At 35.5% G+C, this 72,089-nt stretch overlaps 1 protein-coding gene across 6 annotated transcripts; it reads right to left on the bottom strand.

Moving 5' to 3' along the window:
• Window positions 1-14,359: 14,359 nt before the first annotated feature.
• Window positions 14,360-42,710, bottom strand: LOC145689942 (uncharacterized). 6 transcript variants are annotated; one of them, XM_081764301.1, is made up of 3 exons: window positions 42,029-42,332; window positions 35,623-36,482; window positions 14,360-15,471 (listed from the first exon to the last, which is right to left on the bottom strand). In XM_081764301.1, the coding sequence occupies exons 2-3, from the start codon at window positions 36,162-36,164 to the stop codon at window positions 15,453-15,455; spliced, it is 561 nt and encodes a 186-aa protein (XP_081620427.1). In that variant the 5' UTR covers window positions 36,165-36,482; window positions 42,029-42,332; the 3' UTR covers window positions 14,360-15,452. The 6 variants fall into 6 exon arrangements, with proteins under 6 accessions (XP_081620427.1, XP_081620426.1, XP_081620424.1 ...); XM_081764300.1 differs by lacking the exon at window positions 14,360-15,471 and adding an exon at window positions 23,071-25,942 and having other exon boundaries at window positions 42,029-42,323; XM_081764298.1 differs by lacking the exons at window positions 14,360-15,471; window positions 42,029-42,332 and adding exons at window positions 23,074-25,960; window positions 42,643-42,710.
• Between the last annotated feature and the right edge of the window lie 29,379 nt (window positions 42,711-72,089).

Genomic DNA, 72,089 nt, shown 5'->3' with positions numbered 1-72,089 from the left:
TCACAATCGATTTCAATGTAAATTGAGAAGATATTGCGTCATCCTTTTTACTGTCTTTGCCAGAGTTTATTTTAAAGATTACTAGCTAACACAACAGATTTACTTAACTATTTACATAACTGTTATGTACACGCATGTCCAAAATTAATGTTTATAAATATGTTGTTGTAGAAATATAATTTGATAACGAATTCGCCCGGTATTTCTTATAACGTTAGTACGTGTATAGTCGGCAAAGACATGTATGTGGAAAATTTCATGTCAAAAGAGCAGTAAATAAGAACAATAAGACGAAAATACAATTTTCTTATCCATTTAGCAACATTTTGTTCTAGTCATTCTAATTTTCGTATTTATAATTCTTTTCCTATGAAATTTACCACAAATATACATTTTCCGATTATACATATAGCGTCAGTATTAAAAGTAACCTGCAAAATCATTATCAAATTTTATTCTTTCAAGAAGACAGTTATAGACATGTGACAATCATTTTGGACATGAGTGTACATAATTTACATACATATACAAATTACAGTCAAATAATTTTACTTTTTTTCTTTGCAACAATGAACAACGCCTAATCTTGCGGTTTTCTGCTCTTAGGCACAAGAAACTGCGGCAAAGTCTTTCCTCTCATTTAACTCTGTCCACGGTGCTATAGTAAAAATGCTTTTGATTGGGGCAGTTCCCGCTTTCGCCATAAAAATCTTATAAGCGTTTGTTAGATATTTTAGCCATCTAAACTTATTTCAAATGGTATTTTACAGCTTTTGTTACATACATTTGTACAATTTTACTGTTTTTGATTGCCACTTTGTTTTTACTTTATTGTTAGAATAGCTGCAGTACCTGGCGTACGCAGAAAATAGATTTATGAAAAACATTTAAAGGTATATTTGAACTACTTAGAATAGCTGCAGTACCTGGCGTACGCAGAAAATAGATTTATGAAAAACATTTAAAGGTATATTTGAACTACTTAGAATAGCTGCAGTACCTGGCGTACGCAGAAAATAGATTTATGAAAAACATTTAAAGGTATATTTGAACTACTTAGAATAGCTGCAGTACCTGGCGTACGCAGAAAATAGATTTATGAAAAGCATTTAAAGGTATATTTGAACTACTTAGAATAGCTGCAGTACCTGGCGTACGCAGAAAATAGATTTATGAAAAATATTTAAAGGTATATTTGAACTACTTAGAATAGCTGCAGTACCTGGCGTACGCAGAAAATAGATTTATGAAAAACATTTAAAGGTATATTTGAACTACTTAGAATAGCTGCAGTACCTGGCGTACGCAGAAAATAGATTTATGAAAAACATTTAAAGGTATATTTGAACTACTTAGAATAGCTGCAGTACCTAGCGTACGCAGAAAATAGATTTATGAAAAACATTTAAAGGTATATTTGAACTACTTAGAATAGCTGCAGTACCTGGCGTACGCAGAAAATAGATTTATGAAAAACATTTAAAGGTATATTTGAACTACTTAGAATAGCTGCAGTACCTGGCGTACGCAGAAAATAGATTTATGAAAAACATTTAAAGGTATATTTGAACTACTTAGAATAGCTGCAGTACCTAGCGTACGCAGAAAATAGATTTATGAAAAACATTTAAAGGTATATTTGAACTATTTTTTTCCCTGATGTTACATATTTATATCAAATTGAAATTAAGAAACTTCAGCTCGACGTAGCCATTATTCTTTCGAGTAAAACTAAAACTCATTCTTTCCTTATGACATACGTTTTAATCATAGTAAAGTGATAAAATCTCAGATCGACCCAATCGCTAACTATACTCAAAATGTATTTAAAACAGATGAAATGTTTTCTCATTTTAGTCATTTTATGAAAAAAAAAGGTATAAAGATAGTTTAGAAATTTTTCCTCCACAGTAAAATCTAAATTTTCAAAAAAAAAAACGCCTAACCATCTATTTTTACTAAAAAAAAGTAGGTTTATATACCGAGTTCTCCCTCCCTAAGATAATAGATTTGTAAGATACTCTATATCTGGTGTACATTTTAACTCTCTCTTAGCTCTCACGATATGCATATTTTAGTAAAAGTGACATGAGAAAAACCCAGCCTGAACCAAGTCATGTGTTCAAAAATTAGATTCAAACAGTTCAGACGTTTTCCCGTATAAAACAACTTCGATGTCATTTGCATATATTGAGAAAAATACAGAAATTGTCGTTTCTCGCCCCTTAAAAGCAGAATTTCCTAAAATGCTGTAGCATATGACCAATAGTGCAGTCGCTTGGTACAAATTTCAATAAGAATATTTCTTTTCTGGATACCAGAATAAAATTTGGCACAGTTATTTAGATGGTAATACACAATAAAAAACCACCGGGACACAAGTCATAGGAGCTTCTATAAAAGGAGGGAAGGGGGATAATGATTGCAATTAAGTTCTTTGATAGTAGGGTGATAAATAGAAAGTAAAGGGAGTAAAATTAAATAATATGGGAGCATTTACTAAATTATTGCGTTGAATTATTGCATGTTAAGACAGAATATAGTGTCCCTGGTGGATGAGTGGCTCCACTCGTCGCCTTGCAATCAAGGGGTTCCGAGTGCGATTCCCGGTTGGGACACAAGTGGTTCGAGTCCTTCGTTAAACTGTAGGAGCCGTCCTTAGAACGTCATCATCATCCCATGGAAGGCAATGGCAAGACCACCATGGGTTCACTTTGCACAGAAACCTTCGGGCCAAGTACCTGCCTTCGGACATAACACCCATCATCATCATCATCATCAAGTAGAATATTGAAAATAAAATTATATGTACAAAAGTGTGTTTCAAATCTATTCTTTTTTATTTCGAAAATTGCTAAAATGAGAATGTAACCTTAATGAATATTCCTTCCTTCCTTTCTTTTTTTTAAAAGAAATTGCGAACAATTTTAAAGAGGACTATATTTTAATCGTTCTGTACTAGAGATGGAATGCTTGTCTAAGTCTCATCTATCAATAACTCACTCACTGTATACATTGTCCATCACAAGAGCATAAGGCGGTACACTGCATGTTCAAGCTTTGACATTTGCATTTGTTCATACACATTGTTTTGCAGTGGCAGCAGGTTAATTCCGAATATTTCATTGATACTTCTGGAAGAACTCTCCATAATGGTGTAAGCCATGGTGGGGACTCTGAGACTTTCCATTCCCAGTCGGTAACATCAGGAATGTGAGGCTGACGCTGTAGACACTGTCTCCAAACACTGGCTTGAAACATTGTTCTTTTCAAGTGATATCTTAAAGCATCTTCAGTAGGGGGTATATTTTCAAGGGATCTACTCTTCTGTGTGAAAAGTATCCTTCTGCATTCATTGACTATTTTTGTTGCGCTGATTGTGTCATACAGAAGCACTGTAAAATACTGTATCATATCAAAATCATCATCAGATAAAATGAATGAGGTAGACAATCGAATAATGACGTCCGTTAGTTCTGTCAGTGTCTTCCACACATTCCAAGCTTTAGTTTTACTAACCCCATGAAAAGAAGATGCTGTGTCACAACCCGTGTAAGCATGAAAAAACAGCAATGCTTCACAAGTTTCAGGACATAAATTTTGTAACATTTCACAGAGTGAAAACTGTTTTCTGTTTTTCCCCAACACCGTAAATAAAGTACAAGTTCTGCAAATCGAGAGCCTGCAACTCCTTCAGGGCCGCTGCAGCAATTATTATTACATCTTAATCTACTGTTGAAATTACAACATTTTTGTGGCCACATAAAACTGCATCTTTCACATGTAGAAGAATTGTTGTATCTGCTTCTTCATGTGAACAAGGAGACAGTTGGTTGTTGTTATGCTAGGATCCTACGCAAATTATGAAGTCTTCATCAGTGCAAATAACAACCTTACAACCAACTTCCAATGATTCAATTTCAGAAGCAAGTAAGTGGAAAAGTTGCTTTCTATTTTCATCAACTTGCAAAACTTTCCTAAATACCCTTGGGAATGGTGTTGTTCTTTTGATTAACATTTTTTCTCCAGAACCTCGTTTCAAACGAGTGTCAGCCTTACGACTTCTTGCCAAGTATCTGTCAAATACTACATCAACTCTGTCAAATTTCTGCAGGTGAGATTCTACGGCAGGTCGAAATATTTTGATTGCAAATTCTCCAAATGTTTTAGATGAACCTGGAGTAAGATAATGTATAAGGGCAGCACCATCTATAACAATAGCCGAGCAAAATGAAATACTACAGTCACTGTCATGATTCTCACAAACATCTGAAGATAAACAGGTAATAATGTCAGACTTTCTTGATGGTTTGCGAAGCTTGCCGAACTCGCTAATAGAGGGAGGATATCGGTGAGTTTCGTGAGAAAAAAATGTAACGTCAGGTTGCCTAATCTGATTCGCCACATACAATTTGCATAATATATTTGCGTCCTTTCTAAGGACTGTTGTTTGCATTTGAAGTTTAGATTTCCCCTTTGTCATTCTGTTGTTAAATGACACTAAATTACACCTTTTAATTACTGTGTGAATTGATTTTTTTCCCTTCAATCAACCTCTCTTGTACAAAATTTTCATACAGACATCTTCCAAGATTCCTGGCTTCTCTGACCGACTTATTCTCATGTTTTGTTGCACATATTTTGCTAACTGCTGTTGTTAATATATCTTCTTCAAATGGGTTACTATAATTTCTAAAGGAAGCTACAACATCTAAAACGTGTTCCTTATATCTCTTTTCAAAAGCTTTGCTGCTTTCCTTATGCTGTACGTCATTTTCATCACCTGCATCTTCTTCACCATCAAAAACTGAAAATTGTTCTTCAAAGTCAGATATCATTTTTACAACTTCTGGCCCTGCAACCATCCATTTCAAAAGTGCAGCAGGTTTGTCAAAAAGTCCTATTGCTCCACCAATTCCTTTAACTTGTTTGTTATTTTGCTCATGCAAATGGTCATCCGCCATTGCTGAAAATGCTCGATTGCTCTTCTGACTTACGAATTTGCCTTTCATGAATTCTTTATATATAAACGGATGGCGCATCTCCAGTTCTTTCAGTGTTTTGATGAAAACTGGCAACCAGCGGGCATAGTTTGTGTGATCTAAAACAAACATCCAGGGACATATATCTTCCAGAATAGTTTTGAATTGTACAAAATTTCCTTCACGCACACTTTGTAAGAAAGAGAGCAATAGAATCTGTAGTTCCATAGTTAGTGACCAGTAAATAAATTGCGGAGATCCTTCATTGCGTAGATTACACCATTCGTTAAAATCTAAATATGACATTCCTTCAGAGACATTGATATATTTATATGCTTCGTATGCTTCTGTTTTCAAAATATATAGTGCAGCCACTGTTACTTGGTGAGCATAGCGAGCGCGCTTGACATGAGAGCACAATAGAAGCGATTTATCTCGTCCGGTTGATGTTACTCTAGCATCAACTAATATATCAGTCCATGAGATTACTGAGATTACTTAAACAACATGAGATTACTTTAAAACACATAGTAACACTTAACTACAATAATACCTTTGGATTTACTTATAAGGTCTGAACACGTCATTCAAAATTTTAAAAACGATATTTTCGTTGTTATTACAGTAAATAGCATGTTTAATTTTGCAATAAAATGGATGTAAATATGCCATAATTCTTTATATTTGTAAACCTATTACCTCAATATTTTTAAAAGCGCGTTATTTGAATTTAGCATGCCAATGAACATATAAACTGGCCCGAAGAACAGGAAAATTGGAGTATTTTCAGTTTCTACCGCCATTTTGGACGCCATCTTGAATTCTGTCCGACGGGGTGCTCATCGGTTTTGTGTCCCGGCGGATTTTCATTCAACATGTTATAATTAATAAATGTGCCAAGTTTCATACTGGTATCCAGAATAAAAAATATTTTTGTGCCAAGCGACTGGACTACAATTAGTTTTAATGAGAAGTGTATTTACCTAGTGTCATCTTCATAAAGTGACAGGCTTACGAGACACTTAATTTTTTGCGTACATTTTTATTCAGGGGCCACAGTGGGTCGATGGTAGAGCGCTTCTTGGTCTGATCCCAGCTCCTCCCAAGTGAACTTTGTTGTTGATAAATACGTGTGTGTATATATTTTCTCGGGGTTCTCCCACTTTCTTCATTCCACTATTTTTCGTTTTATCACCACCGTTCCCTTAGCTTCGGTTCATAATTGTGAGACGTTAAACCAAACAAATCCTCTCTCCCTCCTTACGATACGGATTTTAATGAAAGTGACATGATTTTTTAAAAATCCTGCTCAAGGACAGTGCTAATGGCACAGTGTTGACATGGATATCTAGAAAAAACAAAAAATTGAGCCCTTTAAAAGCAGAATTTTCAAAAGTAATGGGATACCTGTTCAGTTGTTTTAATAATGAGTTTACACACCGAGTTTCATTTTCCTAACATGAGAAGTTCCTGAGAAGCTGATATACTTTTTTCGCGTAATCCTCAACATGAACCCCTTTTTCTAGCATACGAGCTAAAAATGCTAAAGATACTACGGTCTTTTCCACACTATTGTCTATTTGATAAAGTTACTTAGAAAGAGGTTATATATGGAGTTCATCTTCATAACATGAGGGACTCGTGCGTGAGATACTCTAAGGGTTCGATTTGGAGTGGGAGCTCATGTCCGGATTCCACTTTAAGCTTTTGGTCCACATCTCATACAGCCTTGTTGCTGAAAGAGACGATGAACTCTCTATATTGTCTCACTGCTTGAGATACTCTTTTATTTGCATAATTTTTAAACCATTTTTCCGTCTTTAAACCTCGTCCTCTCTCCTTACGACACGGACGAATATTGTAAGGATCCCCACATCACAACAAAAGCAAACGTATAACGACATGTGCCATTGTTTACAAAAACAGACTATACGCTAAAGAGGAAGACACGAAGGAAACCGAAAGGAGACGGACCACACAAAAGGATCCGAAGGAGGACGAGCCACCCGAATAGGACAAATAAAAGAGGGACCACGGAGAGACTTGGCCTCAGTCGGCCACTGATCGCAATCTATCCTAATACCATGTAGGCTGCTATGAAGAAAAGGGGTTCACCTTAAACGTAGCCGTACCTCGTGAAGGCTGCTATTAGTTGAGGTCTCCTAGAACTGTATCCTTAAATAACCCTGGAGGCTTCTATGAAGCAAAGGGGTTACCCGTACAGAATATTATAACCTACAAATCTTGGTCATTATAGGGACTTTGTAATAACAACTTTTGTACACACAAAAGAATTAATTTCATAATAAAATTGGTGAAGAGATAAACCTCGGACCATCATTGACTCTACCCATAAAAACATTTCCATATAGACAGATAGCCTATCGTCTGTCCCTTTCAGACTATGGTTTGTTTGATAAAGCTACTTAGAAGGAGCTTATATTCCGAATTTAATTTTCCTCACGTGAAGGGTTCTTAAGATACTTTCCCAGGTTCGTTTCCCGGCAGGAACTTATGTGGTTCGGATTCCACACAAAGTTGTAGGTCCATGTGTTATATAACTTCGTTCCTGAAAGACACGATAAACTTCATATAACCTCACTGTTTGGGATACTTTATATTTTGCATAATCTTTAAATCATTTCCCCCTCTTTGAACACGCACAATATTTTTTTTAAAATAGACTTCGTTCTTCTCCAGACTACCTTAGATAAAGTACTCATATACCGAGTTTCTTTTTCCTAATATGAGGGATCGTGAGGCGCACCATTTTTTACACAATTTTATACCCACTTTCCCCTTTTCGAACATCTTTCCCTTTTAGGACACGTACAAAAACCAAATAAATAAATAAATAAATAGCCTAGGTCTATGATTTGCAGACTATGATATCTTCGATAAAATTACTTAGAAGTACTGTATGTCAAGCAAACGGTGTGCATTTGTATACCGGACAAACATTCATCTCTACATAAAAAGATGCAAAGTGGGTCTGACTCCTGAGTGACTGGGTCGATTAAGTGTAGTAACATTTTTAGGCTAGTCATCAAGAGTTAGTTTCTTCCTGGGTTTTCCTCATTCACATCAGACAAATGCCGGGAACGTACCTAACTTATATGACCCAGGCCACTTCCTTCCTTCCCCGGATAGTGTGCTCGGCGAGTAATAACATCCCTCATATGTGATATTCGTAAGGGCGTAGATGCCGGTAATGCCCATAAATTTGTGTCAATACATGTCAGTTTTGCTGTTAGCATGTAAAATATTTGTTTCTTATATTTATTTTGCTGAGTAATTATCTTAAGGAATTTCAAGAGCGAAGTACACAGCTTTCGTCTTCACGAAGTTTCTGTTGTTTCCGCCTCCGTTCTTGTGCACCAGATAACTTCTTTCTCTTCGCTATTTCAGGCATATTTCAGTTTAAAAATTCGCACTGCACAGTGCACAATCCAATACACACAAGACAGAACTTCAAATATGCTTGATTTAGGATTTAGATTTCTGGGCTTTCGGCATCTAAGGCTATTCAGCCCATCACGTTTGGAGGGATGACGTCCCTCAGCAAGCACACAATCCGGGGAAAGGGAAGGAAGAAAAGATGAGAAAAGGAAGGAAGCGGCCTGGGACCTATAAGTTAGGTACCACACCGGCATTCGCCTGGTGTGAATGAGGAAAACTCAGGAAAACCTCATTCAGGGTAGCTGGCCTGAAAAAGCGTTTTACAATTTTTCAACCGAGTGCCCCCACCGGGAACCTAACCAAATATGTTTGACTCTCATACGATAGTTACTTGTTCTGAAATGGAAATAATTGGATTTATTTCTAGCGGCAGACAACAATAAACCAAAACGAAGCTGTTGCCAAATTGTTTCTATTTTACAAAGGCAGATATGGATGGCGAGAATAAATTGAAAGGGAAGACAAGGAAGGAGCAGAACAAAAAAGGAGAGTAAAAGCGATAGATAAATTGGAAGAAAAACGTAACAACCTATAAGAAGAAAAAATGACGCGTTAAATGAATAAGCGTGGCAACGTCTCCTTATCTTTGCGCCAGCATTTCTCTATTTTTCTTTCTTGTTAAAACCAAATCTTGTCATTTCAATGAGGTTACTTTCGACTGCCACCTCCTTGGGACCTGGTGATGAATGACCATTCTGGTCTGTTTCCGGCTTAATGTTCGCCACATCCCCATCCCTGGGAAGTATCAAGCTTTTGGCATCCAAGCAGAGCCAGCTAAGAGGGTAAGGATATTAGCGGCACTCCGATGCCCTTTAGAATCACTTTAAACATACGGCGTCCCACAAGAATCAGGGAAGACAAAAGGAATAAATGCCACTCGAAACTTAAAAGTGCCATAATGAAGAAACTTAAAAACAAAAAAGCACCAGGAATAGATGGACTAAAGAATGAAATATACAAAAAGGCAAAAGATATTTGGACACCATATCTAGCTAGAATATTTAACTGGTTACTCAAGAAGCAACTTTTCCCAGATTCCTGGAAAGTTTCAAAGTTAAGTATCCTATCTAAAGGACCAGAAAAGGACGCCTCAGAAGTTGGATCTTATAGACCCATTTGCTTGCTTAAAAACATTTCCAAAATTTTTGAAAGAATAATCCTAAACAGGTTACAAAAATATAGAGACGTTAAGGATGATCAATTACAATATGGTTTTAGAACTGGAAAATCAACAGAAGACGCCATAAATAGATTAGTAGATAATATAAAGGAAAAAAGGTACGAACGAAAATATCTCTTAGCACTCTTTATAAATATTGAAGGAGCTTTTGACAATCTTTGGTTTCCCTCTCTTCTAGAAAATATCAGAAAATTAAATTTGCCTAAATACATAATAAACTTAATAAGAAATTACTTATTAAACAGGAAAATCATAATACCGAACGAAGAAGGAGACATAGAAATTGAGACCGAGAAAGGTTGCCCACAAGGTTCTATCGTGGGACCAACTTTATGGGACATTGAGCTACAACCATGCTTGGAAGTATTAAACAAGATGCAGGAAGTGGACATAGTTGTTGCATTTGCCGACGATATTGCAATAACAGCAAGTGGAAATAGCAGAAGAGAATTAGAAATTAAAACTGCAAAAATAATAGAACAATTAGACAAGTGGAGCAAAGATAGTAAACTAAAACTATCAACGAGCAAAACTAAATACCTAATTTTTGGAACAAAGTTACAACGAAACCCAATAATAAAGCTAAATAATATAAACATAAAAAGAGAACAAAAGATATCTGGGAATAATATTAGATGAAAAACTAAATTTTGATGCACATTTTAATTATATAACAACTAGAGGGAACAGCATAGCAAATAAATTAATTACGATAGCTAGAAACAAATACAAACTACCATTGAAAATAATAAATTTGTACCAAGAAATCATTTTAGCAGCTGCAATAACATATGCATCAAGTGTTTGGATTGGGAGAACATTAGAAAATAAAACATATAAGAATAGATTAAATAGACCACAAAGAAACATACTCATAAGATTAAGTGGAGCTTTTTCATCAACATCACATAGCTCATTAAGTATAATATTAGGAGTAAAACCCATGAATATTGTAGCTCTGCAGAGGGCAGCGAACTATTGGTTAAGAAAAGGAAATCTAGACAAAATCAGGAATACATTTGATAAAGAACTAAATACCGAAAAAGAAATTGAAGATCATATGATAGCAATTTGGAATGAAGATTGGCTACGGCATGAAGGAGCTCACAGAGTACATCAGATATTTCCAAACATAAAAGATAGACCACAAATAAAACATTTAAATCCCACTTACGGAATAATTCATTTCCTAACAGGACATGGACCGTATGAAGATTACTTGTATAAAATAAAATCCAAACGAACACCAAGCTGTGAATGTGGAGAAATTGGCACACCAGAACACCACATTATGTGGTGCCCAACAATGGAAGATGACGTGATACTAAGAAGGGATATTCGAAACAAGACTTCACAAGAAATATTAACTAGTAAGGAAGATTGTGAGAAATTGAAAAAAATAACTAATGAATACTCAGATATAAGAAAAAATATGTACAGAAGAAATTTAAACAATGGAGAGAATTAAAGTGATGAATGAAAGAAAATGAACGAATGTGAGACTTGTTCCTGGACCGGAGAAAAGACTCCAGGAGAGGAAACACAGGAAATCCGTGTCTCCCACCGGGAACAAATTGAATGAATGTATGCACCTCCAGCCTAGGGACTGGAAGAGGAATTCCGGTGCAAGAGTGTGTGAAGAAGAGTGCGTGAAGTGGAGAGTGGTGGTGGGTTCACGGGAGGGAATAGGGTAATGGCAAGAAAGGACAAAATGGAAAACACCGCATTTACCGTTTCGGGCGCCAGGTGAAGTTGGTGAGGATAGTACTGGGATACAACGGACCGGGGTCCACACTAAGTGCTCCGAGTGGACCCCGGACCCAGTCTATAAGAACCAGCCAAGATACCAAGGAACGCAAAATGAGCGGTTAAAAGAAATAAATAAATAATGAATACAGTATTAGAGTTAAATGAAAAGATAAATTTTTAGTATGTGGAAGAGAGAAAGTAGACAATAAATGGAAAAACATACAAGCTGAAAAACTAAAAGCTTAAGTTAAGCCAGAAATTCGTGTGGTGCAAGGTGAAGTTAAATATATATATATACGAGTATATATAAATAGAAAGTCATACAGGTGAAAAATAAGTGTCAGTAATTATTAGTGTTAGTGACAGCAAAAGCATACAGTGTAGTGTAGTGTTAAGAATATTAGTTTTGGTGGACAAGCGTTAGTGTGGAAACACAGGTGAAAACCATTAGTGCAGTGAAAGAAATAGGTGAATACCAAAGAAATATATTTAAATGTATATATATATGTGTGTATGTATGTATGTATGTATGTATGTATATATATATATATATATATATATATATATATATATATATATATAAAACATATGGGTGAAAAAACCTAATCATACAGAGAAAACCTGCAAGAAACAAGAAGAAGCCTAAGGTAAAAAGAAGAAGCAGCCAATAGGTAAAAACATAAATACGCAGAGAACACAGATACAAAACACACACACAGAAATACACAAAAAACAAGCAATTTAGATTCAAACTTATTGTTAAATTCTTAGTTTTTTTGTTTGTTTTTTGTTTGTTTTTCGTTTTTGTAAATTTTCCCTTTTTTTGGTCTCTTTTCCTTCCCTATCCTTTCCCTCCCAAATTTTCCTATTTTTTTCTTTTTTCACTTATGGAAATAAAGAAAAAAACATAACTACTATAGAAATCATTCGCAATGATGATAACTCGTCGGTTTTCGAATGCTCTAGGTAACCGACTAAGAGTAACGCGACTGAGCGAATGTAAAAAAAAAAAAAAAAAAAAAAAAAAGTGCCACTTGACTGTTGACACCACATTCTTTCCTTCTATCAAAGACGTCTCTAGGCAGTCAGAGGCAACAAAATGAATAATTAATATATCTACAGCGCCCTTGGTGCAATATTATGTACTTTCTGTTCTATCGAAGGCGCCCCTATACAACCAGGAGTGACAAAAGATATAGTTAATATATCTACAGCGCGCTTGAGTGCAACATTATATCCTTTTTGTTCTATCGAAGACGGCCCTATACAATCAGGGAGAACAAAAGAAATAATTAATATATCTTCACCGGCCCTTGGTACAAAAACGGTTTCCACGACATTTTCAGCTCAGATTATTAATTGTAATGGCAAGAAGCACCAACTTTTATTATTTTAGCCCATCAACAATAAGTACTTCACAAGTTCATTGTCCTGCTAAGAGATCATTTTTGAACTAAACATTGGGAACTTGTAAGGTAGGTATATGACTCGTCCCCTCTTATATACCTCAATTCGAGCATACGTCCTGCATAAACAGTTTGCATCAGGAAAATAGCTCAATCTTCTAAAACATTCCTTCTCTCTACATTTCGGCAACCAGCATTGAATTTCAAAAACACTGAGGGATGAAAATGAAGGCTACTGAATCTTTAAAATGCAAATTTTTAGTAAGTCGTATTCAGCTGTCGAAAAGCTCATTATCACTCACTTACTCTATGGAATATGGAACCCGGAGGTTCAATGCCGCGTACACAAAATCTCTCCATTGACTTCTATCCTTAGCCAATTGGATGCAATTTCTACTTTGTATTCCTATCTCAGCGAGTTCCATCTTAATATTGTCCTCCCACCTGCGCCTAGGTCTTCCTAATGGTCGTTTTCCGATTGAGATTTTGAAAGCGTTTGATTTTGAAAGCGTTTCTACTTTCTTCCATTTTAGATACATGACCTGCCCACCTAAGCCTCCTACACTTGACGACCCTAACAATGTTGGGTAAACCATATAACTTACGTAGTTCCTCGTTATGAAGTTTCCGCCATTCCCCATTCCCGTTCCTCTTGGGTCCGAATATTCGTCTCAGGATCTTGTTCTCGATTACTTTCAGTCTATGTTCTTCCCTCAGAGTAAGTGACCATGTTTCGCAACCATACAGAACAACAGGCATGATTATCGTTTTGTATATTTTAAACTTCAAATTCCTCCACAGAATTCGCGACGACAAGAGATTTTGAACCGAATAATAACACGAATTCCCTGCTTTTAGTCGACATTTAATTTCTTTAGAATATGATTTTCGTCTGTTAATATTGATCCTAAATATTTGAACGTATCCACTTTATCAAAAGTATTATTTCATATTTTAACGCATCCACTTACCGTATTACGGTCCCGACGTACTTCCATGTATTTAGTTTTATCTGCATTTACTTCTAAACCCATCTCCCTGCAAGCGTTCAATAACCTCTCTGCATTTATTTCTATTGTTCTCCTATAATCCCCTATTAAATTTACATCATCAGCATATGCCATAACCTGGTAAATACCGTTCAACTGTAGGCCTTAGTTGCTATCTTTGATTTTCCTTATAGCGAATTCCAGAACAAAGTTAAATAATAATGGCGACAACACATCTCCTTGTTTGAGGCCATTTTCGACGTGAAAGCTCCTGGACAAAAATTTTCCTACCTGGACTTTACTTTGGGATTCATTTAAACATATCTTAATTAATCTAATTAGCTTTCTCGGTATTCCAAGTTCTGTAAGAACGTTGTATAATGTTTCTCTCTGTAGCGTATCATACATGCCCCACCGGAAGTCAAGGAAGGAACTGTACCACTAGTTAAATAATTTAATAATAAGCAATACTTTCTCAGCATATACAACATCATAGCAGCAGCATATACAACACCTACATAAAAGCACGTGATTAGATTGGATAACCCCCTTAGACAGATATAGTAGAAACCAGAGGCTTTTCAAAATCAAAACATTATCCTCAATTAAAAGGTATACCAATGAATAATTTATTAACGAGATCATATAGAACAAGTAAACAACAAATATATATATAAGTGAAGCTCATATAGAACAAGATGTAAATATATAGTATGTATCCTCAAATTTCAATTAACTTCTCTCTATATATATATAACACGGTAGTAACAGTAGGTTAATATCAAATAAGTAAATTTAATTATACATTAAGTTAACACTACTTTTATCTGTAGATGAAAAGGACAACTCCCAATGGTCAACTCGGGAGCGAACGATGGCAGGAAGTTTCACAAACACAAAATATCGTATTTTTTTAAAAAAAGAAAAAAACTTGACGGAAAAAAACTATAATAAAAAATTCACAAACTACAGAACTAAATAACTGAACACTTCCGTCTTCGATCCAGTCCCTCGTTGTCCATTGAATTGCGAGCCACAATTTTACACTAAAAAAAAGTCCAACAAATACGCACCCGATTTGAAGTCAATCTGACAAACGGCAGAAGGAATTCAAATCACGGAGCCAGACATGACGTCATGTTCTATACAATAGTACCAGAACAATTAACCAATAGAACACCAGAATGAGAAAACATTTTTTTAAGAGATATTAAAGTAGAATACACTACATGGTGGGTCCCCCCGGAATTCAAAAAAGGTAAGAAACATTTTTTGGATTACCAGAAATATGAAACACTTATGGAAATGAAAACGATTTTGTTTGTAAGGGTGATAGATGAATATGAAGTATGAAAATAGAAAACAACAAACCATAAATAAATAATGAAAGGGACCACCAAATAATATGAAGCCAAATTGACAAAATATATTCAAGCATATGATTAAATATATTGTAGTTTTGGTAAAACACAAAAACCAGAGTAGAGTACTAAATACAAAAAAACAGAATAGAGTTATACCATGTTATAGAATGTAAACATAACATAGGCTTGAATAAACCTTAAATATCCATAGACGATGAGATTCATATCCATAAAGCGCAGAATGATATATTTATCTCAAATAGAAGTGTAGACTGGGCAGTCTTTACAAATTGGAACAAACATGGATTTATTTTTTTTATAAATCAAACAGCTCCCTTACACCTGAAAAAGAAATAAGTGTAAGAACCTCACAAATATTACACCAAAATTTACAATTCGGGTTCAGGAGTTTCACGCATTTCATACTTTTTTAATTGGCTAACATGAGAAGAAAATTTTCGGTTTTTACTTTCGTCTAAAAGAATTATAGTATTCGGACCAGCAAAGGAGTCGATGCGGTGAGGACCAAGCCAGAGAGGCAACAAAGATTTACTAACTTTATCTGTTATGGACGACTTAAAGTGAGATTTCCAAAGAACTAATTGGCCCACCTGGAAAGTAACTGGATTATTACGCTGCAGGAAAAGATGCTTTCTATCTTCCCAAGCTCTATACATATTTTTTAAGGCATCGGACCCTATCTCTACTGAATTATGTAAGTTCAGGTCGGAATCCTTTACAGACCATTTAACTGATAAAGGATCTAGAGCTTCACGTCCCAAATAAAGCTCAAATGGTGATGCCTTTAATTCACAATGTTCAGAAACGTTAAGAGAAAATTGGATGGGATATAGGAAATTGCTCCATACCGTCTGATTCTCAGAGCAATAACATCTGAAGGCATTCTTTACCGTCTGAACATATTTTTCAGCTGCATTTCCGGACGCAAATTAAGCTGAGCTACGTATATGTTTGATCCCTAGTCAAAAAGAGAAAACGACGAAACTCCTCGCTACAAAAATAACTAGCCCGATCCGTGGATAAAGCAAAACAATGACCAAAACGACAAAATATCTCCTTCATTGCTTTAATAATTAAATAATTTAATAATTAATTAAACTGGTCGCATTACGTAATGGAACTAAGTGCAAAAACCGGGAGGCGTTAACCACAAGTAACATTATGTACCTATAGCCATTGCTTGGGATTAAGGGACCGGCCAAATCACAGTATAAATGTCCCTGGGGTTGTGTTACATATTTAGAAGACAAAAGACCTTGGGGCTTTTCAAAACGTGGTTTCGAAATCTGACATTCATGACATGAGCGCACGTACTGATTCACGTCACGAATCAAAGAAGGCCACGTTTAATTTTACTAAGTGTTTTAAAATTACCCGTATGTGTTCCCACCAAAGTTCCAGAATGATAATATTCCAATACCAAAGGTCGTAAAGACTTAGGCAATAGAATCTTGTAAGGATTATACCGTGCTTTTGTTCCTTTATATAATAAACCACGTGACAAACGATATTCTCTCCAGACATTTCCTGCAGCTTCAGTTTTCTTATAAATATCTGAAATATCCGGATCCTTTATTTGCTCTTCTTTCACATTATAAAATGCCAAAGGAGTATTCAAAACGCTTGAAGCCAAAAATTCACGTTGGTATACCTCCTCATCTATAGGTTCATCTATAAGGTCATACAAACTTGAATCACATATTCGACTCAAAAAAAATGCGTTAATCATCTTGTTGCTAGGTACATGCAAGATATCGAATTTAAATTCCAACAACCTATGAATCATAGTACTATATCGTATAAATTTTTTAGGTTTAGGCAACACGCAAGCTAAAGCATGGTTATCAGTTAATATTGTAAATCTTGAAACAAGATAGTGCTGAAAACGAGTAATAGTATTGTACAAGCTAGCCAACTCCAAGGCAAAGATAGGACGATTATAGTCCGAAGGTTTCAGTTTTCTGCTATAGAACGCAACAGGTTGATAGAAACCGCTGGAATCCTTCTGTAGGATCACACTCCCGAACCCTCGCAAACTAGAATCTGCTTCTATAAAAAACCTTTTACTCATATCCGGAATCTTCAAGATAACCTGCTCTTCAAAAGCGTCCTTAATACGAGCTAATGCCTCAGATTGTTCTTTACCCCAAACAAAGGGAATTTTAGGAGATTTTAAGTCTGTTATGGGGCGCATAATCTCAGCAAAATTACTAGTAAATCGACTATAGAAAGACAAAAATCCAACGAGAGATTTGACACCCTTCCTATTACGAGAAGCAGGTAGATTTCGTATAGCTTCAAGTCGATCCGGAATCATTTGCATAGTTCCTCCACCTACGCGAAATCCCAAATAATCTATCTCCGTTTGAAAGAGGGAACATTTTTCTGGTGAAATTGTAAGACCTCGTGATCGAAGTCGTTCAAGCACCGTCTTAAGTAATGTTTTATGTTGTTCAATTGTATCAGAATAGAGTACAATATCATCAGCATATACTTCGACACCTTGTTCCTTCAAATCACCTAATACAGTATCAATAGCACGCGCTAAAGCCGCCGTTCCAGTACAGAGTCCCATAGGATGTACACGAAAATGATAACTTTTATTGTCAAAAGAAAAGCCCGTATATTTCCGACAGGATTCATCCAATACTATCTGAAACAATCCCCTTTTGCAATCGAATCTGGACATAATACGAGCATTAGCCAGTGTAGCAATAGATTCTTCCATGTTAGGGTAACTATATTATCGGCTTCCACAAGCTTAGACAATTTACCAAAGTTGAGAACTAGCCGTCCTCTACCTGCACTATTTTTGACAATAAAGCAAGGGGCGCGATACTCACTTGTACTCTCCACGATAACCCCGTTATCCAAAAGTTCTTTTAAAATTACACGCATTTCTTGCTTTTGCTTACTAGACATAGGGTATTGTTTTTCACGAAATACAGTATCCTCCTTAACCCGAAACTTGTACTTAAAATCTTTAATTCTGCCGATATTTGATGTAATCACATCAGTATAATAATTTATAATATCCTGTACAAATAAAGGTAAGGTACGATCTTCATTAATAAGTTCATTATCAATGTTTTCCACAATTAATTTTCTATTTGTATTATCTAGTTGATTAACAGACGATTTGTTACTTAAATTATGCGTAACTCTATTGTCAATCGCTAATGCCTCATTGCTGTTCGAAGGTACTTCTGAAACACCCTGTACAACATTACATTCAACAGGTGATTTAACTTGTAACTCATTTTTATATTCTATTACTTTTTTATTTTGAAAAAAAATCTTTATTAGTAGCTTGTGGCGTTGAAGACCAAGAATTTAAAAAAGAATTATATTCATTAAATTGATTTAAAGCAAAACAAGCGTTTTAAAAAATAACAAGTTCTTCAGATAAAGCAAAGTTTTGTTTATATTTAGTAACACACACTTTACCTTGCTGTAGTACTGCTTCCTTATCTCCAACAGGTTGTTAACCGCGTGGCAGGGCTGTATTACGTGGCACCTGGTTTAGTGAGAACTCGCTCGTTGTATCAGGAATGCAACAGGTGTTATGACCTTGACCATGGAAAAGGCTCTTATCTTCACTGCCCAGCTGGTTTTGAACATTTGGTTTGTCGCAGGTTGTGCGGTTCCTTGTAAGATAACCCATCAAATATGATGTAGAATAAGGACCCGTCTCCCTGCAACCAAAAGGAAAAGGGCCAGAATATTGTCCACAAAAAGGAGGTTTGGAAACATATGTAATGTTGAAATTGTGATCAGGAAAGAATATACTTCGTTCCTTAACATCCAATATAAAGGCAGTCTGCTCAATAAAAGGCATTCCTAAAGTAATATGTTGGCCACTGGGACAATGTTCGTTTATATACGCACAAACAGTTAACTCTTGCTTATTAATTCTCAACGGGAGCAAACAATATTTGTGTAACACTAAACGATAATTTGTAGCAGTACGTCCCACAAAGTTCTTAACATGTATTTTTTAGGTTCGAATCCCGTTGTAGTAAATACTGTAACACTTCGTTACTTATAAAATTAACACTTGAAGCACTATCTAAACATGCAAAGTATTTTTTATCATACAAATCGACTTCAATAAATATCCCACCTTTCCCAACTAAGGGAGGTAAAGTTTGTACACCACAGTCGAGGTTCGAATCTGCTGAGTATCAGAAACCTTTTGAAAATTAGACACCTGTCCTTTGTGGAAATTACCCGATCTGTTTCGTTCATGAGGATGAACTACACTACGCGATCTAATGTCACGTTTTTTTACGATTTATATCAAATGATGATCCACCAAAAGTTGTTTGATGCTGCTTCGTAAAGAGTTCTAACTGTGAGTAAGCCTTCAAAGAGTTCATAAGTTCATCACGCGTTTGAGGATGCTCACTATAAAGTACATGCGATCTAACATCCGGTCTACAACCACTAGCCACCGTTAAGATGTACGTTTCATCACAGATTTGAATATCCAATATACGTGATACTTGATCAAGTCTACGTGAATATTGCAACAGCCGTTCTCTTTCAACCTGAGGTTTATAAAAATATCTCGTGGTAAGTTGCAGTATAGCCACGTCAGAAAGCAACTCAGTCATCACATATTTACATAAATCTCCCCAGTTTCTCGTTGTTTTAGCACTATCCTTAAGACACTGTAGTAATGGATTTCTAGTTTTTGTTTGTAAAGCGTATACCACGCAACGAATTGGAAATTCATTACCACTTAAAAAATCGTCAATTTTACATATAAAATTGAACAACTTGTCAGGGTCATTACCATCACAAATTGGAAGATTTTTCACAAATCTATTTAACACCGTCAAAGCAGTATTATCCTCCAAACGAGAAGAATCGGTACGGACATAAGCGTCATCACCTATGTCATTTGTATAACCACTATGGCATCTATTACCAAATACTTTACTAGTACGTTTAGGAATAGCACCAGCTGAACTATCAGATCCCGTATTATCCTTATTAACAGGTACCCTAGAAGACATCGGACCCACCTTTCCAGCTATGTCTTCTAACATTTCTCCTAATCTTTCAATTCCAAACAATAAACTATCAATTTTATCTATATTTAGAGGCGACGTTTTTCCACCATCATCATCAAATCCGGATATAGTATCTGAGGATACCTTATCTTTATCTACACCTTTGGCCATGTTTAATATATAATACGAACAGCAAGACCATTAAAAAACTAATTCAATATGTAAAAAGCCTCGAATTGGTGAGATTGACTTCAAACCATTTATATGTAGCGTATCATACATGCCCCACCGGAAGTCAAGGAAGGAACTGTACCACTAGTTAAATAATTTAATAATAAGCAATACTTTTTCAGCATATACAACATCATAGCAGCAGCATATACAACACATACATAAAAGCACGTGATTAGATTGGATAACCCCCTTAGACAGATATAGTAGAAACCAGAGGCTTTTCAAAATCAAAACATTATCCTCAATTAAAAGGTATACCAATGAACAATTTATTAACGAGATCATATAGAACAAGTAAACAACAAATATATATATAAGTGAAACTCATATAGAACAAGATGTAAATATATAGTATGTATCCTCAAATTTTAATTAACTTCTCTCTATATACATAACACGGTAGTAACAGTAGGTTAATATCAAATTAGCAAAATAAGTAAATATAATTATACATTAAATTAACACTACTTTTACCTGTAGATGAAAAGGACAACTCCCAATGGTCAACTCGGGAGCGAACGATGGCAGGAAGTTTCACAAACACAAAATATCGTATTTTTTAAAAAAAGAAAAAAACTTGAGGGAAAAAAACTATAATAAAAAATTAACAAACTACAGAACTAAATAACTGAACATTTCTGTCTTCGATCCAGTCCCTCGTTGTCCATTGAATTGCGAGGCACAATTTTACACTAAAAAAAAGTCCAACAAATACGCACCCGATTTGAAGTCAATCTGACAAACGGCAGAAGGAATTCAAATCACGGAGCCAGACATGACGTCATGTTCTATACAATAGTACCAGAACAATTAACCAATAGAACACCAGAATGAGAAAACATTTTTTTAAGAGATATTAAAGTAGAATACACTACATCTCCTAACCGAGTCGTACGCCTTTCTAAATTCAATAAATAATTAATGTACCGGGGTATTGTATTCCCACTTTTTTTCGAGTATTTGGCGAATGGTAAATATTTGCTCCATAGCTGATCGAGACCGCACTGATAATATCCAATAATTTCATCTGCGTATGGGGTCAATCTTGCTAATAGAATATTTGAAAGTATTTTATAGGATCTTGACAGAAGAGAAATGCCTCGATAATTATTACAGTCAGTTTTGTCGCCTTTCTTGTGGATTGGAACAATGATTGATTCCTTCCACTCTTGTGGCAATTCTTCCTTGTTCCATATAAGGAGAATGAGTCTGTATCTTGTTCCTCAATTTTTCGCCTCCAGCTAAAATTAACTCAGCCGGAATTTTATCTACAACCGGAGATTTGTGTTTCTTTAATTTCTTTTTAGCTGTTTCTACATCTATTCGTTTGGGTTCTGGAATACACGGTTCTGTGGTGTGTATCTCCTTTTCTCCACGCACATTAATTTCGGGTTTCGTGTTCAGCAAATCGTCAAAGAAACCTTTCCATCTATTTAAGAGACTATTCGTATCATTGAGAACTGTTCCGTCAGCTTTCTTTAATATATAAGCACGAGGTTGATAGCCTTTCCTAAATTTGCTGATCCCCTTACACATGTCCCGAATATTTTTACTTTAACTATTATCTTCGAGTTCCTTAATTTTGGCTTTCAAAAATTCGCGTTTCTTTGTTCTAAAAGTTTCGGAAGTTCCCGCCTGATATCAGCGAAATTTTGTGTAGTTATTTCATTCGGATTTTGTAGCCAGCGTAATTTTGCCTGTTTTCTCTTCTCTGCTAGATTAAGGCATTCCTGGTCGAACCATAGTTTGTTCCTACGTATTTTCGCGTGTCCCAATTTTTCTATTGCTGAACTTTTAATGCTATCTCTAATTTCAATCCAAGCATCCTCAACACTAGTGCACTCCGAGTCTTCTAAAACCGAGAATCTATTCGAAACTTCAATCTGATATTCCTCTCTTACCTTGCTCTCTTCTACTTTCTTTAAGTTAAATCTCTCCGTTTTCGGACATTGAATATTACCTTTATTGGACGATAATCTCTCTCGTATTATCGCTACTAGCAGGTAGTGATCAGTATCACAATCAGCCCCTCTAAACGACCGGACATCAATTATGCTAGATTGACTTCTTCTAACTACTAAAACGTGATCAATTTGATTATGTGTTATTCCGTCTGGTGATGTCCAAGTGTATTTATGAGCGTCGCGATGTGGGAATTTTGTACTCTTCACGATTAGGATTTTGGATGTTGCAAAGTTCACGAGTCTTACACCGTTGTCATTACTTTTCTTATGCAGACTTTCGTTACCTGTAATCGGTTTGAAAATATCCTCTCGTCCTACCTTCGCATTGAAATCCCCTAATAGAATTTTTATATGGTATGGCGGGAGTTCGTTCCACTTCTTCGTAAAAACTATATTTTACATCGTTACACTTATCTTCAGTTGAAGCATGTACATTTAGAACATTAATATCACACCACCATTATATCATTATCGAAAAGCTATTAGATAATAATTCAAAATGTGGAAGATATATTTGAATATGATCAAACATAAATATTATTCTTTCTTTTCCAAAAAAAAAAAAAAAAAAAAAGTCCTGCCAAAAGAAAGTGCTGCTACGAACTTTCAATTAAAATCGTTTCTTAAATCCTAATTTAGAAATAGAGAAAGTGAAACAAATCACTACGTATTTATAAATTTACAATTTATTTCTTTATAACAGTCTTCATTGTTAAGCACACACTTACTTGTAGCACGATTTCTCAACAATTATACGGTATTACTGGATAATACATATATGAATACGTAACAGAAAATGTATTATAAATCTCTATCGCTACTTTTCTGAATTACTGTGTAAAGATCACGCTGAAAGAAGTTAAAGGAAAAGAAGATACCCGCCATAAGCGCAACAAAATATATTAAATCATTTGGAACTTCAAATATTATTTTACCATATGCACAGCAAAATGTATTAACCCATTTGATACTTCAAATTTTATTTTCTATTATATTCTAATATATAGCAACCTTACGTGCCCTGAACCTCAATTCTGACATAGCAAGTAAATGTGATATTTTATATTCTGAGATCTTTAACCCTTTTGGAAACAAAGCCCGGCTTTCCTCCTTATTTTCTATTAAGAAGAGGACAGAACAAATCAAGCGCTTCCAGGAAACATGGAAGTGTTCTAAAGTATTAATGGATGCACCATAATGATTTTGATTTTTTTTAAGCCCTCATTGGCTTCGATTTCACATAGGTTACAAGACAAGGGCACGTAGGGAAAATGGAACTGACAGCAAGTAACAAAATGCCCAGAACAGACGGTCAGTCATCGCAGTTCTTGTCTAGGACGATATTACTTCTGCTTTTCTCTCTCTGCCTTGTTTTAATTGTTATAAGTTTAAAAGATAAATTAGGCATCAGCATGCGTCTTAAGATTAACGTCCTTTTCTGTATTGTAGGTTTATTTTGAACATACACCATACAGGAAACCAAATTACGACATGTAGACGGTCATATGATTCGATTTCTAAACACGTCTGTTACAAAAATACAGGAGAAAACACTCAAACCTAAGGAAATTGTTCACGATCTAGCGTTTATTCTCTGGAGGTCAGGATATTTTTTTTATCATAACTGTACTACATTCATTTATACCAAAAGAAAATATTAAACTATAAGTAACTCGTGTCTACAGTACTTACTAACGTAACTCGTAATTGTTTATACTTAATTCTTAATTTTTAAGATAAAAAGTGATAGTCCAACTTGAAATAAAATAAACAAAGAACATCATGAAGGCTGCAACTATTATATTATTTCCGACCCTGATTTAAGCATGTTTAAACAATAAACTAGGATTTATCAAAATAATTTGGAGCAATCAATTAGATATTATCCCTTATCCAGTAATAAAAAAAAATAGAACTTTCATTTCTTATGCACTCTCCAACAAACCCAAGGCTATCCTGCATCTATCACGGATCTTAATAAACATTGATTCACTTTTTCCTTTTTTCTTCTTTTAATTTCAAAAGCTTAATAATCAAATACAATTAATGTAACTAATAAAAATAACTCTACCACAAAAGATTCAATTAAGCACCCTCAATGAAAAAGTCACCATAGCATATCGAAATGGATAGTTCACTACAGGTGGAACGACTTAATTGTGCGACTTCATATGGAAATTAAGTCGTGCCTTCAAAACATAACTTTTTTCACATTTATCGCAAGAGAACGGTCGTTCCTGGGAATGAATTAACTTGTGATCTCGAAGGCTGTATTTTAACCTAAAACATTTTCCGCATTCATTACATTTGAAAGGTTTTTCTCCAATATGAACCGTCAAATGAATCTTAAGATTACTTTTTGACAGAAAGTGTTTTCCGCACTCTTCGCATCTGAACTCGAATTGCTTTGTATGAGATTTTATATGTTCGGAAAGAATGAATTTTCTGGCAAACTTCTTACCACATACACTACACTCAAATGGCTTCTCATTCGTATGGATTCTCATATGGAGTTCTACGTTATGCTTTTGGCGGAACCTCATGCCACAGAGAGTACAAGAAAATCTTTTCTTTCCTAAATGGATTATCTCATGAGTATTGCGCGCACCTGTCTGAGTGAATCGCTTCAAACAAAATCTACATTCATAAGGGCGTATGCCACTATGAGCTTTTAGATGTTTGTTGAGATAGGCTTTGCACTGAAATGTTTTACCACATTCACTGCACATGTAATTTGTCCCTTTTAAATGAAGTTTCAAGTGACTGCGTAAAGACATTTTTGAACTTAAAGAAATACCACACTTTTCACAGTTTAATTTTTCCTTGTTTAGGTGTGATTCTATATGAGACCTAAGTCCAGATTTTGTTTTCATTGATTTACCACATTCATCACAAGCATATGTTTCATGAGACACATGGTTCTTCACGTGATTGTCACAATTGCCTTTTGACGAAAAACGTGAACCACAAAAGTTGCATTGAAATGGCTTTATACCCGAATGTAATATTTTGTGCCTACGTAAACTTCCTCCTTCCGTAAATTTTGCTCCACATGTTTCACAATGGAATCTTTTCTCTCCAGTGTGCACAACCAAGTGTTTCTCTAGATTGCTTTTGTTAGCGAAAGACTTACCGCAATTATTACAAATGTATGGACGTATATCTTTATGGGTATTGAGGTGGTCAGTCCTCCTAAAAGGGAATCGTTTCTGACAATATTCACATTTCCAACTTCTTCTACCTAGATGTATAGCTTTAATATGTTGAGCGAGATGGATTTTCCGTGGGAAACACTTCCCGCAATGAATGCATTTGAAAGGGCGACTCCTAAAATGAATATTTTTATCGCTGTTGGATTCATCTGACCTATTCTTTCCAGAATCTGACTTAGTAATCTTTTCACATGGATCCATAAAAAATAAATTTGCTTCTCTTTTTGTCACTTCCGTTACTTTCAATTGCTGGAGAGGATCTACTGCGCATTTACTATCCTCCATAGCTTTACGAGATGCCTTACGATGGAATTCTGATGCTCCCACATGTAGTAATTCGGTTTCATTTCCAGATATTTTATGGCTAGAATATAAATGACAACTGAAAAATAAACAGAGCTTTGAGTATTATTAACATTATAATATTCTATATAATAACTATGTAAACCAACAGAAAATAACACATTCTTTTGTTGAATATCACTTAATTGGTTAAAATGAACTAAACAACTATATATGAACACAACCATTCAAAATAAGTACAGAGTAAGGTGAAAACAGGCGAAAATATTTCTACTCTTTTAGTATATTAATAGTTTGAATATAAGAAAGTACAAGTAAGCAGACTGTCGTAACAAAGAAATGGAATTTTCTATATGGAACGAAAAAAATACATTATCTGACAAAGAGTATGATTGCAATCTACTAACGATAGGAGGTAATATAATAAATTCGTGCTTTGAAGACATTACCATTATACTTCCTAGACAAATTAGATAGGACATGATGATCCCATAGGTTAAAAAATACGCACAGGATGTATACAACTTGAATTGGAAAACTCGTATATTTTGCAGTCATGAATTTTTGTGTTCTTTGTATCACACGGTAAGTGGTTCCTAATGTAGTCTGCGAAATCCTAGTGATTTTGGTTAAGCTTGGAAATAAGCCATCAACAACTATCTTTATAGGCCAAACTATGCTATGCACAAATGTCAAAAGTCTCCTGGGACAATTTTGTCTATTATCGACACGTATCAGAACAAAAACAATAAGAAATATCAAGAAGTGGTCTATCGATCAGCCTCCCAAATATTTATTTATCTCCTCGCGAAAAGCTCCATTAAAATTAAAAGTGTTCAAATTAAACACTTGCAGTTTCATTTATTGCCGCAAAACAAACACGGGAACAGATAACGAGATACTATTTTTTTGTAAACGATTTAACGCCTCAAGACGGCATATTATAACTATTCGAAACCCATATTAAACTAGAAATGATATAAATTTTCTATTACTTCCGTTTGCAATAATGACTTTAGTGGAACAAAAACTATTAGATGTGTCGAAATGGAGTTTTTGCAAATAATTCAGCTCACTAGGAATACGTTCCTTCACCATAAACCCTCTATTCAAACCGAAAGTGTTGTTTAACCATTTCCGGTTTCAACATTCTTCGACATAGAAAAGTGGCAATAGCGATAAACGCTTTTCTATAATCGATTCAGTGTAGCGATAAACGGTTTTCTGTAATCGATTCAGGGTCTGCTGCACTGGGTCGCGGAGCACTCCTCTCTTCTTGGCTGCATTCGGCCGAGAGCATTCTATTCAGCTGCATTGGGTGGAGTCTCTCTAAAATGAATATCTCCAAAGCCACAGTGTAGTTGATTAAGGATACAAACAAGAAACATTACCGCTTCTCCGGGCTCTCTTTTTCTTAAACTTTGTTGTGTTTTATAAGAGAGGAAGCGATAAAATCCAGGGATCTCGCGTACATTGGCTCTACAAATCCTGACAAGAGAAATATTACATTATAATTATCCCTTTGGAAACTGCAACACTAAAAATAACGTCCGAAATACACCCAAGCAATTAGCTTTTATATAGCAAGCTGTGTTGTATGGAATATTACAAACTCATTGTCATGGTATATATATGATTCCAGCAGCACCCTACACTTGATACCTGGAGTAGTTCCAGAAAACGGAGGTTACAAAGAACTCACGCAGATCAGTGCCAATAAGCAAACATGAAACATGACAGTAAGGTTTACTATGCTTTACCGACGTAAACCATGACAATATAACAACTGGAGTGAGTTCCAAGAAGCCACATGAGAGGTCTGGTGAGAGCCGATTTTTAATATCACAAAATTACGTGTAGAGTTCTCTGGAACTAGAGTGACGCATACGGGAAAGTGATGGACAGAAGAGAACTGTACATGGGGAACAATGAGCAGGGGTCACAAAATATGACCAAACCACAAAATGGAAAATACCTTGTCAAGCTAGCAATGATGGTCAATACAGCGTCACCAAATATATTAGCTGTATGTGGGACATGGTAATAGGTTGAAACTTGTCCTCAGTGCTAAACTGGCGTAAATAATAATTTTGCTCTAGCTTTTCTTAAGAACTTCCACAGATAATACGGCGCGCAAAGGCCATCCCTTGCCTTGTATATTGCTGAGTTATTTTGTGACGAGATTCAAAATTTCTACAGTGCTAGCCTAATACGGATTAGGTGTTCGCAATTCGTCACCTTGCTCTGTCAGACATAGCAATTGGACGGTAAATGTAATGGTGTTATAATTTTATAAATATATTAAAATTACATAATGGAATGTGCTACTCACTACAACAAATTATCGCCGCCTCTACGCATAACTAACTAACTCTATGGCCTATGGAACCCGAAGGTTCAATGCCGCGTTCACAAAAGCTCTCCACTGACTTCTATCCTTAGCTAACTGCATCCAGTTTTTACTTTGTATTCCAATCTCTGCGAGGTCCATCTTAATATTGTCCTCCCATCTGCGCCTAGGTCTTCCTAATGGTCGTTTTCCGATTGGTCTTCCAGTCAAGACTTCGAAAGCGTTTCTACTTTCTTCCATTCTAGCTACATGACCCGCCCACCTAAGCCTCCTACACTTGACGACTCTAAAAATGTTGGGAAAACGATATAAATTATGTAGTTCCTTGTTATGAAGTTTCCGCCATTCCCCATTCCCGTTCCTCTTGGGTGCGAATATTCGTCTCAGTATCTTGTTCTCAAATACTTTCAGTCTATGTTCTTCCCTCAGAGTAAGTGACCATGTTTCGCAGCCAAACAGAACAACAGGCATGATTATACTTTTGTATATTTTAAGCTTCAAATTCCTCTACGCATAGAAAGCAATATCCCTAGTGATAGCTATACGAGGAAATTTATAGAGATAATACGTAAACTTGTTTCATAGGACTGTGGACACCACATATAACAATAAAATGACCAACTAGATATCAATTTCCAATAAGCAAGACTTCTTTAAGAACGACTGTTATCGTTTATTCCGTGGTCTTAGGAAACACCTAAAATTTCCTGCATCGAGCATTTTGCTGGGTACACAGCACCATCACCAAAATTGTCTTACAGTGAACAATATAAATGCTTCATGCATTCGCATGTAAACAACGTGCCAGGCGATTAATCAAGAACACATCTAATACTCTGCTTTCGAAGACAATGTATGGTGGCTATTTTAGCATGTCGAGACTTCACTCACTTTACATTGGTTAACTAAAATCAAGGTGTACTCTAATCAATTTTTAATAATTTTTATAAGATTGAACTGAACCTTATAAAAATTATTACAATTTGATTAGTCATCCAACGTATCGGTAGTATAAATTTCATTCCACACACATGTGCCTGTTATATTTAATCTGAGCATTTGAAATAATATATGATGCATATTTTATTATTATTATTATATTTTCACTTATTTCTGCAATCTTTTACGTCTATCCGGTTTATGAACCAGAAGGTGAAGGTAGTTTGGATTCTAATATTCTTGCATGTTTTCTATGTATGGATTCTAAAGCTGCTCTAATCAAGCTTCTCTTTTGTTCACCGATTTTGTACATTACTCATTGAACGGTGTTTGGTGCTTCAATCCCCTGCCAAACTTATGCTCTCTCCCTATCTCTCTTCTCTTTCTCTCGTCTTTTCCTAACTTTCGTTATTATTGTAGTTAATTTCTGAATCACCGTTGTTTTCATGAGTTTCGTGATGTTACACTTGAAATTGTCATACCTTGCTATTCTTTATCAGCAAGGCAACACAAATTATGCTTTACTTTTTTCCTAAATTATGCCTTATTGTTAATTTTAATCATTGTTTTACAATAATCGTGCATAATATATAATATTTACTATACATTAAATATTCTAAATATATTGATCAATTTATTAATGTTTTATGGAACCAGTTTCTTTCATTTTCAATGAACTATCTAGTTAATGCAGTGTAAACAAATATGCTTTACTCGAGTCAGTTTTTTCGATCACTTGTGTTTGCGCCTTAGAGATGCATGTACGGAAAGAAAAAGCAAAGGATGCCACAAAAAGTACAGAAAGTGCTCAAGTTCAAGAGGTACACATAACAATATAGTGTAGTGTTCTGTACAATTCTGTTGGCGAAAAGTTTTCTTCTTCTTTTCTTTTTTCTTTTCTCCACATCAAAGAATTGTACCGAAAAGTTTACAGAAATAAAAATCAGCTTTTCATTGTTGCATTGTTATGTTCTCAATGATTTTGTATTGTAAATATTGGTTTTAAAAAATATTAATACAGTATGTCAAACTTGCAGTTAAACATGATTTTCCAAGAACTGCGCTATATATTTTAAATTATGCTTTATTTTCTAAATTATGCTTTTAAAATTACTATCTTCTAGGCCATTAGACAACCACAACCATGTTCAAGGTACTAACCATAAGTGAAAATTGCTGTTGCTTTCTATGCTTTGGGGTTGCCCTATTTATGTTTTCAGTTGTATTTGAACACAAAATTGTTTTCGCTTAAAGCTTTGAAGTTTATTATGGAACGTTTAGTTATAAAATCATCATCTAAGATATTATGTCTTTATACACAAATAGACATCTCAATTTAAAATAATATTGGCGTGCCCGGCTTCCTTCTTAAACCCTGCAAATTTGTTAGTTGAAACCAAATTGACAATAAACGTCAATATTACGTAAGACAGAAGCCTGTATTTTGTCTCGTGATACCATGTATAATACACCTTAGATCGAATGAAATACTAAGGAATAAAATAATGAACTACTAGAACTTAGATATTTAAACTTAATCTTAAAACCCTCTGCTCACTTTTGTTGTTACAGCGTATAAAATTATGCTGTGTCCTCAAAAAAAAATAAAATAAGGTCAATATTAGGGATCACGAAAAAGACAATTTTAAAAAAATTCTAATATGAAATAATTTTGAATAAATTGCCTTGTTTTACTCTTTTTAAATTTTAACCACGAATAAACATTTCAAGAACGGTTTAAAACTAGTGTGAGTAGTAAAATTTTAGGTTTTTTTTATTATTTTAAGCAGAAAATTGCTTTTTAAGACAGCGCGCTTGAGTATTTAGTTATGCACAAAACTCTCGTTCAAACCAATGATATCCACATTCGCAGTAGACAACGTAATGTATGTGAAGGTCTTAGTACTTTACATCAAATACTTTGCTTGCCATGCACTTACTTTTGATATTTAGCAGCTTTATTTTAAGAAAATAAAAGCAAATCTTTCAACTAAGGACGCCAAATTAGAAGAAAATATAAGATTTCGAATGAGAAATGTAAAAACAAATGAGCCTTTTCATCCATTTTGCTTTGTTTGCTTAAGAAGGAGCTAGAAATGGTTGTTTCACAATGAAGGATTAGGAAAACATAAATACTTAGATAGTACAGAATGAAATGAGCACAATCCTACAACATCGTCTCGTGCTATCAAGTAAAAATATTACTGTAATATCCCAGAGAGCAAACATGTGCATATTGTCACTTCTAACAATATACTTGAAACACAATCCGTTCCTAGTTCGGTGTCAGCTGATGGCAAATATCGTGGGATGGGTTAATTCGACTAATTTCTTACTACTACTTCCATCTATCATTACGTCATACTTACCGTCTTCCTTCTCCTCGGTCCATACACGAGGAATGTTTAACTGAAAATAAAATTAAAACACCAACAGGGATAGAAACTGAATACATAAGATTACATTTTCCACCACAATAACAATTTAATAATATATTAATAAATTAAATCTGGTATTCTGAACTTTGTTTTGTGAAGATAAATAAACATGAACGCAGAGTACTCATACCGAAAAGACGCATGTATTCAGAAGTGGGTGGACATTAGGAAATCAGATAAATTGGATAACAGCGATCAGTCGTGCTGATCAATAACACTTTACGATTAAGCATAATGCAGTGCATCTGGAAGGTTTGACAAGTCATAATCAGCACTGAGTCACATATATGAGAAACAAATTTATACTTCAACTTAATTTATAGATGTGCAGGTTAATTTTATAAGTACCACGAACTACTACAATTTAAGTAAAAAAAAAAAAACATAAGAATAAGTAGTGTTGAATGTGTTCATATTTAGATTAAGAGCACAAAAATGACGTATATTACAAGGGAAGAACTGCAGCTAAGAGTAATTCGTCCAACTGAATATCGTGTGCAGACTTACAATATCGAGATTACTATCATAATTTTATAATACAATGTTTTCTTTCGTAAGCTTATAAAGTGTCATTTGCTATTCTAACTTTTTCGATTTACCAACGCTTCAGTTGGCATATTGACAATATATAACCGTATGTAAATTCTGATTTACACATTGTGCTTGAAATAGTTTTTTTTTTTTTTTTTTTTCATTTTTGCAAAACTCGGTGATTAACGACTGCGAAAGTTAACTCTTTAGCTTCCAAGACTCGCTTATACACACTAGGAATAAGCCGTATACTTATTACAGTTCATTTGATTGAAACAAAATATACTTTCGCAGAAGTCGACTAAGTTTTGATAAAGTTTTGATGCTCAGAAACGAAAAAAAAAAACAATCGTGATCCTTCAAACAATTTATATTATCAACTTTGTTTTATCCAGTAAGCTTCAACTTCCCAAATTTATTAAACTTACAGGTAGAATTTGTTAAATCAAAACGAAATCGTTGTGCTTAAGGATATGACAATATTATACCTAGTGTAAGGAAAGCAGTAAGAAAGATATGACAGAACACCATTTAATGCGAAACAACTAAAATTTAGCTGTGTTTCAGTATGTGACCAACAGTGCATGAACGACAATAATGATAATAGAAAAAACTGACAGCATCACTGGACGATAAACACGTTGTAAATGTTACACTTAAGATCAATGTAAAAAGCAAAAAAAGAAAAAATCTATTGTATTCCACCAAAAAGTAATTTCGAGAGAAAGCACATTCGACAAGATTTGTGAAAAACGAGAAAACATATAAATACAGTTAATTGTATGTTAAAATCTATGCTTGTCAACGAAATCTGTCCACTAATTACACAGATTGTTTTATTTATAGACCAAAAACTTGACAGCTAAGTTGCTGCTGAAAATTACAAAGAACCCGAACTTCTAGTATCTCATTAATCAGAATCCTTTCTAATCAGGCTGCTGAGAGTCGGCTTGGCAGTGATCTATTCAGCAAATATTTTTAGATACTTCAGAGTTTCCTAAAGCCTCTCACCTATAGATAATTACTGAGGATATTTAAATTAACCCAAATATTACGGAGATCATTTCAATAATTGAAGGCATCAGCTCATAACAGATAATTAATCCTTTTTTATTTTACTCGAAACAAACTGATTCTTTTATATTTAAGCATTACAATAGTAAAATGAGAAAGAACAGATAACAGAGTAACTGCAACCTTGCAAGCAAATCTCAGCAAGGGCCAAAGAGCTTCTACTAAAGTTAAATTGCACTGGAAAATGTAGGAAAATGATTGATTGCAAGTAGGATCAGAATAACACGAGACTAGATCAAGTATTATCTACATTTATTCATCTCAGACGGTGGGAACTAAGACATGAAGGGAAACTAAAGTCACATAGTGTATCCAAACAATACACTTGTTATTTGCGTACGAATACGGGAGTACATGCTCTATACGACAAACTTACTTGGCCGGGGATCGAATCAGAGACTCTACGCACCAAAAGTAAGCGCTCTACAATTAACACACAATACCCCTCTTGGGCTCACTTAGATCAGGATAGCGATGCGCAGTGGAAATATTCCCGATAAGAAGAAAAATAAAAACTGGGAATATTCTCGGGTTTTCTCCCTGGCACAAATATTCCCGGGAAGGAATTTATTTCCATTTCTTAACTTTATCTTCCAAATTATAAGAACCATGTGACTAATTACTTTACTTTTATATATTATGATTTACTTCTAGGTTTTATATAATTTGGACATTAAAAAAAATCGTAGACAGTACTTTATATAACACATATGATATTTTAAGATCCATTTTTATTTGCACTAAAAATTAGCAAAGTACTAATTTCCAAATGATCAAAAGGAACCAGTTTGTAAAGTAATGTAGAAATTATGTGCAAACAGAGATGAAGTACTATCAATACACTTCGAACCACCGTTAGTAACAGACGTCGGTCTGTCTCCCTGATACATGCACAATTATAAAACTAAGTCAGTATCTTGCAAATATTAAGAACATAAATATGTACGCGCAAATGTGTGTTCTACGTCATCGTGAGAATGTGTCTTCTGACAGTTACCCAGCCTAATTTGTTCATAACATTTAAAAATTTGATAGTTTATAATATCAGTAGCAGTAACAAGTTTAGAAAATCCAATTACATATAAATTTAAAATAATTAGTGGTGTAAAAGTATGCGGACATACTATACCATTTTTTCCACATATTTCCTTATATAGAACATACTGTAAGTAAATATATTTATGCGTACTCTCTAAATTGAATAAAACATTAATAAAATAATAGCGTTCAGAATATAAATTTTAAAGAATCCTCTAGACATAACAGTAATAATATACAGTGACAAGAAACGAATTTACCTTTGATATCATAATGTAGTAATAGAATTCATTTTTCTTTGTGCTTGTACATAAATTCCCAGAATATTCCCATTTATGGGAATCTTCCCGGGAATTTTAACAGGGATTATTCCCGACAAATATCTCCCCTGCAATTTATCCATCACTAGGTCAAAACACAGCGTATATAGGAAGCAGACACACGCGAGCCTCTATATCAATGCAAGCGCTATCATCCTAAGTCAATACGTCTTACAGTTATAAAAATCTTCGCCTATAGAGCAGTAAGTCGCTAGGAAAGTAAGCAAGAGGAATTAATTCGTCCTTCTTTGATGTTGTAAGAGGTATGAAAACAGTATTACAGATATCAGTATGGCCATTAAAAGGGCCGTTACTGAAAATTATATTTTCATTGGCCATATTTCTAGGAAACTGAGAAGAATATTTCCCAGATATGTTGCAAGATTAATAAAAAAGAGCACCACATCGTTACTCAGACCAGTGAAGGACAACCTGCACCTGCGTACCTCTGGAGTATATATTATAAATTAAAAGTGTCGCAAATCACACACACTGCAAAGTGGATGCAGTATACAGCACCAATGAACAGAGTATCAACAACTCTATGGGACTTCAGAAAACCAAAAATTCAGGACTAGCAGTATATAGCTTAAAGCTGCTAGTTAATTTCCTACTATTATAGTCAATATTTGAGACAGAATAATAAAGGAAGCCATAGGAATCGCAAATAAAAGCAACAATCTTGATAGGGGTAATGGATTTCACCCTGTCCTATTTGGACGGTCCTTTTACAGAAACGAAAAACATGTACCCAACAAAGCACTTCTCGTAAACATAACAGCTAATTAGAGTCACTGTTTCCTTCACTCCATCAAACAAGAGAAATTTTTTGTAATCAAGTTGAAGAAAAGATTCAATTGAATCTTGTTTCAAAACTGCAATTTTAGCATGTATCCATTTCATTTGGCTATTCCTTGAAGAATTAATCTCATTGCTCTTCTCACAACTGAGCTGAAAACGATTTCACTAATCAAAAGCACAAGAAATATTGTTAAAGGACAGGTCACAATATAGAAAAACAAATTAAGTTATTTGATACGACCACAATTACCTTTTTAAACCAGGGTCCTTCAAGTTAGCTGAAGTATCATCTTTGGAACTTGAATTCAAATGAGCTGCGACTCCCGACGACCTATCTCGGCCGATTTCAGGCTCTTGTCTACACAAAGAATTGTTTGCATACATTCTTCTCCAGTACTTGTTGTCCAACATATCTTGCTCACTATTCAACAACATTCGTTGCTCTAGCTCCTGTGTACCACTAAAACTGTTCATATAATTGTCACTACCTTCAGTTTCCAATCCATTTTGTGTTGAGTGAAAAGTTTGATTTGATGAAACAGATTGCAATAGAAACGTATCTGCTTTATTACCTTGCCTATTTTTAGATAAATGACGCCAATTACTTTCTTCTTGAGCTAAAGTCACTCGTGCCTTTTCAGTTAAAATAATTTTCTCTTCGTTTTGGTTCAGCGCTTCAGATTTCACATTGATTTTCGAAATATTAAATGAAATGGGTAACCTCTCACAAAGAATTATAGCCTTTTTTAGGTGGAAAGTGTCTGAAAGGAACTTATTAACTTCAGAAAACATGTTGTAGATACAAGTTAGCAGTCACACGACACTTTTTATTTTATTTCTACTAAAGAAAAGGTGATCAACAGAAACAGAAAACGTTCTTTATGGGAACACACAACTCATTAATTAGAATATTCAAACCAAAGAACAATACTCTATTTCTCATTGATTTAGCAATCGTTCACGCTTTTTTCCCCCCCTCTTAGAGCTAAACTTCTATCACTGCAGAAACGTGATAGACCTGGACAAACACTTTAATTGAAATCCGACTAAAAGTTCGCTCAATTGCAAATAAAAGAAATGTGTGCGAGAATTCTAGAAAAACCAATCACCCTGCAAAGAAAAAAAAAATATTATTTTAATTACCGTCACATATGTAAATGTTTTCTAAGAAAAATACATTTATATTATAAAATAAGTTTTGTTCCACAGATTTAGTTCTAGTACCTACCAGGAAACAGTCAATCGTCGCTAGAATATATATCAATTATTCTAGCTAGTCACAATTGACAAAAAGATTTATTGTAGTTTCCGCAGTAGTGATTGAATTAGAATATAATGACCTAACAATTTGAAAATATCGTAATATATCTTTGAAAATGAAATGAAATCTTTGTTTTGCGTCCCACGATTATACCGCTTAGGCTAAAGGAGACGGTGATGATAAGATATGAGTGAAATGGTGTAATGAAGAAAGTGGGAGACGGGAGAACCCGAGAAAACCCACGAGCACGGTGTTTGTCCACCACAAAGTCCACACATGGCGCAAGCTAGGATCAAACCACAGACCCCAAGCACCGGAGGCTCTACCACTGAGCCACCGCGCCTCCATAATATACTTTTGAACATATTTGATAATTTAAGTTAAAAACAGCAAAAATAATAGTTAATAACTTTTTAAATCATAGTTGTATTTGGTTTGTAATAAACAAAATAGTTTTAACATACAGTTATTAAAATTAAATAATAATATTATTTGAAAAGTAGTTCACAGCAAACCAAAACTACATGATACATAATCAAATGCATTTGAGTTCGTTCTTCTAGTCCCTGCCTTAACTTAGATTTCGGGGAAATTGTTATTTTAGGAACACTGAAATTTCTATGGATGGCAACACTGAAGATTCTTCAGGTTCATATTTTCTGTTGTAGAATAACATTATCTATGATTATGGTTATAGAATATTATAGAATAACATATAACAATAGTTATATATTATAGAATAACATTATCTATGAATAAGATGCATTTTATATAAGTTGCATCACCTTTCACTTATGAATAAAAAAGCAAAAGAAAAATGGAAAATTTTGTATTATTTTTAGTAAGGCAGGCTCTTAACATTTAGCGTTCAATTTTCTATGCAAATATTATCCAAATGCGGTGTTACTCGGGATAAAAATGTGGGGGAACGCGGAGATACGTCGTCCCGCCACTTTCAGAAAATAATGTGGAGTCCCACACTTTCTAAAAAATATTACAATGTGGAAAGATACGCACGGGGAACGCCGTGACGTCAAGAGACCCCTACCTTTCCAGATCCACTTTACCCCTCGGTATTATTAAACTTAAGCTGGAACGCAAATGCATATGTGCTACCCCTGTGTTATTAATTTGAACGGATACCTCCAAATACATACTTCGGTAATTCCACCGGGACTTATAACAAGAAGGAAGTAACCCTCAGCAAGCAAACAGTACAGAGGGTTAAGAGCAGACACACTACCATTGAAGTCGCTATCTGTTACAAGTATAGTGATGGGCAGTGGGAATATTCCCGGTGGGAAGGAATTTAAAAACTGGGAATATTCCCGGTTTTTTTCCCTGGCCCCGTGAAGGAATTCATTTCCATTTCTTTACTTTATCTTCCAAATTATAAGAACCATATGAGAAATTACTTTATTTTAATATATTTTGATTTACTTCTAGGTTTTAAAGAATTTGGAGGTTAAAAAATTTAAAATTATTTGACGTTGCTTTATATAACTAACAATATATTTTAAGTTCCATTTCCATTCGCACTAAAAATTGTTTAGTATTGAGAGGCCAAAACTAGCAAAAAGTAGGATGATTTACGGAAGAAATGAGTTGATAGTGATGCTCAAGTAGCCAAGAAAGTATCGAACACATTCTTTTTAGGGTAGTAGGGGATTTATACAAAACGGGAAGTAAGTGGAAGTGATTTATGTGTAAAAAGAAAGTGAATTGTTGGTAACGAAGATAGAAAAAGACGTGCTATGCAGGGCTCTAACCCGCCTTCATTCGCTAAAGCTCGCTCTGCAATGCTGTCTGAATTTAATGTTGCTAATGTAATTTAATGTATGAAACCATCAAACAACCGCATCGGAATAGAATATCGCAAAAAAGTAGGTGCAAAAGCTGGCCCCAATGCTAAAGAACAGCCAAAATTAGCAAAGTACAAATTTACAAATGATGAAAAGAAACCATTTTGTAAAGTAATTTAGAATTATGTAGAAATAGAGATGAAGTACTATTAATAAACCCTGAACCACCATCAGTAATAGATGTCGATCTGTCTCCTCTCTCTGACTCGAAATTCTGAAGAGATATTCGGACTTCTTTCACATGTGAATTAATGTATGGAATTTCGAGAAATAGGTAGAAGGAAAGATCGTGTATGGCAATGTTACGTGCTAAAATAAAAAGATAAGTATCTTGCAAATTTTGTGAACATAAATATGTGTGCGCAAATGTTGATAAATTGGTGAGACATGTATCTTCTAGCATTTACCCAATCTAATTGGTTTATAACATTTATAAATCTAATGTTTTTATAATATCAGTAATAGAGTCAAGTTGAGCAAATCCACATACATATAAAATTAAACTGTTACTATATAATTCTTTCACACATATTTAATTGATAGATCATACTGTAAATAAATATACATTTATGCGTACTCTTTAAATATAATAAAGAGTTTATAAAGTAACATAGTACCGTTCAGAATATACATTTTAAAGAACCCTTGTGGACAACAGTAATAATATGCTGTGATATAAAAACTAATTCAACTTTGAAATCATAATATAGTAATACAATGCAATTTTCTTTCTGATTGTATATAAATTTCCGGATAAATTCCCATTTTGGGAATATTCCCAGGGACTGTTCCCGAAAAATATCTTCCCGGGAATTTACCCATCACTACTTGTAAGTACAGTAGTGAGATTATTATGCAGTTGCCCGACTATAGAATTAAGGATAAAAATAAGAGTCGTTATTAAAGTAACAAATGACTACAAATACATTAGCAACAACTTTGTGCATGCAAAAGGCAGATCTGTAATATAAATATCAAAGGAACGCAATTGGACTTCAAAGAGTAAAAGTCGAACTAAGAATATTGGGCACTCTTATAGTAAATTTGCATCGCTGATTTGTTAAACAATACCTACATTTTACAACGGGAAAAATTCTACTTTATGAAATACACGACTGTTTTGATCTACTGTACTGATTAGAAGTGATTTCAGTAAAAAAAGAATCAATTGAACAAATTAGAGTAATTCGAGTAGGGATTTGAGCAACCTAAAACAACAGACACTGAAACAAACACCAGTACAAAAACAACACATGCACATCTTCCAAAAAATAAATTCATCTTGTGCAGTTTGAAAATACACCGTCTAATTATTTAAAAAAAAAATCTTCTCTTTTTGTGCTCTAAATCATCTCTAAGGCGCGCTATACACTACGAGATCAATCCTAGGAAATATCTTAGGATTTATCTTCGGAAAAATGTTATGACATATCTTGTAGGAAGTCCTACCCTTTTGTGCCATACACGTGAAGAGTTTTCCTGTCTGATCGAATGACGCTTATCAACTGTAGTTCTATTTAATAAAAGTACCAAGTTGAAGAATTATTATGCTAACCACTCTGCACATCCTACTGACATTTATTGTTAAATTTGATACCTCTAAAAGAGAGAGAGAGAGAGAGAGAAAAGAAAAGAAAAAAAGAAGAAGCATAAAAGTCAGAAGGGTGCTGGTAAACTTTTGGCGCACCACATTTTAGAAGAGTACCACAAGTAAAATTTAATACTTTGCATGAAAAGACATATTTATAAATAACAAATTTTTTGCAAGCAACATAATTAAATACAAAATAATACACCTGTATTTTATGTTTCCAGCTGTAGGGTTAGTAGTGTAAAATCATTATAAATATTTTAACGACGGATAAAATAGGTGAGAGACAATGTTTAGCAGAAAGGGTCCAGCTAATTTTTCTAAGAAATGTTACAATTTCGGTAGTTTCTACTAACATTAGGTTAGTGTAGGTTGGTTCAGGTTAGTTACGGTTAAGTTACGTTAAATTATGTTGGTATATGGATCCAGCACAATTTTAAAAAGCGATAGAAATTCGCTTACTTCTATTAATATTAGGTTAGTTTAAGTTAGTTAATTTCATTAGGTTAGATTTGGTTAGATTGTGTTAGGTCTTAGTACTTGCATCTTCCATTTCTCCTGTAAATTTTTTTTCCTACTTCTAGACCCCTTCTGCGAAACATTTACCTAAGTGAGTGCATATGAAAGATGACCGGTGATACTAATTTCCACCACCGGTGTATTTCTGCATAGTTTACAGAAGCTGTAATTTATGTTTACAAGTGGAGCGCTACTACCACGATACCATGACAAATTCTACTCAAACTCGTATCATTGCCAAAACCAACTCGTTTTCATTACATTCACTGACGCGCCTGCTTCCTTCGCTCGCACCCCCTTGTAGACGCTCCGGCCCCCGCTTCGCCCTTCAATAACTCGGTTAGATAGCATTCGTACTTTCCAGAAACCAGCTAACAACTTGGTTTGCGTTTCTTGAACTATAGTTTTTATACTATATATCCGGTCCCTGTATTTGTACGCAATAAGAACTGAATTGTAGTTTATCAACAATTGCTTTTCATGATCTCCTTGAGGAATTTTATCTATGCTATGTAAGATATTTTCATGTCTGTCAACTCAAATCATTTAGGAAACAGTGACAAATCAACAAATATTTCGAGCGGTTCACCTAAAGTAAACCTGCACGATCAGAAGATATCTCATCAGTTGTTTTCACTTGTTTTGTTTTCACTTTCTCTCACCTGATGTCGCTTAAATCAATATCTTACGAATTTTCTTTCCGAAATAGAGCGTGCTCTAAACAACAGAAATCTCATAGGATCGTTCAGAACACAAGAAATGACATGCGATCTGATGCCATACACGTTAAGATTTTGACTCTAGGACAAATCGTAAGAGATTTCCTAGGATCTATCCTATAATGTATAGTAGGCCTAAGACTCTCTGCTCCCTTATTTCTTTGCTGCATCCGAAAACGATTGCGTACAGATAGATAATAAAAGAGCAAACTGATGTGACACCTTAAAGATAAAATTATGCGTCCGGACGAATGCCATAAAACCGATTGTGTAAATAACTATCAACCGTGCGCTAGATGTCCACTAAAAAGCAAGAATGCATCAAATCAGTTGGAACGGACTTCCGAATGAGTAATACATAACTATCCGATGTTAGAGAATCTCATATGAACAATTTGGCAAAAGGCATTAACCAATTTGTCTTAGACTGCCACTAAAAGGTACGAAAGCAAGCACCTCGCTGCAGTGAGGGCCCGAAGAGTCTGTGCGTTATTATACAACGTTCAACATCCGTAATATTGCATCAGATCTGGGCACTTATATAGGTTAGAATACTTTTGATGGTTTCACCTTAGTAATTCTATACTTGTAAATAAAATATTCATTCCTAAATTGTGCAGAAACGCTCCGCCTGTGAAAGACAATACGTTACACAGTATAACTAGTTAGTAAAGAGCTTGTGATATTTAACACTTCTTTCTTACATTGTGCAGAAATACTCCGCCAGTGAAAATAAACAAATTGAACAGTCCTCCTTCAAATCCACTCAATCATTCTAACAGTTAGATTACCATCCTTGCAACCGTGCACTCTCAATCTGCACAAACAGTGTCTTCTTCTCTAAGCAAGCTTAAAGGTAAACAAAAAAAAAAAAAAAAAAAAGCTATCTAAAGAAAAACACAAATTTAAAATTCCATGATTCGTGTATAAAGTCTTTCTAAAAAACAGCGATATCGAAGCTGAAATATAATTTTGTATTTATGACAAGGTAACGCCCTCCCCTTCCCCCCCGCGCCAAATTTTCACCCATAAATTTACTTTTACCTATGTTTGGTACATGGTGAAAAGACTACAAGGTGGATGCAATGCAGTGCTACATTCTTGTCGCTCTGGCGCATGACGTCATTTTGGTGGCAGACGTGGCCAGCGAGAGTCAGATGAACTTTTAACAAGCGCTTGCTCGCTGGTATCTTACACGCAAACTTCTCATCTATTTATAGTGATCTTCAACGAAGTAAAAATTTTAGTACAAACAATAATTATATAAACGTAATGTAATCAATGCGTAAGCTAAGTGAATTCAAATGAAGATATTTACAATAGCAAAAGAAACAGCAATATCAGTTCATAAATTTATTAAACAACTTTGAAGCTTGAACAAGCCAATATTACTCACTACATTTTCTGCTTTTTCTTTATTTTATTTTCTTTCTTTCTTTCTTTTCTTTTTTAAACATCTGAAGTAATACACTCGAGTATGTATAGGCCTGAATAATCTACAACACAGTGTGTCGTTAATGCATTTCATTATTATATATTTATGTATGCTCAAGTATATTTTCGTAACACATTGATCGGTTTTGATTTACTATTATTATTATTTTGCTTGGAAGAGAATTCTTTACTGACGACCCCATATAAATTTTGAGAATATCTCGAGGGAGAATTCATGGTTTTCGTAAACAGAAATACACGTACGTATACTTTCGTTATGCTTGGACAGTTTTTTTTAAGAGGTTGCTCCCACGTAAGTTTCGTCAGAATCTCAGGGGAGGTTAAAAACTTTATTGAGCAGGGACGCACGTATTTAATATTTTCAATATCGTTTTTATTTTTGATTTATAAAAAAAATCTTATTTGAAATCGCTGATCGCTTATTTATAGAATTTGTATTTAAACAAAAAAAAATATGTATATACAAAACACCTCAAACAAAGAAATTGCAACTTGACTATTTCAAGCAAGAGACAAAGTAGGGCCTACTAGGCGTAGGTGAAGACGATGTAGGGTGTTATAGCTACACTAGAAAACATATAAACAATAAAATTACATAATTTTCTTAATTTTCTTGATAAGTTTTCTCTTTTCTGTCCCGTGGACTAAAGAAGACAAAAGATAAATGCAAGTGAATGATTATGTGGAATTTGGTGAAATGAGAATGCGGGAGTACCCCAAGAAACTCACGAACACGATGTTGTCCACCACAAACTCACTTGACCGAGAAGCGGACCAGTATCCCTTGCACCAGAGGTGAGCCTTCTGCCACTGAGCCACCGTGCTTCCTTGATAGGTTGAGAATCTACCATATTTTTAAATTTACTGCATTCTTATTTTTTTTAATTCTGGGGGGGGGCTAAATATGTATATGTAATTATCCAAAGTTATGATTAAAATGAACAAAAATTTCAAAATCTGAGTGCAAAAATGTCCCGACAATGTCGCCCTGACATGGTAGATGGATACTTTATTCTCTTGATCTAATACATTGTTATATAACTTTGTAACCGTTAATCGTTATTACGAACCTTCCATTCATTAGTCAATATTAAGTGCAACGTCCCGTTTTAGCACCGAGGCTACAGGGAATGCAGACCTCCAGAATGAAATGGGATCTGAACTACTTTAACGCGTTCAATGCTCTCCATTTGCGTAACTCGAGGGAGGTAAGTCTCCTAGATCATCGTGCCTCCCTTCTCGAGTTACATGCCTGCCTCTGTGGGGAAAATTTTGTCTCAATATCTTATGTAGAAGGAAACGATTATAGAAATGATTTCGAATCCGGGTCTTGCCTCAAAGTTCGTCTTTTTAAATCGTACTATTGGATTTTTGTATACACAATCAACACAAGCTACTGTAGCCCTATATACTATTATTACATACTATTAATACTAAAAAGAAACTACATAATGAAATCGCTTTTTTTATAATTTCATTTAACATTGCATTTATTTATTACTTTTATGTAAAACACCATATTTTAGGTTTATTTTGTCCTGTCGCCTGCAAGCTAAAATCCATTTCTGGAGACATTCCTCCTCTTTTTGAGGAAATCTGAAGTATTTTATATCAGTTCCCTTACTTTTTCTGTAATAATTACTACAGCCGTACACTGCACAGTTAGGCCTTCTCGATATCATTTAAAAGAACAAAGAATTTCCACTTGCCACTTAAAGCCGCGCCTTTTCCCGTTGTCTCTTGCAAACCAGATGACGTCACAGCCACGACAGCGCTCCAGGCGACATGCGCATGCAACCACCTTGTAGTCTTTCCACCATGGTTTGGTACTTGCATCGAAGTTTTAAATATTTCGATATACTACTTACACAATCTTGACCAAATGAATTCACAATATAACTAAAGTAGTTTAATAAACATTTATTTAGGCATTTATTTCGAAGTTGGTCCCTGCTTGATTTTCGACAAAATACGTAATTAACACCTACGAAAATTTAAAAATCACCCATTTTTAGTACCGCTTTAAAAATGTAAAAAAAAAATGGAATGAAAGCTTTCAGTTTTACGTCCCATGAATATACTGTCCAGAATAAAGATGGTAATGAAGAGAAATGAATGAAATGGGGAATGAAAGTGGAAGGAAACGGGGAGAACACCGAGGAAACACACGCACACGATGTTCATCCACCACAAAGCTCACTTGGCGCAAGCTGGCATTGGACGAGAAATCCCATGCCTTAAAGCTCTCCTTTGTAAAACGAATGGAATTTAGCAGTGCAGTAGATCCCGAGAACAGTGTTGAATTCAAACATTTCGCCCGGGGGTAATGTGAACTCCTCGGGGGGAAGGTTGTTTTTCTGTAGTTTTGCAAGAAAGCAGCATATTTAACAATTCCATTTACATGCACGTCTTACCTAATATTGAGACTAATTGCTAATAAATATGCAATGTGAGATTATATTTTTTAAAAAAAAACCGTTCAATTTTATCTAAATCATTAAATAAAGACTGGCAAAAATATTTTAGACTAAACTTTAGTTGCTATTTGCAATAACTATTTTTGTTGTTATTTCCTATATTCAGTAGTTACTGTTTGTTACTAATGTAGAACTTTTAAAAAAGATTCAAATTAACTCAAATATTTTTTGAGTTGATTTAAATCTTTTTAAAAACTTCTGATTCTAAATCAAATAATTCTTTCTCACACTTCTCATTCTAAATCAAGCATATTAGCCTTGGTTTCTTTACAGCATACACATCAATAGTTTAGTTTACGAAATCTACAGTAGGATTAGTGCCGTGTCGTGGAAAATCAGCGCTTGGGGCGAGCGTATACGACGGAACCCCCGTACATATGAGTGAGTTCGACAGACCACCTGCGAAAGGTGAGAAAATTTTAAAACGTAAACCCTGCTTTTTCCTTGATTTTGAGCACTTTTTATTACTTATTTCCTTTCATTTTATATATGTTTCATTCCTCTCTTTTTTCTTCCCTTCTTTTCTTTTTCCCTCCCGAATTTTGCGCTTCTTACTTCGGCCCCCGGGTCCGTCGACCCGCTTGCCCCTACCTCATGGCAGAGCACTGAACAGGATCTTCATCACCTTCAATAGCAATCTTTCACTTATATACTACTATTATATTGATAAATTCTACGAGGGCCATCCGGAAAGTGGTACCCGTTTGTGCAATAAAGACACAGTAGTACATATTAACAAATATACACATTTTTATTGGAAAGGGCATACTTTACACTACTTCTCCACGTAATCACCAAGCAAATCGAGGCATTAGTCATACCATATGACGAGTTTTTGTATTCCAGCGTCATAATCCTCAACCGCCAGCGTATTGAGATACGTAGTTACGTCTCGTTTAAGTTCTTCATCGCTGTCAAATCTTTTTCCCGTCAGAAAGTCTTTAAGCTTCGTCCATCACATGACACAGATGTGTTACCACCGTCTTGAAAAAGACCTATTGGCAATTTACAGAAGTAACAACGAAAATGGAAGATTTGAAATTTAAAAGAAAAGCGGTTGACAAGATAGAACACTATGTACTGCAGGGAAACATGCGATTTTTAAAAAGATAAAAGAGAAAAAAGTTGAGGAGAGAAATCGGTGCCGTGAAAAGAATGGAATCCAAGTTGAAAGGACCCGAACCATAAGTTACATACAAGAGAGAGTAGAACTGAGAACGATAGAGAGAGTAAACAGGGCATGAAAAAACCATGGGCCTTATGCAGAGTCATTTTGAAGTATGATTAGGGTGATACTAAAAGCCTGACTACTGAAGGTAACATATGTTAGTCAAACTCTTTAGTATGGTACTAATCACGCGTCAGAATGACTGTGCATAAGGCCCCAAATGATTACCTGTACCAAGAACCTCTCCAAAGTCTCAGCGGGGAGAGGGACGTTGATTGAGGCGATAGAGGCGAACTGGAGTACCTGCGACATGAAGACGAAGTTGGAGTAAGATACGAATTTGAAACGTGGAGAGGGAAGTGGAAAGAAACCAAGGAGGGGAGGTAGGAAGAGTGATGCCAGTACCAATTAGCGGTAGGACTGTGGAAGTTATAATGTTTCCAATGCGGTAGATGATGAGAGAGGAAATGGGAGCGGTAAGAGGAGGGAGTGAGTTTGAGAGAAATCGTCTGACCAAACAAACTGGCAACACGGCATCGCGGTCTGCTGACTCATTGCCTACGACACCCACGTGACCTGTCACTAATAAAAAGAAAGTAGAAAAGCATGAGTGGTTTGTACAGCTACCAACGATTTGATCTCTAAAATAGTACGGTCAAGTGTAGAAGTCCAAGGGTATGATTTCATGTGAAAAGAAGGGATTTGGAATCAGTTACAAGACATACTATAGCATAGTGATGTATCGCTCGCGAGTGAGCCGATTCTTTTAATTAACTCTTTTGGATGAGTGAGTGAGTAGTTGTTCACTAGAAATGAGCAACGATTCTTGGAGAGTCGTTTCTCTTCGAGAGTTGTTGTTCTTCGGGAGTCGTGGTTCTTCGGGAATCATGATTCTTCGGGAGTTGTGGTTCGTCATTGTTCTTCGGGAGTCGTGATTCTTCAGGAGTCATGGTTCTTTTTGTACCACTGTCTCTGGAAGGTCTATTCTTTAGGAATGACAATGTTTGGAGAACGTGAATCTTGTACGTCGCTCATTCGCGTACCGCCCTCTGGATGTTTAATCTCGGAAAATGAGCGTTACTTTAGTGTGTTTGCACCTCTTCATGAATAAATTAAAAAGAGTACCAACAATGTAAATGTTTTGCACTTTGATCTGGCAGTTGGACTCACATTGATATTTTACATATAAAGCGTAAACTTTTAACTATGAATTAAAATCGAATCTGCAGAATGGGGGAGTAGGTCAAGTACGTAAAAGCCTGAAAGAGCCCGCTCTTTCCTGTTCCCTGGGTCCGCTCTTGCAATCGCACGTAGACAATTGAATATTCAGTTGAGAAATTAATGAAAACGAGAGCGCACCAGCAGTAGAAATTAGTCACTCTACGTTTGTTCGTACATCAATATTGTGCAGCTGTTACTTTTGAACAAAAGTATTTGTTACACAATTCTTAAGGGAAATGGTATGTTAAAATGAGCATATGTAATTTGAAATTCTTGATAATTACAGTAAATTTTATATATATTTTATAATAGGAGAGAATTGATTCTGATTGTCTAAGTTCATTATTTTCGTTGCAAAAGGTAATTTCAGCTTCAATGACGAAGGTCTACTTAAGGGTATTTTAAGATACTTTTATAATATAGACCTATATGGAAATTCTTAAGACTGTGATGTACAAAATTCAAAACGTATTTCCCGTAAGTTGTACCTACAACATAACTGAATTTTATGGAAGCACACACGGTTGGGATTGGTGGGACCGATGCCCCTGTTAAGGTTTTCTGTACTTAAAACAGTTCTTAAATCGCAATGTTATGTTATTGACAAAATACGTCTATTATATAAAAATGACAAGAATCTTGTAATCACGCCAAGGGAAAACAGTTGAACCGGTTAAAATTAATTTTTTGACATATTTATTAACACCTACTTCGAATTCAATTTTTATCATGTTACTTTGATTCGATTCAGGTCTGAATCCACGGGGGCCGAGCCATTTCTAAATATTTATTATCTCCCTTAAAATTTTCACGGTAGGCTTGCAAATGACCTATAATATGATTGGATCGCCCTCCCTAATATCCACCGAGCTCCCCTACATTTTTGGCCTGGCTACGGGGCTGATTTGATTTGGTTTTAAGTTTAGCGTCCTTTTCAGTAGCGAGGCACTGTAGCTCAGTGCTAAAGCGCTTACCTCTGATAAGTGGGGTCCCTGGTTCGCTCCCCGGCCAAATAAGTTCGTGGTCGATATCATGTCCGTGGGTTTTCTCAAGTATTCCGTTTCCTCTCACTTTCTCATTCCACCAATTTTTCCATCATCATTCAGTTGCTTTAATCATCGTCTTCCTTAGCCTGCAGGGCTTATTCGTTTGCCATTATACTAAAATATTTCATTTTATTGCAGCAGCGAAGCTATATGAGACGTGGACCTATTGAAAACGTGGAACCCGAACCACATGAGCTCCCATCGGGAATCGAACGCCGGATCCGCTTTAGTAATTTTATTTAGTCTAATTTGTATGCGTATTTTGTATTTGAATTGCATTTTTGTATGCTATATATGTTAATTGTAATTTGCATTAGTTTAAAAGTGTAACTTCCTGTGATTTTTTAAAGTTAAATTTGTTAATAGCAGTATGCTTGTAATCTAAAATTGGAGTTATATCTTTTAAATTCATTTTATGTAATACATTTAGTCTGATAATACAATTTCTGTTTTTAACTTTCCCCTCTGCCAATTGTGAAAATATAAGTCAGTCACTGAGTCGGTCAAATGAATCGATTCATTTTTGTGAGCGAACTATTGAGCGGCGATCTCAGAGGTGAATCGGTTTGCGCATCACTACTATAGCATAAAAATGTTGAAGTGAGTGATTGAAGGCAGCAGCTACAGAATAAGCTTCTGCTTAAAAGGTAGTAGTAGAAGAGTGTAATTTGTAACTGAAATGTTGGGTGAGAAAAGAATCGTAGAAACCTGAACCGACACAGTCACGAGATTTAGAGCCATCTGTATATAAATAGCGAGTGTTGGAGGGGAAGTGAGATAGACGGAAGTGGAAAAGCGCATAATAAGTGCTGGGATAGTGGAGACCAATCGAAGAGGGAGGGTAAGGAGGAAGTTCTATATTGAGATCTAAGGGTGAGAGAAATTAATCATACAAATAAGGCAAAGGAGTCCAAGATAGAGAAAGGAGGGGAAGGAGAGGGCAAAGAGTGGTATAACTGTAATAGATAAAGGGAAAGGATGAATGATAGAGTCGATGACGAGTTGAGTTCTGTAGGTATGATAACAATTGAAGTTTGAATAGAAAAACAGTGGAGGTACTGGGGAAGCGAGAAAGACAAAAGGTATCACTGAGGAATTTAACATAAATTGTTAGAGGAGGAACACGTGCTTCCATAAATAGTGCTGTAGCGGCAGTAGTGGGAGGGAGTAAGAGTGTACGACAAAGGGTGCGATATTGAAGGGATTGGATGATTTAATACGGTGGACAGGTTTCGGGGAAAGAAGGTAAAGGCCATAGGTAATCATAGGGAGGTAAACTTGACGGAAGAGGGTAAGGAGGTGACCAATGTCAACACTCCAACGGGAGTTATTGATTGTTCGGAGAAGGTGGACATAACGGTCAGTTTTAGTTTGAAGGAAGCGAAAATGAGGCATCCAACGCAAAGAGGAATCCAAGTATATGTCCAAAATTTAACAGATGAGACTTCAGGTATGGAAATCCCACGTATGACTAATTGGAGAGGGGAAGGAGAATGTTTCCGGGTAAATTCCACAAGATGTATTTTAGTCCAGTTAACTAAATAATTACCGTAGATGCGGGCTACTTGGACCCAATTTTGCAATAAATTCGTTCTTTCGGCCTGTTTTCATCCACGAAAACTCGAAAGTTATTGTTAAAACCCATATTAAGTGTAACTACAGGATTTTTTGTACATATCGAGGACAGTTTTAGTTTCATATATTGAAAACAAAGCACAGGCGATTATTGTAAAAAATGGGTCCAAGTAAGACTCGCGTTCGGGCTACTTGAACCCACCCCCATATTTTCCTACACAAAACCATTGAAATCTGCTCTGAGACTAAGTACGACGTAGGTGTTCCAAGAACAACACCTTTTATTTACTGCAAACCACAAAGAGAACATGTTAAGAGGTACTATCAAATATATTGATTGTAATAGCTGATTACGTTTTCTTCTACAGCTGCACAAGCCCTATCTATATTAGCAGCGAATTTAGTCGTTGACTGGAGGAGCAGTTTCTAAAATAACTTCACCCAATCTCGACTGGGAAGATTGTCTTAGAAAGCAATGACAGTTCTCCCATGCATGGCTAAATAGGACTTCACAATAAATCTGAAATCAAGTTAATCAACGAGGAATCCGAAATCACAAACTTTATCAAGATGACTAGCGAAAGCTAATTATTCTTCTTCAGTGAAAACTTTCAGATGGACCGGATTCTGCCTTGCTCTGTTCTTTAATCTTCTTTCTATGGTGGAACGACTTATCTTGAAGTTAGCTTCTGTTTCTTTATGCGACATATTCCCCGACTGAATTGCTAAACATTCTTCAAGCTGTTATGAAAAATCAGCATATTTTCGACCTCCAGGCAATCTTTTATATTGATGAACCATTTTGTATTGGTATCCTGAAGGAAACAATGAAAAGTCCTTACTTGTGTGACACGTGACAACAAACCTATATTTTTCATCGATAAAGATAACAAAGGATGGGGTGGGACAAAATATCCATGTTTTCCAGGTCATGTGTACATACTTCATAAATAATGGAATTACGCACACATCTTGAAAGTTTACCATGTCAGTTTCATTAACCTATATGTAGCTACTTATGTGTTTACTTATCATTTGTTCCACTTCCTTGCAAATAGTGTCCACACATAAAAGTTTGGCGGTCAATAAATACACTCTTTTCGTCAATGACCTTTCTCACCAACACTGCTCCTTCGTAGCCTACCACAGAACTAGTTTCAATGTTTGTACGCCTGCATTATGATCCCATCCAATGGATCTAACTCTAAACTCACTCAATATTGCATTGCATATGGGACTTTAAACGAGTTTTTGGTATGGGTCCAAGTAGCCCCTTAAGGGTCCAAGTAGCCCGCAATTACAGTATATTTATCACACCAAAGGGCGAAGGAGGTGAGAGACGTAGTAAGAAGATTTGAAGATTTGTGGCTAGGGAGGGGAAGAGGCGGGAATAAACACGCCAATATCATCTGCAAAGCATAAAACACAAACAGTATTGCCAAGATGACGGATGTGACGAGCAAGATATAAATTGAATAACAGGGGGCTAAAACAGACTCTTGGGGGATGCATTGGGTAGTAAGTCTGGTGACCAGTGAGGGTGTACACGGTACGATTAATGAGTAAATTATGAATGACACGAAGAAATTTAGAAGCAAGACCAAGTTTCCAGAGTACGTCTAAAAGATGATAGAAAGAAACAGTATCATAGGCTCGTTCTAGATCCAAAAACACTGCGAACAGACATTTACGTTGAGTGAAGGCTAACCAGACCTCAGAAACCAAAGTAGTGAGACAGTCATAAATACATCACCCCACACAAAATCCAAACTGATATTGAGACAGAAGATTATAATGTCCCACAAACCATTCGATTCGATTTTTGAGAAGATGCTCAAAAACTCTTAAAACACAGGATGAAAGAGCAATAGGCGGTAATGATTAGCTACCCCGGTGGTTTTATTAGGTTTTAAGATAGGAAGAACTACATATTCCTTCCAAAATGGAGGTATATGTTCCGTGGTCCAGAAGTATTGTATAGATGTAAAAGCTCTGACGTAAGGGAAGGAGGCAGATGTTGAAGGTGACTAAACGAGACGCCGTCTTTACCGGGAGTGGTGGATTTAGGTTTAGAAAGAACTATGGTTAATTCACGTAGAGAAAATAGCGAATCTAGTGGCGTAAGAGTAGGATCATGAAAGCAAGAGGAAAACCAAATGGGAGATAACATAGTCGTAGCCGGGGCTAATTGGACATGAAATTGGGAAATCCGTGTATCCCAGATGTAAGGGAACGAACCGGGCGGTGAAGGGAGCGGTAAAAGGACCAAAGGACCGGAGGAAAGTGTAGAACAGAATTGTCCCCAGGCTAAACGACGAGAGAGGCTGATATGACGTTTTGCAAGAGCTTGTGGAGATCGGTAAAGAAGAAAATTAGCTGCGGAACAGGTTCGGAGATAGGTTTGCTGAGCATGGAAACGTTGATTTAACCATTTTTGACATTCAGAGGTCCACCACGAGGGAAAACATCTCTTCACCAGTTCGGTTGAGATTTTGAATATTTCTTGGATGGATCTAATACTTGGTACTTAAGTAGTTCTTTGCGTATTGGTAGTCGTATTATTTTATGAGTGTTTGAAATACGTCTTTAACTAAATAAAGCTCAAAAATGTGTTTTTATTTATTGTGCATAAAGTGTGAAAACGTTTACTAACTTATGTAGGGAGATGGCATTTTTATTTTTATTTTATTTACATACTATAAAGAGTTACTAGAGAGAAGACTAGCTGCCATAATCAGCCTATTCATTTTATATGATTTTCTGAAGCAAATATGGCGATGAAGCGTCGGGAGGTATTTCAAGTGTGGCGTATTGCAGATGAAGTTTCGAAACGAATTACCGCAAAATGTCTCGCGACCAGACTTTAAGAGACATGTTGCATACATTGTTGTAATCTACAGATCACGTAATTTCTTCAATCTCACAAATTATTGTTATCTTTAGCAGTCATACAGAGCCTCTTTCACCAGATGTTAGAAAATTATTGTTAGAGCCTGATGCAATAATTCAGGATTCAAGCTCCGAGAGCGAATAAATACGAGTGATAATATGCATGAAGTATGTGTAGGCAGTGTCACAATTATTATCCCAACTCCTTATGCCCTTTCAATTCCTTGCAAAATAAGATGATATTCGTGTTTCACGGACTTCCAGAATTCGTTGATATTTTGTTGTCTTTGTCTGACTGATAAAATGGTCTAAAAACTGATGAAACGAATTTTTATTTGTCCAACCACTAGGATTTGCCGCTCCAATTGTCTCACTTGGTGCCCTCTTTAGCTTAAAATGTTTGAGATTTATCCTGGGAAAAATCAACATAGCTTGTACGTGGTTACCGAAGGCATTTACTCCCGCTATCATTGTCACTGTTTTTCCACGTTGAGCTGAAGTTGCTGCGCAGACTTTCTTCATTCCTTTAGGGGCTACAATACTTCTGGGCCCCTGAACTGTTGATAAGCCTGTTTCGGTCTACATTATTTATCCGATCTGTTGGGATTGGTGCGTAACTACAACGAACCCCTCTTAAAGTTTCGAAGAAGCAGCTTACGTTTTCATGATTAAAGCTTGCGGATCGTACAAGATTAGTTGCTTCTGGCTAGCTCAATGAAAGTTCCTGTTTGTGTCTTTTCAGAAACAAGCGCATCCACTCCTCACTTGCAATTTCGTTCAGATCCCACTGACTTCCTTCATTCTTCCTCTTAGCAACGGCTAAATTGTAAGCTAATTCTCTTCCAGAGGTTTTTTTTTTTTTTTTTTTTTTGCTCAAACTATCTTTGCATATGTCGCCAGGTACTATGCAAGTTCTCTCTCTTCACTTTCAGAAAACACCCTCTTTGTATAGTATCTAACACTGTATGAAAAAAGTTTCGAAAAACCAGACTTTAAGTACATTGTCACATGTTTATGAAGAGCAACTAACTTTACTTTGTAGATCCTGCACGTTTCACGAAAAGAGATTCGTCTTTTCGGAGATTCAGCTACGGCAAGAACAGCTGTATTCATAGCTTCAGGATCAATTGACTCTCTTTTTCCCCCAGTCTTACTTCTCAGCATTTCAACTGACACACATGTAAAAACAAGCGAATACTTAGAAACTACTTAAAATTATAATTACTAACTTCATAACCTAACCTAACCAATATAAAATAGTTCAAATTGTTTTAACTACTTACATCGTGTACCTTTAAACAGTATTATTTATCGTTCAAAGGTACACGATGCATTAATGTTCATAGGTACAAGAGGGTCACCATTCCGAAAAAAGTTATCCATTAGCTTAAATAATACACAGAAGTTAAAACTAAAAATACTACTGTACTCGCCAATGATACTATCCGAAGTTTGGACAAATAAATATCACAAGTTGCGAAAACCAAAGAGCACAAAAGTCAAAACGTAACTACAAAATATCTTCGTTTTTGCGGTGAAAAAATTAAAAGGAACATTACTCGGCACAACACTCAGTAAATAACAGTCAATCGCGTTTGTAGTGTCCTTTTTCATTTACTCTTCCAAAAGAATTTTAATCACTGCACCTAGATAGCTCTGAATTCGAGAAAAGCACGGGTGTTCAAAGGTACTGTACAACGCCTTCCCCTAAGTTAAGTTTTTTAAAGAAATCTTTTTAAGTGCACGACAAATATCCTAAAATACAGGTCTACACCAGTATTAAATATTAAACGAATCAGACGACATTAAGTCGTTCAAATGGAGTTTGTCTGTACTTGGGAATGGAGTTTGAGTTTCGGAACAGAAGTTGTGGAGTCCATATTTGGGAACAGATGTTGTTAAGTCAAATTCGTTCCGCGTCTGCTGTACGAGTGGAGTTGCTGTTTTTGCGCCAGAGGGCTTGCTGCATATTGAAAAAATGGGTGACGCCGAGAAACATTCGAGTAACGATGTCACAAGTCAATGTTCGTCTGAAGAGAATGACTCTGAATATACCCCTTCTGGTGACTCCAAATATGCAAGGGAGTTAAGTTCAACAAGTAGCATCGACAGTCTTTCTGGGGTGCACCTTTCGCATCAACTGCAAGTGTAGATCGAGCGGAATAAACTTATACCATGTCTATTCCGACACCAGGGTCTTCTGAAATGTCGAAAGCAATATCTGGTGAAATGTATACTCCCGCCCGTGATAGGAAGACACGAAGAGCTCCGAAAAATTTAAACTTAATGTGCGCAAGAAGTTGAAAGCAGCTGGCAAAGCGTACGTACATAAGGTACAAAGGAAACGTTACGAGCCCGCGTGTGCAAATTCAAGATTCCCAATCTAGGTGTGGATGTGCAAAGAAGTTCTCTGAGGATCAGAAGGACAGGATCTTTACCTACTTCAATGAACTGAGCAGTCAAGAGCAGCAAAATGTTTATCTTTAAGATTGCCTTCTTCTATCGTGCTCGCAAACCGGATGCCAAGAAGCGAGAAAGTACGTATGAATACTACATCACATGTGATGCTGTGCAGGTTAAAGTGTGTATGAAGGCATTTCATGCGTTGCATGAATTGAGGCGAGGAAGACTGTATCGGAAAGTACGAAGATTGTTTTATTCACCAACTGACAAGAGAGAGAAGCATCCGCCGGGACATAAAAAGCTGAGTATGTGCGCCAAAATGTGCGCGATTTGATTGCAAACATTCCCACAAAGGAATATCATTACTGCCGCGCTAAATCGCAGACTGCACGATATCAACCTCCCGAACTCACCGTCGTTCAGTTGCATAAAGATTTTATAGAGCAAAATCCAGATTTGCGTCACGATGTCAAATATTAGTTGTTTAATGACGTATTTCAACGTGATTTTTATTTAAAATTTGGTCAATCAAGAAAAGATATATGTGATTACTGCATGAAAATGGATGCACAATGTAAGGCTACACGTACAGAGAAACAAAGGAAAGCTCTTTTTTAAGAATACAGCGCATTGTCATAAAGCCGAACACTTTTATACCTACTTAAGGGAAATGAAAGTAGCATCCCAGAAGAACCCCTCCATGCAGACATTTCTTTTGATTATCAGAAAAAGCTTCCTCTTCCAGTAACTAATATTGCAAAAGCATATTAAAAGAGGCAACTGTGGCTGCGCGGTTTTTGTGTATAGGATGTGGCTTCAAATGATGCGACAATATTCATGTACTCGGAAACATTTAGTGGAAAAACACCAAATGAAGTTAGGAACTGTATGACTGTATGAAATGGCATATTGTTAATAAGGTGTGTGAGTCAGTCAGGGAACTACATGTTTTTATGAATAATTGTGTAGCACAAGGGAAGAACATGTATATGTGCGTTTTGGCTGCATCTTGTGCAGGTCGGTTTTCAGTGTGTGTATTTATACTTCCAAATTCCAGAACATCCTTTCATGCCCATTGACAGGACTCTTGGGGATATTGAAAAGAAGAAGCGATCAAAAGGTCAAGTTCTCGCCCATTGTACATGAGTTCAACTGATCAGACAAACTCTAGGCAAAAATCCTCTTGAGGTTGCGTACTTGGAAAAAATTACTCACTGATAATGGGAAGTTGATGACTCCAGTTGCTGACGGCTGTGATTTCAAAGCGGTCTTTAATGACATTCTTATCCGAAGTGTTCCTGACTTTACTGGATTTCGTGATGAATGTTTGAAAAGAGGGTGTGTACCTGAAGTTCGTCACAGAATGTTTTCAACTCTTTTCCGCCCACAATCGTTTTTGAAACTTGGGGTGCGATTGGAAGCCTTGTAGAAATCAGATGACGGTGATCCACAAACTTAAGATCAGTTGAGGCTGGTCAAGAAAGAGAAATGTGATTATGTACACTTGCTGTTGGAATATGTATCTCTGTCAGAAGAAACTACATTTTACAACACAATTGTGTCTGTTTCTGATGTCGGTGATGTTGTAGAATGAATGTACAAGTGGTTGTTAGAAATAAAGTTCGTACCTATGTCTCATATAACTTATATATTCTTTATTGCGGCATCTGTGTTAACAGTGAGAGCCAGAAGTTGTTAAGTACACTGACTTAACAACTTTTCACTCGTTTTATAAGAAAAGTTGTTTAAGTCAAGGTTTCAAATTTTGTTCCATAGCGTTCTGTGTACCTTATACGCACCTGATATTATAACATAACGTCACACCTATCGAAACGAACCAGCATACGAAATTTCAGTTCATTGTATTCATATCTTAGTATTTCAAGACAGTGTTATAAACTTCAAAGCGCACTCCCGTAAAATCTAGAAATAATGACATAGCAACTTTTGATTCTGATTACGTCAATTACTCAGTATATGGTAGTGACTAAAACAGATATAGAATAAGAGGGATGGTTGTCCGGAAACTCTAAATATGTCATATTCAAACTATCAAAAGCAATCTTGAAATAATTAACATAACAAACATAATAATTAATAGAACATTCTTAACAGGGGTAAAAGTGAGGGGGCAAGCGCGGGAAGCCGTTCCTCCACCTCCAAAACACGTAGGGCGACCCCCAGATCCTAGGGACGGCTTGACGTCACGTCGCTGCCTACTGTCCCCCAACCTTTTCAGATTTACTTTTCCCCTGATTCTTACCTTCATTAACATAAGAATGCAAAACACTTCGTACAAGAACAAACAAAACAAGATTTTCTTTGGATTCTGAATACGAAAGGGACTCTGAATACAAAAATAATCATTGCACTAGGGGACTTAGATGGTGTTTCTTCCCTGTAATAATTTAAAACATGAATATGATATGAATTGTTTGTGTCTTTCATAAGAAGTCATCTTTGCGCCGCCCAACGTACGTCTTTAACCCTTGTCCGGGCAAGCTATTTGTGTAACGTAGACGGCAACTGGGGCCTTACCAACTCTATTAGCCTTACCAATTCGATATGGTCATGACTAACTTCGACTAAAGATAGAAGAATTCAGAATTGTATGTCATCGAAATATTTATGGTTATTGAGAAATTAGAAAGGAAATTGAAGCTACTGGGCCTGGGAGGCCCCGCTTGCCCGGATAAGGGATAAAACTCTTTGATACACGAGAGCCAACGTTATTTTGTTCCCCGTGCTGCACGATAAAAAAAAATCTTTTGATTTTTTTTATTTTTCATTAAAATTATTCATGTAGACAATCTCAAAACACACCAATAAATTTTATTTTATTTTTAAGTTAATAGTTGAACGAAACATGAATATCGAAGGTGGTATGCACAAGTTCCCACCGTGCCTCAAAGAGTATCGAAATTTAATAATTGTGACAAATTATCCGAAATCAGACAATCGATTCGTCCGTGCCATACTGTTTTTTTTTTTTTTTGTTTTTTGTTTTTTTTTTTTTTTTTTACTTTTGTAGTTTTACTGCGCATTTTAATCATATACTGTATTCATGATCAAATACTTAAAAAAAAAAATCTGCTGGTCGACATAGCCCTACAGCTGCGACCGTAAATACTATATTCTCTGAAATTTGATAGTAGATTTGAAGATGAAGAAGAATGATGGTGATGGTATAAGAAATGACAACGTAAGTGGAACTGAACAAGAAATTTCTAAACGTAATTTAAATACAGACAAGTGGAAGTAACATACTGTAAAGATGAAGAGAAATAGTGACTTTGAATCTAGTAGTGATAAAACTGGTAAAACTACTCCAGGGAAGCGAGTAGGACCAAGTTGTATGTGTGCACGTCGAAGTAGTAAAGCAAACCAACAATGGTGTAAATACTTTACTTTGAGTGAAAATGACAAGTTATCGTGTTTCAATGAATTTAACAAATTATCAGATTATAATGAGCAGAACAAGTATCTACTTGGATTAATGAAACGCGAATCGTGTGCTCGTGTGTACAGTGCAACACCTGCTGCAAACCGTATGGTTACTTTCAAGTATTTCTTGAGAACTGCAGACGGGACAGAAGTGAGGGTTTGTCGTTCTGCTTTGTGTTCTACATTAGGTGTGTCGGTTAAACGGTTAAATACAGCAAGGGGCGTCAAGAGAAAAAGAATATCGAAGCAAGTTAAACACGAAGATGGCACATTTGGGTTCCCCAATTCCGCGGATTTAGAACGAACATCAGTGGTGACTCTCAAAAACAAAAGAGTTAAACATGGTTGTTATGCACGAAAAATGTCAGATGAAGAGGCAAACGATGTCCGCCAGCATATACAAAGTTTCTCTAAGCACAGGAGCCACTATAACCAACAAGTATCATCTGTTGCTCAAATGCACAGGCTCTATAGACGTGATATGATTGCTCAGAACCGAACGCCTGTATCCTACAGTTTATATAGTGAAATTTTTAATGCTGAATTTAACCTCGAAGTGACAAGTACTGACACATCTGAGGCATGAGTGTAGAAAAATCAGAAATTACTTCCTTTATACTTATGCATACCGTAAACTGTTAAGCCAAGGTATACCCAGATCACGGTACGCTAAAACTGTTAGGAATGAATTTAAAAACCGGTACTGAATAATGTATAAGATTAGTTGAAGTATTTTGGAAACTAGTATAACTTGTATGTAAGGCTGTAGTGCATTCAAGTTTAGTGTATTAAAGGTGGGTGTAAATGTTTTGAAAGCTACAATCATCCAGCATTTTCCTTTCGTGTACCTTCGTAAGGCATTTCATACAAACTGACGTTTACACACTTGTGTATTTCAAATTGAAAGGTCGAACAAATAAAAGTAGTTTTCAACTAAGATACTTTCGACAGAACGTTTAGTCTACGGAATATTTTACAGTAAAGTATAGAATCTAATATTATAAACTGAATTGCGTCGAAAACACTTAATTATTCAGTTGACATACCTGTAACATAAGTAATAAATTATAGGTAATAAATAATGTAAACCTTGCTAGCAGAGATGTTACGTAAATGAAGCACAATACACTCAACATCTTGTAGACCCTGGGTTTCCTCAATATATTTTACTAGTAGAAAGTGAACTCTGGTTTTCCTTTCCTCAGCTGGTCACACATCAATCGTCATTTAATATAATTTAAAAATGGTCAGATATATAAGCACTTGGCATAAACATGGTTTCTACCAATCACATTATTGGCTGCAAATAAAAAGGGTATTGTAAACTACTAGTTTCCATGTACGGGTTAAGTGCTGTATTGACTGACCATTTTTTGCAAATTGACTGGCTGAATTCGATAATTTGTGAGGAAGACTGAGTGAAAGTAAGCTGAGGAAAATAGTAGGAGTATAGAAACTTGGTTGCAGTTTCACTGTACGGATGCATAGATAGTAAAATGTGCAGAAAAATTTTGGCAACTCTTTAATTTGCCCATTTCATGTCGAGAACAGAACCCAACACACACCTGCGGCGCTTTTAACCAGGGTCCTACTACTACTACTTGCATGGATCCGTATAGTAAAACTGCAGGGAAAGTTGTTGTTGTAGGCTGTTTTTAATATAAGCTGCACTGTATGTTAAGTCGGATGGAGCTGTCGAGGTATTCTTGTTATGATTTAGTGGAGAAGCAGACACTGTGTAAATGCCGAGTGTGTATCAATATTGTAATATCATGCTTGAGTTCAAAGAATTACACAAAAATAAGCGTCAGTTGTTGAAATTATGTGAAAGACACGGTGTAGTGTTTACAACTGGAGCGTTAGTACTATGAAACCATGACAAATCCTATTGAAATTCGTATCACTTCCAAGGCCGACCTTTTCTACTACCCTCGCACATGTGCATGCTCAACGTCGCTGACGCGCCTGTTCCTTTCTAATCCACTCCCGAACTATCGCGCGTCCCCAACCGGCACACATTTTTGTAGTTTTTATATCATATATCCGGACGCTGTATATAGAGGCAAATAGTTATTTTCCATTCCAAGCTGCAAGAATTTACACCTCTCCATAACATAAAAGACCTAAGCAAATAGCTTAAAAACTGGAAGCGTGAATTCAATATGACAGCAATAGTAAGTCTGTCATTGTAGTGACGAAAGGGTGATTCCTTTAACTTCTGCTACACAGCGGGTTTTTTTTTTTTTTTTTTTTTTTTTTTTTTTTTTTTTTTTTTTTTTTGTTTTGTTTTGTTTTAATACATATACGTATAAAAGATTGCTGTTAAGGGAGCACTAAAGCGTTGTCCAGCGTCACGCGGTGCAATACAAATTAGGATTAAAAGTATTTCCAACTCATATGTATGTTGCCATTGATTTTGCATCTACCTCATTCTATTTTCAAACCAGCTATAATGGTTTTATTTATATAAAGACGAAAATAAAATAACGTAAAAAGATAAGGGAAAAAAGTTGACTTTTTGTTAAATCTCTGCAAGTGTGGACATCAGACTTTTTTGTTACCGACAACTCGGCAATCTATACGTTGAAGAAAGTTATGCTCTTACTGTTTTTAAAAAGACTTTACAAACACGTTAACTAACACATTTGTAATCTTTACATAGTCTTTTTCGCAATCTTCGTTTTTGCCAGAGCAAAAATAGGACTGCACTAGTAAAGAAAGACTTTTTTACCTTAATGATATGTGATCGTCTCCATATTGCTCAGCTTTCAGTATATGTTGGTTTCTGCCTTTCTAATACTCAGAAGCTGGTATTGGATTAGATTTTTTTCGTGCACTTTAACAATCACATTGGGTATATTGTTACTGCTTAGATCAAAGTTTAAACTATTTTAGTTTATTAAAGAACCTTCGAAAATATGTCTTAATACTTTCGTTTAGAAAAAAATAATGATTTTGTCTTAGCATCCCTTTGGGTAGTAATACTTTATGAGGTGTGGACCTATATCTTAATGTGGAATCTGAACTACATAATAAATCAGCGTATGTTCCAGCACATTAACGAGTACTTTATTGATAGAATAACGAGTAAACAATAATAATCATGATTCTAAAATAATAAGGTTTTCGGGATAATAATATGAGTTTAAATTAGTTTAATCTTCATTAAAAATGTGTTAATTATTGGGATGTGTACAGATATAAGATCTGAAAACTGACGTTCCGTACGCTATAGCTTTTGTGTCTGTGCGTGTTGCTTACGTAATCTATGTATAGTCTGTGCCTTCTTTTTCTCGTACCTACTATGAAGGAAATGTAGATTATAAATAATATTGTTTCCTTGTAATACAAATGAAAGAAATAACTGCAAATTCAGAATATGTGGACACAATTTTAGAACTTTAAACGTGTTTGACGAAAGCAATTTATGTATTACACGGAACTAAAGTAATAATGCAAATAGAATCCTAGATATCTGGTTTTTAATCCAGCAAAATAAAACAACTGCACAGATTGAACTTACACTATTCTCTGGAAGTATTACCAAAAATATTATAACCCAGAATTGCAGTAAATAGCGTTCCAATCGATTGTGTTTCTCGTCTGCTTTTTCCTTTTCAAGCTTAAACTCTCCCTTGTTTGTTATTAAAGATATCAGGTCGTTTCAATTTGACTAGGAAAGGTGAATATGATAATTAAATAAGACCTCTTAAGACAAAAAGAAACTATGTGTACATCTCCCCCCCCCCCTCTCGCTATAAAAGTATATCCTAATCGTTACAGGGACATCAAAAGATGTATCAGAATTTAAAAGAACAGGTAAACAACGTTAATCAAAGTTACTAAACTATCGAAATCCTTATACTTCTTGCCGAATATATATTACAAACAAAGTATTAATTATTTAAGATTCGTACCAGTTTTACTATTTAAATCGAAAATTTTTGTACTGACTTTTCGAGAAGTTACGAAAGATTTTCTATTATAATCAGGAGTAACAATTATCGACTATCATATGTTTTTTTACAGATTGATATTTCTAATAACAGAGAAACAATAATAATAATACTAATCTACACTATTCTTGCAATACCATTATTCCGAGTGCAGATATCTGGTTGACCAGAAATCAAGAGCACATTTTCATATTACTCATATGTGTGCATATTATCATATTACGAAGATAAAATAATCTTCTTGTCTTTATTTTTAGGTAGAGAGGACTTTCAATTTCTTAATTTAAAATTTGAAATTGGCATATGGAATTGATTACCCCTTCTCTATACAGGTAACAATGTGCATTGTTTGCATTGGCAGCACGCTGTTTACATGTAAACGTAACTAACAATTTTTGGCGTAGACGCAGATCACTAATTATTAAGAATTCTCAAAATTATTACAATCCACGTAATAAATTATATGAACAAGCTATTTTCCTTTAGGCAGGATAATAATGTAGCAATTTTTTCCTCATACGGTGTACTGCACGACTGGGAGCTTGAGACAGTGGACTATATATATATATATATATATATATATATACTACTTCCCTAAGCACATTCTGCTGGTTTCTCGGTATAGAGGTAACTATTTAACCGTGAAAACCAAATCTATTTTTTTCACTTTCAGGTCTTCAAATTATTTTGACTGAATAAGACCAATTATAATAACGTTTTCTACTCCAGTATAAAACTCTCCTGACTAGAAAAATTACTTTCAAAAACTTCCCGAATGCCAATTACGAAAGCCATTTAACTCAAACTGGCATCACTGCTACGATTGGAGTGTCGTGTAGGCAGGAGACAAATGACGAACATAGTGTTTCGCGGATGTGTACGAGTCAGTTCAACGCTGCTGTAGTCCCATATTACGGTATGTGTGGCGAGTAGACATTGTTAAAGTGATTGTGTTACGAAATACCGCCCTAACGCAATGTTCACGCGTGCAGAACAGCGTGTGTTTACGAAATTTCAGGTAAGACGAGGGCGAAATGGTAGGACGATTCACAGAGGATTAGTAAAGTCTACCGTATCGGACAATGGCCAGATGGGTTGCAGCATTTCAAGTAGGACAACAGCCAACAGACAAAATGCACGGTGGAGGGCATATGCAAACGGCTACGGACGAAATTCATCTTCCAAGACTACGGATACTGCTTGACGGTGATCGGCACTGGGCCTGTAATGAATGGGCGCGGGTGCTGAACATTTCTTCCGGACCAGTGTTCCGCATGCTAACGTCTTGGCATGCGGAAAATTGAATCCAGATGGGTACTCCATGCTCTGACCGAGGTTCAAAAGTGGCATAGGTAGAAATGTGCGCGCCAACACCTTACACGTTACAATAGGGAAGGTGAAGACTTCTTGGATCCCATTGTTGCAAGTGACGAAACGTTGGGAAGGTCCTACGAGCCTGAATTGAAATGTCAGTCGAGTGAATGGCGCGACCCAGAATCTTTAAGACCGAAAAAGCTTAGGTAAGAGCCAGCAAACCTGAAGGTGATGATAGTGTCATACGTTCACAAAGACATTACTCTGTCATCAAGTTTCACCGGGCGTTACTGTCAATACTGCATACTATGTTTCATACCACAGTCACCATTTGCGACCAGCATTGCGGCGCAAACGTCAACACCTCCTGGAATCTGGACCAATTGTCCTACAAAATGCCAGATGTCATACAGCAAATCCAGTACAGAATCTTAAGACGATGGAGTTGGGAGGTACTGGAACATCCGACTTACTTTCCTGATATGAGTCCCTGAGATTTTGATCTTTTCCCAAAATTGAAAGAACTTCTCAGGGGCAAACGTTTAAGAGAAATTCCCAGCATTATTCGCGCCTTAGGGCGCTCTGTCAACATCCTCTCATAACGTGGGACTTTGAAAGGTATACGACGGTTGCCAGACATGTTGCGAAGGGTTCAATAGGCTGGCGGAAACTACATCGGAGGACTGTAAGCCTCTTGAGGTGAGTGATTCACTACATTCCATTTAAAAACTATGTTGCCACTTCGAGTTAAATGATCATTTAAAGCTTATTTAACGTATTTTAGAAAATGAAATAAATCTTTTTTTTCTACATTTCCTCGTATCTTTTTGCTATCTTTTAATAAGTGGCTTTTAGAATAAAAATATAATGTCAAAATATTACAGTATTGTAGAACTGAATTTACTATCTTAGACGCCTCAACATTTCAGTATCTTGCAGAATAAGATTAAGGTCGTTGAGTACGGGCTTCTGTCAAGGCAGCACAAAACATGCGTTTTCGTTCGGGGTATTCGGTATAACACTTGTGTCCTTGCTACAGTTTCTACGTTCTGGTCCGCAAAATTTTCGGAAGACTGGTACAAAATAATCCCATAAATCTCTTCCTAAAGTCTCATTAATTTCAGAATTAATGTGAACTCTTCCCTCTTTAAACTTACATGTTGTGAGTAATTATAAAATTACGGCTGAACAAGACTTTATTTCAATAGTGATTGTAACAAATTATTGCAGTACCTTGAGATATTTACCTTAATGTTATAACATAAGACAGCTACATAATACTAAATTATAACTTACATTAAGAGATATGACCGGAAGCAAATAAATTTAGTTACTAAAAATGTGATTAAAGTCATATCTATACTCAATATTACTTAATGCTGTGTTTCATAATTTATTACAATGTTTTGTTCTCAGTAAATGACCCTTCAGCATAAACGACTATTTCAATAAAATATTTATTTACATGAATAATTATGGGAATGTGTAGAAGGCAGCAGCTTTACGTGAAGAAGATGTTATCACCACTGGGTCTGAAGCAATTTGTGTATACACAGTTAAAGGAATGCGGAGAATGGCACTCTGAAAGATTGTCGCTCTGAAGCTTTCAAGTACTTAGTAGAAAGCCATACAGATATTAATGAAAGAGGAAACAACCGAATTTTTAACACAACATATCCTCTATAGATGTGAATTCAACAACGTACAAAGACTGAAAAAGTGACCGACTGGACCGGGACCTCTGGCGTACCGTGCTGACGCATTAACAACTACGCTATCCAGTCTGCTTCCCAGAACAGCCACTTACTCTCGAGGTCGGATGCTCTCCACTCGGACCACGTGGGTTGTATCACAGACCCCTGCTGTCATTTGACAATCCCTGTGTCCATATATTGAGCACCTATGGCGTACTACAAAGCCGTTTTTTGGGAAAGCTTTTAATTTAAAAAGCATATAACAGTGCTAAAAGATTATGTTAACAAGTAAAATAATAATAAACACGCTCTGAAACGCAAAAAATAAACCAAGACAACGATGTAATTATAACCAAGATTTTTCTTGTACACTTTTATAATTTTCTGTCTCTGCTGGCCATGTCCCTTAGACTTACGCAGACAGAACGAATGCAAAAGACCATAGTTTTAAATGAAAAGAAACGAAAAAACTCGTTTTTTATTTTTTGGGTTTAAATAATTTGCTCTATGTATTTATATCACACACGGACAGAAATAATTCTGTTTCTCCTTGGTGTTATGCTGGAAGAGGTCACATGAGCTTAAAGCGAAGTCCAAACCGCTTCTCGGCTTACATCTGAGAGAAATTATCCTCCATTTGAACTCGAAACTGGAACTAATTTTGCCACAAATGCGATACGTCTGCCGACTCAGTCACAAAGGACTCCTAATAATAAAAAAAATACGTTGTACAGATCTTTACATACTTGTTAATATAATTGTCACGAGTCATTTCAGGAGGACAAGAAGATAAACAGTTGCACAAGTGAAAACCATTATGCAGAATTACATATGGACAATTTCAAAGCACTGCAGAGTACAGAAGAACTAATTTAGTCCAAGTGAGTTCACTACGACTTTTATTAGTCCATGTTACAGAAATAGAACGATTTAATTTGCATATCAGTAAGAAAAGTGAATAAAGATAAGAATTATTTGAGTCCACTTTGGCTCTAACCCATTTATACATAAATAGATACTAAGATATTTTTGGCTTCAATAAATGCCTATCGTGGGGTTTGTATGAACCCTCCTCACCCGAAAAAAATAGTACGGCATGTCGAAGTATTTTATCAATAGTAAATATTGAAATAATATTTAGAATTTTCCTTTGTGATTGCATAATAATAATAAACTATAAAAGTCACAAAAGAATCATTCATTAGCCTATAAAAAAAGGTTGCTTTGTAGTGTAATCTCTAAGTAATGACTAGTGAATTTAGGTCTGAATATAATAGGAATAATATACGGGACTGAAATATGATAACCCACAAATGTGTGAACATCCACCTAGAAAAATTAGCACACAGTAAATGTAAAAATATATACTAAAAAAGTACGAAGAGAAATTTTAGTCTGAACTTCCAGAAATATTACCGTTATTAAGTGATTTTTGTATTTGCAACTCCAATAATGTTTTAGGTCCTACAACTTTTCCCCCTGTTCTTCATTGTCGTGCCTGTAGCAAAATTCAACTTGTCATATTTGTCGCACAATCTGCAGCATTTCTAAAATGTCTAGTTCGACGAAATGGTAGTTTCAAGCTGAAGGAATGTATGACTATTCCATTATGTTAAGGTATATTTTAAAACGAATAAAATCAGTTATTAAAATATTAAATTTAGAAAATAGTCTAATAATTTTAACTGTATTGAAGAAGCAGATATCAATTCTTTTGTTTATGGAAATACATTTTGATAGGTCTACGAAAACCTCAAACTCTTCTTGGGGTTAAAATTAGTTTCCACTATATTAAGTAAAACGAGAGATTCTTAACTTGAGCTGCAATAACTATACATATTCTATATTACAATCAAGCCTTCCCCAGTTTACCCCCTTCTTCAAAATGATACGTGTGTATGAAATGACAAATAAGAAATATGATTCCTATAAATTGAAATGATTTTAATATTTATCCAAGTGTGTCTGTGTTCATAATCATTGTAGTCTTCCGTTTATGCAGATACTACGTAATTTAATATACATAAAGTGAAGTAGACAAATTACATATCATATTAATATCCTGAAAGATTTCCAGCTGCAAAATTTTCTGGAGTTTTCTGAGATTTTTGTTCTTTAAATTTTTCAATTCAGCAAGGATTTTCGTATAAAACGTTAAGATCTCATGCGGGTTTTTAGTTGCAGGATTTTTGAATTAACACACGTTAGTCTGCTATGATTTAACTCCAGGTTAGAGAAAAATGTCTATCTCAGGATGCCACTAGACAATCACTCGCTAACAGTGCACATATGTACACACTTTGTTAAATATTAAAATAATTTCAATTTATACGAATCTCATTTTTATTTGTCATATCATATACATGTATCATTTGAGTAATGATAGTAAATTGCGAAATGTTCTTTGTCTAGTCTTAACTAATGTTTACAGAAATGTAATCAGTTTTGTAAAATGTTATCTAAACTGACACTGAAACCATCCCTAGGAAGGGAAGGAGTGACATGCGAAATAATAGAATGGGAATGATATTAGTGTATAACTCAGAATTTTTGTGTCCGAAGAGTGAATATTGACACTCCAGAGAGCGCTCGTCTCTTTTTTTGGCCATGTCTAAATGGAAAATGGTTTTAAAATTACATTTTTCCTTTCAAGTATGGGTTTTTACAAAACTTTTTCTTCAAATTTATTTTTATTTTCTACTTCTTAGTTATAATTACATATATTTATTTTATTTTATTTTATTTACATTTTATTTCTTGCATTTGAGGAGATGCTTATGACAATTCTGAAAAATAGAATGTAAGCCCTGGCGGTCGAACCCCCTCCTCCCCTCTCCGGAAATCACTACTTTTCTGTAAATTTTACCTAATTTAGAGATGATGTTAGACATTTTAGTACATTATGTCCTCATGTTAAATTTGAATCCTTCAAAAAGCTTTCGTTCCTGAAATAAATTCCCCACTACTCACCTGCAAACAGTGATGATTTAAGGGAGTGTTCGGGGGGTAATGCCTTTCTGGAACAACAACAATTCCCCAGAGGTCATATCTTTGGTAGTTCCCTATACGATACCAATATTTGTGTATTTCCACTTTGCGCTCATAGTGTATTGAAACTCACCCCTACGGATCTGTTCTGAAATCTTAATTGGTTCTGCCCTCTGATCCCCATGCCAATGAGGCCGTCCTTGGACATATACTACACCTTGAGTATCACTATTAATGTCAGTGACTGAAAACAATTCATTGACACAGGTGTAGGATGTTTTCGATTCTTTTTTAACTGTCACCATCTCACTCTGAACTTCATGACAACAAACACTTCACTTGGATTTAACTCCTTAACGCCCAACAAAAATATATTTGATATATTTTAATGGAACTTTGTGTATATGTACAGTATATTAAGAACAATATAATTCAAACATACGCATTTACTGAGAATAATATCTTATACCCTTTCGCAGATACAGATGTGTACTTTAAAAGGACTGGGCTTTTAAGGTGACATTTTTTAACATCACATACTCACCAAGGATTTACATTGTGTGAAATTCTTCGAAAAAGTCTTCCCTGGCACAGGTATACATCACATTTTTTGCACTGAATAGTCCCAGGCAGTTCTCGTATGACACAGGGCGCACCTACAACGATTTGTAAATTTGGCGGCAAAGTGTTCAGATGGGCTAAGCGCAAAATTTTGTGAAGTACTTCCTGGCAATATGATCCGCTGACCTCCATATGTTGCTTGGCGTTTTCTTGTTTACTTTTACATCAAGATCCTCGTCCAGAGAACAACATTGTATTTCTCTTTTCAGTATATATCCCGATAAGAGTAAAATAAATATAAAATTCCTAATCAAGTCATTGTAACACTGAACTCATAATTGTTTCTCTGTCGAGCGTATAGATTTCTCTTCTTGGCAATATGTTCAAATACTTCATCGAAGAGGTTCACTTTATGAAGTTTTATTCTTCTTTCGTTTCGGAATGTCCTGCATTCTTGGAATTATTATCCTCGGTACCTTCTAGTCCATGAATTTCAGCTTCTTCTGAAGTAGCTTTAAGAAACAATGGTTCTAAGTCATCGCCACTTTCTTCTTCGTCTGTAAGCACATCAGCCTTATGTGAGAGGAAAGTCACATCAATTGTATCACACACATTATCCGCTGACACGGTTTCTAATTCGTATCAAACTTTTTGTAATGACAGGAAGCGACGCTTATGAAAAACTCGCCTTATGCCAGCCATTATAAAACACCACCGAGTGCGATATCAAAACTGCTGTTAGTATTGGTAATAGTGTACACAATATCCTCTCACATATATATATATATTATCAAGAGGAGAGTCTCAAACTGATATCTTTAATGACCAGTGTACCTTTCGAGGAATACCTTTATTTCTCGCTATCTCACTGGCATGCAACATAAGTGAATACTGCATTAACACAACTAACACCAGCACAGAGAACTTACAAGCATTTCTTCATTATTAAAAATAAGTGTTCTTTCCTTTTAACGAAGTTACTGTAAATTTTCTAAAACAAGGTGGCGAAATTGAAAAAGATTGACTGTTAATGAGAAAGTGTCGTTTATATCTTTTTCATTCCAAAGTTTAGAAACACAAATATGCATTTCGGTTTAACAATGAGACTACAATGGTCTCATTTACGAGATTTTGCAAGGCAGCAACATATGTGGAGCACTGTGGACCAAAAGATAACTGTACCTTTAAAGGTACACTGGGCTTTAACGAGTTAAGCAGCGCCGACAGTGTCACTATTCATCTTTGCGGCCCCAAAAACTATGAATTCGGCTCTAATATCATTCCTATTCTGTAACATATCACCCTTCCTCTCCTGGGAGTGATTTCAGTGTATTATACCCCAACAGTGTATTTTGCAGATTGTAAATTATACTATACTTAATTAGTTTTAAATTCCTCTAGGAGTTCATGTTGCATCGAACTGTCTACTGTACATTTTTTCTGAGTAAAAATTTTTTCTAAAGATATTACAGTACCAAAGGAATATTGTATTACCGCTCGACTGTCGTCGTTGTGCAAAACTATCATGATACGATGTAGGGAAATGAGTTAAATTAAGGTTGTAAGATTTAATATCAAAGTTGAACCATTGCAAGTTAAAGAAAAGTTTGTAATAACAAATCTCATATTGAAAATAATTTTGGCTTAAACTAACTGTATCTACATTTAATTCAAAATTGAAGTTCTGGAATGCATACTATGTGTGTGTAGCTAAAAAAAAAAATAATAACGGCCGGGATCCGAACATAGGACCATCCGATAGGAGTCCCGTGCACTAATCATTCAGCTAATAAACAATCACGTAAACACGCTATTTCTTGAAAGTTATGAGTTAGCATCCAAGTTACATTCTTATGCGAATTTTCATTGCTTTCTTTAACCTCTACGGTCCCCGTGTTCTCAATTGAGTACATATTTATTTTTTCATTAGTATAGGTACATCATTCCTTTTTATCTTTGCTTCGAAGCATTTGCTGTATCGTTTCCCAGGTTATTATTTTCCTCATGGTTGGCAACGCAAGGAGCAGTGACGTCTGATATCAATATGGCTGAATGTTCAAAGAGCCTGGAAGATTGTGCCAAGAAAAGAGATGTGTACTCAGCACGTTTTATTTTATAAGTATTTGAAAAAATATGTATATCTTAATTGATGTTATTTAATGATACATTTTGTAAGTTATTAATAATTACTAGTTTTGTCACTACGTAACATGAAATATACTTTGGGCCTGTACTATAGCAGCATCTGAGGAATCCTCAAATAAGTACACGCATTGTTTTCATGTTTATTGTCCTCAAGCAAAGGCTCTGGGTCCGTAATAAGCACTTCGTTGGATTGACTACTGCTTGTAGGTATGTTTTTTCTGCCGTTTCAATTGCAATGGAAATAAATTTATTTTTTTGACAATAATGTATTGGATCTGACAAATTTATTGTTTTGTAATAGTGTACTAAGAAATCTTAGAGAAACTGAATGTGGTATATTTTATTTGTTGGCGTTTCTGTATTATAGGCCACATCTGTCTCGTAATTTACATACAATATGTCAGCTCAATTTCCTTCAAATGCACGTCT

This window comes from Thermobia domestica, chromosome 7 (genome assembly GCF_964235325.1).
Source record: "Thermobia domestica chromosome 7, izTheDome1.hap1.1, whole genome shotgun sequence".
In the NCBI taxonomy this organism is placed as follows: Eukaryota; Metazoa; Arthropoda; class Insecta; order Zygentoma; family Lepismatidae; genus Thermobia; species Thermobia domestica.
Note: the sequence above shows the minus strand (reverse complement) of the source record. Positions and strands in the feature narration are given on the sequence as shown.

Excerpts from the sequence above, each read along its gene's own strand:
- LOC145689942 (XM_081764298.1), bottom strand. The coding sequence starts at position 36,164 with ATGTTTTCTGAAGTTAATAAGTTCCTTTCAGACACTTTCCACCTAAAA. Across the intron at positions 25,961-35,622 it reads AAGGACCCTGGTTTAAAAAG|TTGTCATTTATATTCTAGCC; the intron begins GTAATTGTGGTC and ends TTTATTTTTCAG.